At 47.3% G+C, this 72089-nt stretch overlaps 2 protein-coding genes across 2 annotated transcripts; one reads left to right on the forward strand and one right to left on the reverse strand.

Moving 5' to 3' along the window:
• The first annotated feature begins 7539 nt into the window (after positions 1-7539).
• Positions 7540-18487, forward strand: LOC121865574 (adhesive plaque matrix protein-like). The gene is made up of 2 exons (XM_042365092.1): positions 7540-7791; positions 17561-18487. Exons 1-2 carry the CDS (start codon positions 7540-7542, stop codon positions 18485-18487), a joined length of 1179 nt encoding a protein of 392 aa, XP_042221026.1.
• Positions 18488-33800: 15313 nt separating this feature from the next.
• LOC121865587 (proteoglycan 4-like) lies at positions 33801-47360 on the reverse strand. The gene is made up of 2 exons (XM_042365095.1): positions 47094-47360; positions 33801-34340 (listed from the first exon to the last, which is right to left on the reverse strand). The coding sequence occupies exons 1-2, from the start codon at positions 47358-47360 to the stop codon at positions 33801-33803; spliced, it is 807 nt and encodes a 268-aa protein (XP_042221029.1).
• Positions 47361-72089: the final 24729 nt, after the last annotated feature.

The raw sequence follows: 72089 nt of genomic DNA on the forward strand, positions 1-72089 counted from the left end.
GTAAGTGCCAGCTGCTGTGGTCGGTGTAAGTGCCAGCTGCTGTGGTCGGTGTGGTGCCAGCTGCTGTGGTCGGTGTGTGCGCCAGCCATGTGGTCGGTGTTAGTGCCAGCAGCTGTGGTTGCGGGTGCCAGCTGCTGTGGTCGGTGTGGTGCCAGCTGCTGGTCGGTGGTGGCCAGCTGCTGTGGTCGGTGTTAGTGCCAGCTGTGGTCGGTGGTGCCAGCTGCTGTTCGGTGTGGCGCTGGTAGCCGTGTCGGTGTTAGTGCCAGCTGCTGTGGTCGGTGTTAGTGCCAGCTGCTGTGGTCGGTGTAAGTGCCAGCTGCTGTGGTCGGTGGGCGCCAGCTGTGTCGGTAAGTGCCAGCTGCTGTGGTCGGTGTTAGTGCCAGCTGATGTGGTCGTGTGGGTGCCAGCTGCTGTGGTCGGTGTAAGTGCCAGCTGCTGTGGTCGGTAAGTGCCAGCTGCTGTGGTCGGTGTATGCCAGCTGATGGTCGGTGTTGGTGCCAGCAGCTGTGGTCGGTGTGTGCCAGCGATGTGGTCGGTGGGTGCCAGCAGCTGTGGTCGGTGTTAGTGCCAGCTGCTGTGGTCGGTGTTAGTGCCAGCTGCTGTGGTCGGGTTATGCCAGCTGCTGTGGTCGGTGTTAGTGCCAGCTGCTGTGGTGCGGGTGCCAGCAGCTGTGGTCGGTGGGTGCCAGCTGCTGTGGTCGGTGTTAGTGCCAGCTGCTGTGGTCGGTGTTAGTGCCAGCTGCTGTGGTCGGTGGTGCCAGCTGCTGTGGTCGGTGTAAGTGCCAGCTGCTGTGGTCGGTGTTAGTGCCAGCTGCTGTGGTCGGTGGTGCCAGCTGCTGTGGTCGGTGTTAGTGCCAGCTGCTGTGGTCGGTGTAAGTGCCAGCAGCTGTGGTCGGTGTAAGTGCCAGCTGCTGTTAATGGTGAAAACACTTCCAATAATAAGTTATTCTCAGTACAACTCCCAATACCAGGTAGAGCGGTGTGTTGTTAAGAGCACTTCTTATAGTGAATATTCTTGATATAACAGCGAACTAATAGAACGAACTGGAAAGCTGGAAAAAGTACAACCACCATCACCTACCACAATCACTACCGACCACTACAATCGCCACCGCCACAACAAACTACAACAACTACTACCACCATCGACCACTACCATCATCACCTCAACCATCACCGCTACCACGAAATTCAACAACCACTACCACCATCGACCACTACCACTACTACCACCACCACCACAATCACCACCGCCACCACAAACTACAATAACCACCACCACCATCGACAACAACAATCACCATCACTACAACACAGGTGTGGTGTCATGTATTTGGTGACCGAGAGAAAACACCCAGGCTCTGATACCTACTGACACCTCCTCTCCCCTTCCCCCTTCCTCCTCCCCTTCCCCCTTCCTCCTCCTCTTCCCCATTTCTCCCTCCTCCCCTTTTCCCCCTCCTATCCCCCTTCCTCCTCCCCCTTCACTATTTTAACTGGTGGGAGGTGGGGGATAGGTGTGGGAAGAGGGAAGGGAGAGGTGAAGGAAGTGGAGGAGGGGAGAGGGAAGGGGAGGTAGAGAAGAGGGAGGTAGGGAAGGAGAGAGGAAAGAAGAGGTGAGGGAAGTGAGAAGGGAGCGGTGAGGGAAGTGGAAGAGAGAGAGCCGAGATGATAGAAAGGTGTGAGAGCAGTTAGCAGTCGCACTTTTTGGACTACTCAGTTTTCAGCGGTAAAAAGGTGCAAGAGGTGTAACCGTCGCACCTTCACCTGTACACCACCACCCTCACCTGCAACACCACCACCCTCACCTGTACCACAACCACCCTCACCTGTACCACCACCCTCACCTGCATCACCACCACCCTCACCTGTACCACCACCACCCCCCTCACCTCTCTCGACTGATCCTCTTCTCACCCTGACCCTTCCTCTCTTCGACCGTGTAACTCCCTCACTGCCCTAAATCTCCCTGAAGAAGGATCTAGTGGGTTAGGGTGGGTCGGTGGGCCAGTGGGTTGATAAACTGGGGTGGGCTGATGGACTGGACTACGGTGAACCGTTTTGAGTTCGTATGGGTTAGGGTGGGCTGAGGTGGGCTGGGGTGGTTTGAGGTGGGGTAGGATGGGTTGAGATGGGCTGGAGTGGATTAAGGTGGGCTGGAGTGGATTAAGGTGGGCTGGAGTGGATTAAGGTGGGCTGGAGTGGATTAAGGTAGGTTAAGGTGAGTTGGGGTGGGTTCACGTGGGCTAAAGTGGATTGAGATGGCCTGAAGTGGGCTGGGTGCTGGGGTTAGCTAGTGGGCTGAGGGTCCAGGACAGAAAGGGAGGGAGGGAGGGAGGGAGGGGCGTGTGGAGGCAGGAGCGTGGAACCCACCAGTTTAAAGTGGCGTTACAGCTGGAACAGGAGTGAGGAGGCGGTGCAGCGAAGTGAGAGAAAGAGAGAGACAGAGAGACAAAGGCAGAGAGAAACAAACAGCTCCCCTCTCATACCCAGGTGCGGTTCCCTTAAGACATAAATAAAAATCATCTTCATTAATTACCATAAAAATTACTTTCACTAATTACATTATCTCACCTTAAACGTGTCGAACTATTTTCCTTTCAATTAAACATTCATTTGTGTTATACCATTTAACATAAATTTTCTTCATCTCCTCCCCCCCAGCATCGTGTAAAACTTGCCACAGAGATATTTGCGGACTGAACTGACTGGAAGGATATTAGAAGAGAGGGAAAAAGAAATACACCCAACATTCTAAAATACAGAAATGCAGAAATAAAAAAAAAATTACGAATAGAGGAATGGGGGAAAAACACAGGAAATTATTACGAAGAGCGAAACATAAATAAACCAACAACTTACGAATAGAGAAGCATAAACACATGAAAACATTACGAAAAGCATGATAATGGAAAATAGAACAAAATGGATGAAGGAGGAACGTATTAAGGAAGAATAGCAAGAGGGAGAGAAGGAAGAGGAAGAAGAAGAGCGAGCTGTGATGTGAGGATGGAAAAGAAAGCAGCTTTGTGTGAGGGTAAAGTGGAGCTTACGGAGATACTATTGCAAGAGAGTGTGGCAGGGCCTGGGGAGGTGTGGAAGGGGAGGGCGGGGGGAGGTGTGTGGAAGGGGAGGCGGGGAGGAGGTGGGAAGGGGGAGGGCGGGAGGTGTGTGGAAGGGGGAGGGGAGGTGTGTGTGGAAGGGGAGGGCGGGAGGTGTGTGGGGGGGGCAGGGAGGAGTGGAAGGAAGGAGAAAGCTAGGGAAGGGATGGAAATAGGAACGGGAGACACGGTGAGAAGGAGGGGAGGACTGCTGAGAGAAACGTGTGTGGATAGGAAGGGAGGAGGGCAGCCAAGGACAAGAGTGGAGGGAGAACCAGCCAGGGAGAAGAAGTGGAGAACCAGCCAGGGAGAAGAGGAGGAGAACCAGCCAGGGAGAAGAAGTAGAGGGAGAGCCAGACAGGACGAACAAGTGAAGGAAAACCAGCCAGGGAGAAAATTGAAGGAGAACCAGCCAGGGTGAACAATTCAAGGAGAACCAGCCAGGGTGAACAATTCAAGGAGAACCAGCCAGGGTTCAAGGAGAACCAGCCAGGGTGAACAATTAAGGAGAACCAGCCAGAACAATTGAAGGCAAACCAGCCAGGGAGAAAAGTAGAGGGAGAACCAGCCAGCGAACAATTAAAGGAGAACCCAGGAGAACCAAGGGAGCCAGCCAGGGTGAACAATTCAAGGAGAACCAGCCAGGGAAACAATTGAAGGAGAACCAGCCAGGGAGAAAAGTAGAGGGAGAACCAGCCATGGCGAACAATTAAAGGGAACCAACAGGGGAGAACAATTCAAGGGAGAACCAGCCAGGTGAACACAAGGAGAACCAGCTATGAACAATTGAGGCAAACCAGCCAGGGAGAAAAGTAGAGGAGAACCAGCCATGGCGAACAATTGAAGGAGAACCAGCCAGGAAAACAATTGAAGGAGAACCAGCCAGGGTGAACAATTCAAGGAGAACCAGCCAGGGAAAACAATTGAAGGAGAACCAGCCAGGGTGAACAATTAAGGACCAGCCAGGGAAAAATTGAAGGAGAACCAGCCAGGGTGAACAATGAAACCAGCCAGAAAACAATTGAAGGAGAACCAGCCAGGGTGAACAATTCAAGGGAGAACCAGCCAGGGAAAACAATTGAAGGAGAACCAGCCATGGTGAACAATTGAAGGAAAACCAGCCAGGAAGAACAATTGAAGGAGAACCAGCCAGGAAGAACAATTGAAGGAGAACCAGCCATGGCGAACAATTAAAGGAGAACCAGCCAGGAAGAACAATTGAAGGAAGAACCAGCCAGGGAGAACAATCGAAGGAGAACCAGCCAGGGAGAAGAGTAGAGGGAGAACCAGCCAGGAATAACGACTGAAAGAAGAACCACACAATGAAAAATAAAAACAATTACACGAGCCATCTTCAACAAATCACATTAAACCAACCTAACTAAAGCAACCACAAGGACAAAAATAACACGTATTCTGGGTCATGTAACTACCGTAGTGAATATATAAATATATATATATACAGACTTCATTTTTAGTCCATATAACACGGGGACTTTGAACATATAATCAACGACCTCACCAGCCAGGAATCGAACCCTCGACCTACTGGGTGGGACTAGGGAACGCTACCGACCAACCCACAAAGACACTAAAAGCATTCTTAGACTCCGTTATATTTCACACAAAGCCTGTTCACCGAGCTGATGGCGCCGTGAATCTCATTGGGAACTGCCCGTGCCTCGTATGTGGTGTCAGTAGCATTTTACCGAATCCAGGAAGGAAGGAGGTCAGTGTTCACTCGTTTGGTTAACAAAAAAAAGAGGATGAAAAAAACATACTATTTTTCCTGGTGTTTATGATGGCGTCAAGGTGAGTAATGTACTGTGTTAAGCCACTACACTGACTGGGTGTCTAAAGTCGAGGAATTGATTGGTGATAAGTCGAGGGTAATGATATATCAATATCAAATACTAACGTTAGTAATAATAATAATAATAACGATATTAAAAAAAAACACACACACACACACACACACACACACACACACACACACACACACACACATAACATCGTTCAATACTCAAACAGTCACACGCTGAATCACATCATACCTGGTCCGCCAACAAACAGGAATAATGCCAAGATTACTCACTGGAAGGCAATTTGCTCGCAGCGCCAAAAAAAAAAAAAAATCCATATTGAGAGGTTACATTTAGGTCAGCGGATTCCCCGGGTGAGTGTGGTGTATCCGTGGCTAACACTCGTCTCCTCATGTGCATGTTGGGTGATAGTTGTGTAGGGTTGGTGTTGAGTGTTATGGTGGGTGTTGTTGTGGTGGTGGTGGTGGTGGTGGTGTTGTGGTGGTGGGTGTTGTGGTGGGTGTGTGTGGTGGTGGGTGTGTGGTGGGTGGTGTGGTGGTGGGTGTGTGGTGTGGAGTGTTGTGGTGTGGTGGTGGGTATTTGTGGTGTGTTGTGGTGTGTGGTGGGTGTTGTGGTGTGGTGGGTGTGGTGGTGGGTGATGTGTGGTGGGTGTTGTCGTGATGGTGGTGGGTGTTGTGGTGGGTTGTGTGGTGGTGATGGTGGTGGGTGTTGTGGTGGGTGTTGTGGTGATGGTGGTGGGTGTTGTCGGTGATGGTGGTGGGTGTTGTGGTGGGTGTTGTCGTGTGGTGGTGGGTGTTGTGGTGGGGTTGTGGGTGTTGTGGTGGGTGTTGTGTGATGGTGGTGGGTGTTGTGGTGGGTGTTGTCGTGATGGTGGTGGGTGTTGTGGTGGGTGTTGTCGTGATGGTGGTGGGTGTTGTGGTGGGTATTGTCGTGATGGTGGTGGGTGTTGTGGTGGGTGTTGTCATGATGGTGGTGGATGTTGTGGTGGGTGTTGTGGTGGGTGTTGTCGTGATGGTGGTGGGTGTTGTGGTGGGTGTTGTCGTGATGGTGGTGGGTGTTGTGGTGGGTGTTGTCGTGATGGTGGTGGGGTGTTGTGGTGGATGGTGTGGGTGTCGTGATGGTGGTGGGTGTGTGTTGTGGTGGGTGTTCGTGGTGTGGTGTGTACACAAGCATTAATCTATTCTCCTCCCTAAGTGAGAAACAGATGCTCCCTCCTCCCCCCTCTCTCTCTCTCTCTCTCTCTCTCACTAAGAAACAAACTCTCCCTCCTTCTCTCTCACTGAAACAAACTCTCCCCACCCTCAAACTCTATCTCTCACTAAGAAACAAACTCTCCCTCCCTCTCTCTCACTAAGAAACAAACTCTCCCTCTCTCACTCTCTCCACCTAAAACAAACTCTCCCTCCCTCTCTCTCTCACTAAGGAAACAAACTCTCCCTCACACTCATTACGAGACAAAGGTGTACCTCTCTCATAAACGAACTCGACCTTCCGACCTATTCTCCTATCCTTTTCAATCCTCCAATTACAGTTCTCTCAAATCACAATCCTCGTTCTTACCTCCAATCACAATCCTCGTTCTTACCACCAATCACAATCCTCGTTCTTACTATCAATCACAATCCTCGTTCTTACCACCAATCACAATCCTCGTTCTTACCACCAATCACAATCCTCGTTCTTACCACCAATCACAATCCGTTCTACCACCAATCACAACTCGTTCTTACCACCAATCAACACAATCCTCGTTCTACTCCAATCATGTCCTCGTTCTACCTCCAATCAAAATCCTCGCTCTACCACCAATCACAACTCGTTCTACCACCAATCACAAACCCTGTTCTTACCACCAATCACAATCCTCGTTCTTACCACCAATCACAATCCTCGTTCTTACCATCAATCACAATCCTCGTTCTTACCACCAATCACAATCCTCGTTCTTACCATCAATCACAATCCTCGTTCTTACCACCAATCACAATCCTCGTTCTTACCATCAATCACAATCCTCGTTCTTACCTCCAATCACAATCTCAGTTCCCTCCCTCTGTCGTCCAATCACAGCTTTGAGGTCCTCGTGCCCAATCCATCTAATCTCTTACCTATTTCACGACTAGTTTTCTCTCCCTCACTGGCCAATCAATATTCTCGTCCCCCTCAACACGCTTTTTATCAAGGTGAAGGTTTCACGAGTGATGTTTGTCCAGCAGTTGCGAGAGAGAGAGAGAGAGAGAGAGAGAGAGAGAGAGAGAGAGAGAGAGAGAGAGAGAGAGACTAATCTAATCGTTCAAATCAAATCCCAAACCCGACCCAAAACCGAATACGAACCCGATTCCGAAAAAACAAAACCCGAACCAGAACAGAACCCCCCAAGTCCAAACACGAATCCGAACCCGACTAAACACGTAAAACTGATACACTACTGTTCTTGCAATTATCTGTTCATTTCACGTCTTCCAATAATTCCTTCCTTCCTCCCGTTATCTTATATTATCTGCCTCTTGTTTTCGCAAAAAATCCCTTATCCCGACATGTAATCAATATTTACCTGCGAGGTGAAAGGTAGCTAGAGGGAGAGACTGAACAACAGGGCAGAATAAAATACCATATATGAAACAGCAGGAACAGTACACGCAGCCATGTATGAAACAGCAGGAACAGTACACGCAGTCATGTATGAAACAGCAGGAACAGTACAAGCAGTCATGTATGAAACAGCAGGAACAGTACAAGCAGTCATGTATGAAACAGCAGGAACAAAAAGGTACGCAGTCATGTGCGAAACAGCAGGAACAGTACACGCAGTCATGTGCGAAACAGCAGGAACAGTACACGCAGTCATGTATGAAAACAGCAGGAACAGTACACGCAGTCATGTGGCGAAACAGAGGAACAGTACACGCAGTCACAAAGAAACAGCAGGAACAGTACAAGCAGTCATGGAGGAAAACAGCAGGAAACAGTACACGCAGTCATGTATGAAACAGCAGGAACAGTACACGCAGTCATGTATGAAACAGCAGGAACAGTACACGCAGTCATGTATGAAACAGGAGGAACAGTACACGCAGTCATGTATGAAACAGGAGGAACAGTACACGCAGTCATGTATGAAACAGCAGGAACAGTACACGCAGTCATGTATGAAACAGCAGGAACAGTACACGCAGTCATGTATGAAACAACAGGAACAGTACAAGCAGTCATGTATGAAACAGCAGGAACAGTACAAGCAGTCATGTATGAAACAACAAAGGTACTCGTAGTCACCGACCCCTGGAGTGATGTTAACCACCAGCATAACATACAGGTGTCCCCACAAGCCGTTGGGGTGAGTGACGGTGAGTGTTCATTACCCCCAGAGGTCCCGTGAGTGCCAGCCTATCACGGTGGTCACTCGTCGTCCCTCTCAACTCAGGTGATGATTAACCTGTTGAGGTGCTGGGCGGCGATCTTGTCATCGGTCCTGTCAACACGGTCATGTGTGTGTGTGTGTGTTTCATGATGGCTGATGACTACATTCACAACACACAACTCCACACACAGACTGACTGCTGCTGCTGCATTAATTTCTGAGTGAATGTGCAGCAGGTGACATATTGGACGGTCTGACTAGGTGAAGAGGGAGTGACTACGAGGATTAGGAGCGACAGGATGAACCAGAAGTAAGTGAGGGGAAGTAAGAGCATACTAGCTAACTGTACTCTTTGCACCAACACGCCGCTGGGACCTGTAAACAAACACGAATTGTTCTATAGCTTACGTCATGATCACTCTGGGGGTGAGGAAATGTCACTGACCACCTGACAAAAAAGCTATTGAAAAAAACACTACCTTGGCTTTTGTTTTCCAATGTAGCTTAACGAACATAACTCGGAGCAATTTGTTTTAGGAAATTTATACATCTTCCTTAATTATGATCTTAGGGGCAAAGTTTTATAACTATCACCTAAACGCATACAATAGCTGTCTCAAGTCACACCTGGTTCCTCGACACACTAACTCTCCGTCACTCTTGAGGTAAACGCAGAGGAGGAACTTGGTAAACTTGTGGCCGTCCGGGTTATTTGTCAACGTGTTTGATGTCAAGTGGGAGAATTGTCGCCGCGAGGGTAAAGTCAGGTGCAACTTTACCGGTATACGAGAGGGTGCGTTCAGGTGTAACTTGGTCTTTGTTTTGTGATACCTGAGCAGCCTCCTGGTGACACACACACACACACACACACACACACACACGCATATACGCGCACACACGCACACACACACACGCACACACACACACACACGCACGCACGCACACGCACGCACACGCACGCACCAATAAGGTTAGGTCCACATTGTAGTCAACATAAGACACACCTGACCCTTGCTCTCTCATACCTGGTGGTGTTAAGGTCCTTATTACTCGAGTACCTTAAGACCATTATCTTTTTGTCAAATTATTTACATTTACATATGAAAGAGAAACGAGTTGTCCAATAATCATCACTACAGCTGAAGAATGACCTTACCTGTAGCCCCCTCGTGTAAGATGTTGATATTTCTCTAACAGTCTTCTCTACCGACAACGGTAAGGAACCATAACAAATAGGGCGGGGGGGAGGAAAGGTAAGGATGGCGGCCACATTGGATTATGTAAATGAAGCAATTAACCAGTCCGAATTAATCCTGTATAACTGGATTCATTGTGCGTCAAAACCTCTCAAACTTGCTTCATCAGCGGGTCAAAACACCGTGTGATGAAATTGGCCAAACAGCTTACAGAACGGCGGCCATATTGGATTTAAAAGAATTAAACTGAGGTAGAAGGTGACAGCTCTACCATCGTGAAGAACAGCATCCTCTCTCTCTCTCTCTCTCTCTCTCTCTCTCTCTCTCTCTCTCTCTCTCTCTCTCCACATCCTATGACTCTTATGGTGTAGGTCGTGTTCCCTGATGTTACTATAATCACCTATCAAGTGTGTCTTCCTGTAACAAAGTTAACACACACATCCAAACAGTATCAAACTAATTTGAAACACTTAATTCATGGTGGGATTATACAGTAACGTGTGTGTATACCTGGTAGTATGTATAAGCTCAGGTGTGTGTGGTTGATGAACTAATTAAACAAGGCTCAAGGTAAGAAGGTGAACACGAGGAAGGAGGATTGGATGGTGGCGCTACCTGATGCTCTCTTGTTTATCATGGGACTTATAGTCAGCCGCCGACACTTAGGGGTATATGCTGACCCCTGACCTGGTGATACCCATACCCTACCCCGTCCAGCTGACGTTTAGCAGTCGGTGCTCTGTATTCTGCTTGCAAGACATGTTCAACATAGGTGAATATATTCAACAGAGGTGATGTTCAATACAGCTGGTGTTCAACATAGGTGATCGCTGATGATGAACAACACTGGTGTACAACGCTGGTGAAGTTCAACAAAGGTGGTGTCAGTAGAAAAATAAACGAGCAATTAGCCATCACGTAACGACTGTCCAACACTTGAAATTACCCGAAAAGGACCATTTTTGGCCTTTTTCATCGGACTGACCGTCAGCGAGGATAATTCTCGCCCCCAAAATGAGAGACTTTTCCATTATTTCTAAAAGGTGCAGAGTACTGCTACAGTACAAGGCAATCCATTGATTTATCTCCGAGATGTCTTGTTCATGGACATACACATGAACGTAGACAGACGTACACACGGACATAAATACGGACGAACACGCGAACATACACACGGACGTACACAAAGACGGAATGAATGTAGGCATCAACCATCCACTCACCCACCACCATCCTCCACTCAACCCACCATCACCCACTACCGTCACCCATCACCCACTCAACCATCACCCACTACCGTCACCCATCACCCACCAACATCACCCACTCTCCCACTAGCATCACCCACTCTCCCACTAGCATCACCCACCAGCATCACCCACTCTCCCACCACCATCACCCACCCTATACTTCTCCCTCTATCCCATCTCCTCTCCTCTCCTATTCTTCTTTTCCCTATCTCCTCCTCCTCCTCTTCTATTTCATTTCCTATTCCTATCCTTTCCTCCTCTCCTTCGCTTCGTGGCAGTCCCTATCTTCTCTCCCTTATCTACTATCACCCGGGCGGCATTTCCCCTCATACTCGCCCTTCAAGTGGGACTTAAAAGTAAATGACTCGAATAAGTGCTTCACCTGAACTCCTGTACATAACCTAGATGCGACTCTCTCTTTTATTTCTCTTATGTTCTCTCGCTCTCACTCACTCGATCCCTTCCTCCTCTCCCCCTTCTTTATCCCCTGCCATCCCACCCCCTTCTTCACAGCCACTCACTACCTCTTCATCTTTTCCCCTGCCTTCCTCCCCCTCACATCTACCTTTCCACCTCCCACATCTCTTCCTCCTCTTCCTCGCGACACCCCCCTCCCCTTTTGCTACAACCTCTTCCTTGCAGCCTCTAACCCTTTTCCTCCCTCCCTCCCCCCCTAGCTGCCCCCTCCTCTCCCTTGCAGCTTCTACCCCTTTCCGCTAGCTGATCCCCCCCCTCTCCCTAGTAGCTTCTACCCCTTTCCTCCCTCCCTCCCCTCTAGCCGTCCCCTCCCCCATCCTACCAACCCCGGGTCAAACTTCGCAGCTCATTTAATGCCTAGTGACTTCACAAAAGTTATTTCTCCCTTTTTTTTTCCTTTTCTGTTATATTTTTCATCCCTGGGGGGGGAGGGGTGGGGGCGGGGTGGGGTGGAGACGAGCGCGGGTGGGATGGGGGTGTGAGGGTGGGGAGGTAAGCAGTCACTAGAGGGTGTTTGGACTAGCTGGAGGGAGGGATGCATATAGAAGAAGGATCGATATGGATAAGTAAATAGGGAGGGAGGAGGCAACGGTGGCTGGGTGAAGATCGGTAGGTAGGAGAAGGAGTGTGGGTAGAGATGAGTGGGTGTAAGTGAGTGGGTGTGGCTGGAGGTGAGTGGGTGTAGTGAGTGGGTGGGTGAGTGTGGGTGGATATTAATGTTAGTTCAAAGTACGATGTCACTATGTTGGCAGATTACCACTACCGACTGTGACGACAACAGAACACAACACTCAAGCCTGTACAAAAATATCATCATCTCTTACGATACTGTATATTGAAATCTTTACCGAGGCCTTGGTGGTGTAGTGGTTCGTGCGCCTCTGTGCTGCTCCTACGACACTCGTTCGATCCCAGGGCGCACAGAACGGATTCACACGAGATCAAGTCAAACGGTAGCGTAGAAAAAAACTTGACTTCTGTGACCGTTAATTCATGGTTTATAGAGATGGTATTAACATGAATTACGCAGGTGGACAAAATATCACGTCTCTTCACACCTGTAAACCGTGAGTATCTGTGATTGGTGATTTACAATATAACGTGGGGCTGTTACTCGTTCAATTTTACACCGACAGAATAAACTAACTACGATCAAATGAAGTGAAACTATTTCCAAATTTATGAATACAATAAACGTGGTTAATAAATCGGTTGAATGTGACAATGTGCAGCAGCGTGTTTGGGCAAGAGGCGCGGCTATTTGTCTACCTGTGGTTAAATGGGGTGACGCTGTTCTTCGTATAGTAGTAAATAGCTTCAATAGCGGTATGAAGTTTTGTTTTTTCTTTTGTGTGTGTGTGTGTGGGGAAATATATATATATATATATATATATATATATTCTCTCTCTCTCTCTCTCTCTCTCTCTCTCTCTCTCTCTCTCTCTCTCTCCACCGATCCACACACTGTAGGTCGACAGATTACACCAGAGACACCCTGGGAGGAAAAATACACCTTGAGGATACATACACCAAGGAGGATACATACACCTAAGGAGGATACATACCCAGCAGAGGATACATACCCAAGGAGGAGATACATACACCATAGGAGGATACATACACCATAGGAGGATACATACACTATAGGAGGATACATACACCTAAGGAGGATAAATAAATACACCTTGAGGATACATACACCATAGGAGGATACATACACCATAGGAGGATACATACACCATAAGAGGATACATACACCCTAGGAGGACACATACACCCTAGGAGGACACATACACCCTAGGAGGACACATTTCTGAGACACGGTGAAGGAAAATGAGTGAATGTTGGGGTGAAGTGCATTACCCTCACCCCAACCTGTGTGGATAGGGTAACTAGGTGGATGGGGAGACTGGGGAGAGAGGAAGACGGGGTGGATAGGGAGGTGGGGGTGGATGGGGAGATATGGTGGATGGAAAAGAAGAGATTAATGGGAGAGAATTAATAAAGTGAGGGGAGATATGGTAACGAAAGGGGGTTAGTGAGTAGAGGAGAGACACATTGTGAAGTGAGGGAGGATACGGTACAGTTAGGGGGAGGGGAGGTATTGGGAATGTCCAAGAGGAGTATTTAGGTTAGGGGGGAGAAGGGATGATGATAATAGGAGGCGGAAGAGGTGGTACAGTGGAGGAATGGAGGTGGTATAAGTGGAGGAGGTGGTATAGAGTGGAGGGGGAGGGTGGTTATAGAGTGGAGGGTTATAAGAGAGTGGAGGGGGAGGTGGTATAGAGTGGAGGGACGAAAGGGGTGGTAGAGTAGAAGGACGCAAGAGTGGAGGGGTGCAGGGTGGGAAGGGTGTTAGGGTGGAAGGGTGGAGGGGTGACCTACACACAGCTCTGGCAACACCATGACCTACACTCAGCTTTAACTCTGCCCAACCCTCCCTCCGCCCGAGGTCGCGTGTGCACCGCCACCCACTCCCACGATGCACCGCCACCCACACGTATACACACGTACTCTGCCACCCACACACACACGTACTCTGCCACCCACCCACACACACACACACACACACGTACTCCGCTACCCACACGCACGTGAACATACATGAACGTGTACTATCCATCCACACATACATTCACATACCACCCACACCCTAATACTCGTTCACGGCAGTTGGATACCTTCGACTAATGCCGAGTCCTGAAGACCAATCATGAGGGGAGAGACAGAAAATGTTCAAACACCTCCCTCTCTCTCCCTCTTATCCCTCCCTTTCCTTTCTCCCTCCTTCCTCTTCCTCCCTCCCTCCCCATTAACATACAGCTAAGCAGTTTAATCCCTCATACATATATCATAAAATTAACAACTTCACTATGAGAGACACTTAACACTATCACGTGACTATAACACCTCACTCCATCTATACTTAATGATAACGTCTACTTCTGAACTGACTGATGTATGTTGTCGATGTGAGGGTTTGAGTACGGTGGCGCAATGGTTACTTTAATAGCAGCCATTCTACCTATCCTGGGTACGAATCCCCATTAAGGTGAGAGAGATGAGGAGGGGTGGGGAAGGGAGGGTGGAGTAGAAGGGGAGGAGATGAGGAGAAGATGTAGGGGAATCAGTATGTAATTGATATCGGTGTGTTCTAGTACCAGTTGTATATCCACATCCCCCTATTTGACCTTTCGTAAAAACCTGATTGACTCACATACATCCAGACCATAGCAGGGAGAGGTGTGTGTGTGTGTGTATGTGTGTGTGTGTGTGTGTGTTCTCTCTACCTGTGTATGTGTGTGGCTTATCAAGTAGGTGTAGCCTTGTGTTGTCTGGAAGGTGTTGCATGGTGCACTGGGCAGGGCACTGTGAGGGAGGGCACTGTGAGGGAGACTTTGAGAGGGAGCACTGTCAGAGTGGGGGGGCACTGTCAGGGCACTGTCAGGGGCACTGTCAGGGGCACACTGTCAGGGGGCACTGTCAGAGGCACTGTCAGGGGGGGGCACTGTCAGGGGGGGGCACTGTCAGGGGGGGCACTGTCAGGGGGCACTGCCTAACATCTCCCTTCAATCCCATCACAGTCAAGAGGACACACACACACACACACACACACACACACACACACACACACACACACACACACACACACACACACACACACACACACACACACACACACACACACACACACACACACACACACACACACACACACACACACACACACACACACACACACACACACACACACACACACACACACACACACACACACACACACACACACAGGTTAAACTACAAACATCCAGAGACACACGAATATAATGAAAGCACAAAAGGTAATAATTGAGCTATTGTGACGGCAACTAGGCTAAATGTATCCCGAGTCAATGAGAGTGAGTGAGAGAGAGAGAGAGGCTTACAGCAGCAACAGCACGGGCAAAATAAGCTAAGCTGGCGTTCTATTTCAGGAGGATTTGCTTAATATAGAAAGTCGAGGTGAGCTGCGTTGGTGATGATGAACAACACCTATTATGGCTCTCTCTCTCTCTCTCTCTCTCTCTCTCTCTCTCTCTCTCTCTCAGTTACGAATGCCAACAACCTGCACTCTCAGCCATGTATGCTGATTTCCCTATCATACATTACATACATTACATACATACATACATACATACATACATACATACATACATAATTTAGTCCCATACTAATTAGACTTTTGTCCTCGCCATTATACGCAAAAGTTTTTCAGGTCTAGGATTACAAAGCTTGTTTCAGCAGCTTAGTTTTATAGCTGGGGCTGAAATAACGGTTGTTTTTATAGCATGATTTAATAACTTGGTTCAACCTCTCCCCTCAGTTTCAACGTTTAGTTTCGCGTATCAGTTTGGGAGAGGGAGGGGGGGAAGTTTCTTAAGATGGTTTAACTTAGTTTCTTCTGCACCTACGACGATGTGTGTGTGTGTGTGTGTGTTCATTATACCATGGTAGTAAACGACATCTTTAATATAACAAAGTAAATTTTCACCATACATGAATAAATTTCCATTAAACAATAAAGTGGAAACTTTATTTATATTTGTCAAAAACGCCAATTGAGCTTGAAGGCATTAGTGGATGATTACCCGTAACACAATGTTCTGACCCAATATGTTGTGCCCTTATGAATCAATGTTTTACTGTACGGGGTCACAGGTTATACAAAAGTTAAGGATTGTAAACAAAAATATTATGGAGCTTAATGGAGCAGTTTAGGCAAAAATAAGTGGTGTGTATACTACCTGAACATCTGCTTGTTACCTGAAGGGAAACACCCGGGCGACCACCAACAAATTTCTCCTCCTTACAACTACCTACTTGGTCCACCAGTGTTAAAGCACCAAAACTTGGAGCGAGTCAAACACGTCTTAACACTTGTGGAAAGTTGTGTTTACAGCCACTTGTGTCTCTTGGAGGGCCAGAAGAGGTGCTCGACGGGTTGTGTGGCTAACACTGCCTAACTTACGACGATGAGTGTGGCTATTAATCCTCTTTGTATATTTTCCGTTCTCGTATCTTCTCGACTAATGGTCAACACGTCCTTTACCTCACCAACGACCTGCATCTAGTTTACCCCAGGTTCGTGTTAGGAGTTAATGCTTCACTGACGGCGAGGCAAGTAAGGGAAACTTGGAGAAAATTTACCCGCCAGAGTTTGGTAAGAACTGTTGGTGAAGGTAAGTGTTTACACGAGGAAACTTGGGATCAGTTGAGCCAGACTGGATACAAACGCCCCGGGGTGTTGCACAATGAGGCACTTGTTGTTGCACACAAGTAAACCTGGACGCACTACTATAAAGTGTTCACTACTGTATACATCACCTTTAACCCACCACACCCACACCTGTTATTAAGTCTTTATCAGGTAAAACACCTCCGACAAAATATACTTTATAGAGTTAAAAGCTGCTCGAGGCAGAGACCAATTGCCGGTGGAAAAACAAAAGACCTTGTTAAGACAATTTACACTACAGATATACCTCGATAACCCATGAATAGGCCTACGGAGACAGTGAAAAGTCGTTGGTTAGTGAACCAATGGTTATCGAAGCAACCGCTGTGACGTCATCAACTGCTGTGACGTCATCAACTGATATGACGTCATCACCAGGTTGGCGTAGGACAAGTCACGTCAGGTCAGATCAAGTTAGGTTTGAGTATGTCAAGTCAGGTCAAGATAGGTTTGAGTATGTTAGGTCAGGTTTGGTCAAGTTAGGTTAGAGTAGGTCAGATCAGGTTGGGATTCGTTTGACCTTCAATTGGCACAAACACCACGAGAGACAAGAGTAAAATTACACGCCAGGTTGAGGACTGCTACAGGAGGAAGTGGGTGTGTCACAGGTGTGGGAATAAGCTATATAATACGGCAGATTCTCTGAGCAGGAAAACTACATATTTTTTTTTTTACTGTACTGACGGGAATTGTTGTTTGTGATCGAAGTCGAAGCCTTTACACGCAACTAATTATTTGATATAATTTACAATTCATCTTTTGCGTTAAACATTAGCTCGTTCCCGAGTCAATACTACAGTATTACACACACACACACACACACACACACACACACACACACACACACACACACACACACACACACCACTCATTTGATTCAATGTGAGTTAATGAATAAAGTTCCAAAGTTGAGTAGATCAAAACACCCACAAGACCTAAGACCAGAGAAGAGTTCACATCCGAAACATTCTGAAAATAGGTAATGCACAATGCGGTCTCTTACAGCTGGGAGTGCAACGAAAACCTTTATAAAAGATCCGTCTGAAATAACTAAAACACCAAACCTTCCATATCCGAGAATCATGAACCAAAACCTTCCATATCCGAGAATCATGAACCAAAATCTTCCATATCCGAGAATCATGAACCAAAATCTTCCATATCCGAGAATCATGAACCAAAATCTTCCATATCCGAGAAGCATGAAACAAAACCTTCCATATCCGCGAATCATGAACCAAAACCTTCCATATCCGAGAATCATGAACCAAAACCTTCCATATCTGAGAATCATGAACCAAAATCTTCCATATCCGAGAATCATGAACCAAAACCTTCCATATCCGAGAATCATGAACCAAAACCTTCCATATCCGAGAATCATGAACCAAAACCTTCCATATCCGCGAATCATGAACCAAAACCTTCCATATCCGAGAATCATGAACCAAAACCTTACATATCCGAGAATCATGAACCAAAACCTTCCATATCCGAGAATCATGAACCAAAATCTTCCATATCCGAGAATCATGAACCAAAATCTTCCATATCCGAGAATCATGAACCAAAACCTTCCATATCCGCGAATAATGAACCAAAACCTTCCATATCCGAGAATCATGAACCAAAACCTTACATATCCGAGAATCATGAACCAAACCTTCCATATTCGCAAACAAGAATCAAAACCTTCCATATCTGCAAAACAAGAACCAAAACCTTCCATATCCGCGAATCCAGAGCCAAAACCTTCCATATCCACGAATCCAGAACCAAAACCTTCCATATCCACGAATCCAGAACCAAAACCTTCCATACCCGCGAATCAAGAACCAAAACCTTCCATATACATGCCACGAGAGCCAAGGAAAGCCAGCCACTGTACCCAAGTTTTTGCCTCAGCGAACTTCTCACTGCACGATATTATTTTACACTATCAGCTGTCAGTTTAAAGATGAGACCTGCCACCACACACCCAGCTGTAAGTCTATATAGGGTGTGAGCCCAGCAGCCACCACGCCCCACCAGCTGTCAGTCAAGGTTAACAGGAGAGAGCCAGCTGCCAGCTTCTCCCTCACACCTTCAACTATCCATCTTCGTCAGGTCACTCAGCTGGTCTCTTCGATCAAAATTTGTCAGACTCTATCCCCACACTATTTTTTTTAATATAGAAGCATGAATATTTATCTTTTATTTTATTTTATTCATTTATTTATTATTTTACTTTTTAATTTACTTTTTAATTTTTTTCTGACACGCCTCAATGTTACGTTTTATCTGGCTATATTACAATTGAGGTTTTACGGGGGGGGGGCTGAGTGAATATCATATTTGGTAATGATTTGGGTCTGCTAAGTTTTGAGGAATTAGGATTCATCAGGGAAATATTTGGATTAGGAATAATTATGGAAATATTTAGATTTAGGAATAATTTGGAATATTACCATCTCGTCACGTTCCTGGGGAGGGGGGGGGTCTCTCTTTATTCCTTACAAGTAATATTTCCCTAAAGTTACTCGCCAAAGTTAGTATGTCAACATTTTCCTGCGAGAACTTGTCATGTCGCCTTTTTCCGCCGAAATTATTTGGTCAATTTTTCCCGTCAAGCTTGCTATTTCAACTTTTCCCGCCAAACATACATCATCGTTACCTGTCAAGTTAAAGTTTCGTCTTTTCCCGCCCAAATTCCCCATGTCAACTTAACACTCAAACCCTTTAGGTAAAAATTTCCCCCGCCCCGCCAAGCTATGTCTACCACCCCATCAACCTAACCTCTTTTTCATCCACTCCCTTCCATGCACCTTTGTCAAATTTCCGGGGTTGAGGGAGGAGGAGGTAAACTTGCTATGTGTGTGTGAGAATACTATACCCAACTGAGTCTTCTAATGGAACTGTGTCGCTAAATCTCCAGGGTAAACTTTTCCCTCCAAATATGAGTGACACGTTTCCCGGGATAAATATTGGAACGTCGACTTGGTTCGTTCCGCAATTGATTTTTTATTTTTATTACACGTTATAACTCAAAGTCTTCATTAGGAAATTTTAGTTGTGTTAGAGAAGTTATTTAAAAACCTTCTCAAGTCTAATATGGTTCGTGTAACGTCTCCTGTGTTGTTGATGTTTTTTCATCAATAATTTATACGATAAAGAGAATATTTATCGGCCTTTAAAGCATTCGTACTTAATCAGTGGAGTTTAAATGTCTATCTAGCTAACCTAACCTTATGTTAACCTAATCTAATCTAACCTAATTAACTTATCCTTAATTTTAATGTAACCCAATCAAACCCAATCTAGCTCAACCCAACTTAACCCAACCAATCCAATCTAACCCAACTCAACTCAATCTAACGCATCACAACCCTGCAACCCAACCCAGCCTCACCTAATCCTTGGAACTCGGGGCGCCTCAAGTATCACCTTGTACAGATTAAGGAGTAAAAAAAGGATTTCTTCCCTGAGGTCGTTAGTCATGGTGGGGGTGTCAGGAGGTGATGCTGTGGCCCACCTCCCTGTCATCTCCAGACCTGAGGGGGAGGAGAGGAGGGAGGGGGAGAGAAGAGGGTGAGGAGGAGAGAAGAGGGTGAGGAGGAGAGAAGAGGGTGAGGAGAAGAAAAGAGGATGAGGGGGGAGAGAATATGAGGTGGGAGAGAGGAGAGGAGGAGAGAGAGGGCGAGGGGGTAGAAGTTGGACGGGGAGAGAAGAGGGTGAGGGGAAGAGTGAGGGACATGTGAGGGCATGAGAGTGAGGGGTGAGAGGGAGAGAGAGAGAGGGAAGGGATTAGGGACGTGGATGAGAGGGGAGGGTGACGGGGAAAATTAGGTGAAGGGGGTGAGAAGAGAGGAAGGGAGGGAGCGAGGGAAGGGAGGGAGCGAGGGAAGAGTGGAGGGATATGGGGGACAAATGGGAGGCGTAGGGAGGACAAGGACGTAGAGGTGTGTGGGTGGAGGTGTGTGGGTGGAGGTGTGTGGGCGGAGGTGGTGTTGAAGGGAGCAGCGTGGGTAGTGTTGGAGGGTATTGAGTGGCATAGAATTGGCGTAGAAGCAGACGAGGAGGTGGAAGGGCTACCTACCCCAACAAGCCGGCTGTGGTGGTCCCAACACGTACCGTAAAAGGAAACGTTTACACCCACCGCCATGTTAACACAGCCTCCATAAACCAGAGACGAGGTATTGTTGTTGTGTGGATTCAAGACCTCGTTTTAGTGTCATTAACTTTACGTGACACGGAAAATAACTCGACCCAAGTTTTTAAAAGAGCCACTTTCTTTCATGACGTGTTTCATTATCCTCTCTTACCCTCAAGTTGCAGTGTTTGTTTATAAAGCGGGGTACTGTATTTTATGAAGCGAGTACTGTATTTTATGAAGTGGGGTACTGTATTTTATGAAACGAGTACTGTATTTTATGAAGCGAATACTGTATTTTATGAAGCGAGTGCTGTATTTTATGAAGCGAGTACTGTATTTTATGAAGTGAGTACTGTATTTTATGAAGCGGGGTACTGTATTTTATGAAGCGGGGTACTGTATTTTATGAAGCGGGGTACTGTATTTTATGAAGTGGGGTACTGTATTTTATGAAGCGGGGTACTGTATTTTATGAAGGAAACTGTATTTTATGAAGGGGGTACTGTATTTTATGAAGGGTATTGTATTTTTATGAAGCGGGTACTGTATTTATGAAGCGAGTACTGTATTTTTGGAAGCGAGTACTGTATTTTATGAAGCGAGTACTGTATTTATGAAGCGAGTACTTATTTATGATGCGTACTGTATTTTATGAAGCGAGTACTGTATTTGAGAAGCGAGTACTGTATTTTTATGAAGTGGGGTACTTGTATTTATGAAACGAGTACTGTATTTTTGAAGGAGTACTGTATTTTATGAAGAGTACTGTATTTATGAAGCAGACTGTATTTTTGAAGCGGGGTACTGTATTTTATGAAGAGTACTGTATTTTAGAAGCGAGTACTGTATTTTATGAAACGAGTACTGTATTTTATGAAGCGAGTACTGTATTTTATGAAGCGAGTACTGTATTTTATGAAGCAATGTATTTGCGAAGCGGGGTACTGTATTTTATGGAGCGAGTACTGTATTTTAGAAGGAGTACTGTATTTTATGAAGTGGGTACTGTATTTTATGAAGCGGGTACTTAGAATTTATGAAGTGGGTACTGTATTTTATGAGCGAGTACTGTATTTTATGAAGCGAGTACTGTATTCTATGGGCGGTATATTTATGAAGCGAGTACTGTATTTTATGAAGCGGGGTACTGTATTTTATGAAACGAGTACTGTATTTTATGAAGCGAGTACTGTATTTTACCATGAACCAGAAATCTATCTACCCCCTGTATCTATCATCCCCACTCCTCTTCCCAAGAACATCAGAGAAAACGGAAGGAGGGAAGAAAACGCTAGAGAGAGAGAGAGAGAGAGAGAGAGAGCCACATAAACGTTTACTCTCTCCCCTGGCCTCATTCCTCTCCCTCGTGATATTATACTTTATCATCCAATTTTCTTCCTATAACTCACTTTCCTGACTTCTTTTCCTCCTCTCCCTCCTCTTCTTTCTTCTTTATTATGCGGTGTCGTCATTCGTTCCTCCTCGCCTTGTTTTATTTTTTCCCCTTCTCATTTCTCACCAAGTCTGTCCATTTTTTTTTATATATTCCTGCTCTCCCATTTCACCCCTGCGACCCTTTCTCAGTCCCCACCTTCCTCTGCCCCCTTTCTCCCTTACTTCTCAGTCCCTTATCCTTTTCCTTCCCTTTCACTGTCCCTTCTCTCCTTCTTTCTCTTCCTTTTCCTCACACGTTTACCGCGAGGCAGAAACAAATAGTGGAGGTCATTTGTTGACAATGATTTTGTTTACTTTACACCTGCTTGGCCCTTCCTCCTCCTCCTCTTCTCTCCCTCCCTCCTCTCCTCTCTTCCACTTCCTACCTTTTCTTTTTTTCCCCTCTTCCCTTTTGGTAGTCTTTGATAATCTCTCTCTCTCTCTCTCTCTCTCTCTCTCTCTCTCTCTCTCTCTCTCTCTCTCTCTCTCTCTCTCTCTCTCTCTCTCTCTCTCTCTCTCTCTCTCTCTCTCTCTCTCTCTCTCTCTCTCTCTCTCTCTCTCTCTCTCTCTCTCCATATTTCTTCCTCCTCCTCCTCCTTTCTTCCTTCACCTCCCCTCTCCATGGGGTTTCTTATTAATTTGTGTTGGTTATGAAATTTTCCTCCTTCCTTCTCCACCCTTCCTCATTTCTTCCCTCCTCCCATCCTCTTCCCTTCCTCCTCATCACTTATCCCAGTTTACCGTCCCATAATGCAACACAAAAACACAACACAACAATTTCCAACAATACAGGAACATATTTACAACCAACACTTAACAACTATACCAGCACCTAGTTAACCCAGTGTCAACAACGAGATAAAAGGCACCATACACACCCCCTTGTTTACCTGGAGCGGTCCATAACCAAGGTAACAATAGGGTTTGTTTACAAGAGTCAGCTGTGTTGGGAGGAAGACAGCTTGAGTAATGTTGTGAGGAAGACAGTTTGGGGTGATGAAGACAAGACATAGGGACTTTTTCTTCTTTGTCTTGGATCTTTTTTGGATTTGGTTATAGAAAAATTAAGCTCTTCTTGCTATAAGGTGAAATGTTGTGGGGAGGGGTGCAGGAGGGAGGAGGAAAGGGAGGGAGGGAAGGGGGAGGGGGAGGGGAGGGGAGGGGGAGGGATAGGATGGGGAAGGGACAAGACGGGAGGGGTGGGGTGCAGAGGGGAAGTGATATGCACGTCCGGTGAATCTACGAAAGAAGAAAATACAAAGATGATATACGAAATGGAAGAAATTAAATAAATCTGATACTGACAAATATATGAGATGAGAAACTATGAAGACAAATATAAATTATAGAAACGGAGTGAAACTGATTGCAAAAAAACAATCTTTAGGAGAGAAACGTTTTTGCAGCAAATCAGAGACATGTGAAACGTTCATAAACACAAAGAAGGAGATAACTGGCGCGCGCGCGCACACACGCACGCACACACGCACGCACACACACACACACACACACATCCTTGACCACCGAAGGGTCAAGACGTACCTGGCGCTCCTCTCGGAGCAGCCAGGTCAACTGTTAAGTTGGCCCATACCAACCCCCTCCCCTGAACCCTCCTCCCCACCGGAATATCAACAAGTTCTCGCCAGAAGTTACAATTTCATTTAGGAAAGGAACGGAACCAGTGTTAAACAGAGGTGAACAGTGGTGAACAGTACTTAAGTCAGTGAGAACAACTCAACAGTAACAGTCGTACCCAAGTTAACCTTCACACAGTGAGGTACCAGGTGCCCAGTGATACGGCCCGTGAGACCCAACAACAATCAGCGATGTGTTAATCCGTCTACGATAGGAAGGCCTAAAACCAAACCTCACTCATATAACACCATCTGTGAGGGAATTACTACACCACATGTCCCTCATAACACCATATGTGAGGGAATTACTACACCACATGTCCCTCATAACACCATATGTGAGGGAATTACTACACCACATGTCCCTCATAACACCATATGTGAGGGAATTACTACACCACGACAAGTCCCTCATCACACCATCTGTGAGGGAATTACTACACCACGTGAGGTCCCTCATAACACCATCTGTGAGGGAATTACTACACCACGTCAGGCCCCTCATAACACCATCTGTGAGGGAATTACTACACCACGTGATGCCCCTCATAACACCATCTGTGAGGAAATTACTACACCACGTGAGGTCCCTCATAACACCATCTGTGAGGTAATTACTACACCACGTGAGGTCCCTCATAACACCATCTGTGAGGTAATTACTACACCACGAGTTTGCTGTTCAACACCTACATTAACCTGTATGTTCACTGTATGTTCCTTTACCTTTCTCTAATGACGGCTTTTGTTAAACCACCAATGTATGTAATAAGTCATTTATGTCCAATGTATATTTTCAGCCTTCGGGCTGCAGAATTTTTTTCAATAAACCGTTAATTATTATTATTATTATTATTATTACACACGGAGGCGCCACGGTGAAACAGACAGGCGGACGGATCTCTGTCAGCTTGGCGTATACAATTTATTATTCTATCCAAGCATTTAAAGTTGTCCTGTTGTAGGCTGCTGGGCGGTGCCGGGCCACTCCTCCCTCCATCTGCTGCCTGTGGGCCACACTCTTCCCTCCTGTCGGCCACAAACTTCACTACACCTCCCTCCCGTTGGCCCAAATCCTCCCTCTTGTCGGCGTCTAACCTCACCTGCCTCCCTCCCGTGGGTCACACTCCACCTCCCTCCCGTGCGCCCACCTCCCTCCCGTGGGTCCACCCCCTCCTGTGGGTCACACTCCACCTCCCTCCCGTGGGCCACACTCCACCTCCCTCCTGTGGGCCATCACCCACCTCCCTCTGTGGGCCACACTCCACCTCCCTCCGTGGGCCACATCACCTCTCCCGTGGGCCACACTCCACCTCCTCCTGTGGGCCACCTCCTCCTCCCTCCCGTGGGCCACACTCCACCTCCTCCCTCCCGGGCTACACTCCACCTCCCTCCCCGTGGGCTACACTCACCTCCTCCCGTGGGTCACACTCCACCTCCTCCCGTGGGTCCACCTCCACCTCCCTCCCGTGGGCCACACTCCACCTCCCTCCTCCCACACCTCCACCTCCCTCCTGGGGCTACACCCCCCTCAAAGCCACACCTTGTACAATATTCCGTGTTGATCACTACACAACAAAAATAATCCTCAATAACTTTCATCGAATGAACAACATAAAGGGAAATATTATGAAGCCAAAACACACTACAACCTAACCAACATAAGACGCCTGTTTATATAATAGTTTTCATGGCCTATAGTTTACAACACAAACACCTGCTACAACACCTGATAACAATTATGAAGCTCTTTAAATACAATTTTGTACCGTGTAAACTTTTAGTCTATTATACCGGGTATATTATAAAAAAAACTCTTACGTTAATAAAATTAGTGATATTTATATCTTAAAATATTTCTTATCTAATTGTGTACTACAACAGTATATTAATATATATTAAAATACACATTTACATAAAGTGTTCACTATATATCACCTTTAACCCGCACCTGTTATTAAGTCTTTATCATGTAAAACAACCAAACTAAACTGTGCATCTAACATTATCTTTCAGCTATAGGGAGCACATTCTGAGTGTCCAATCAGTCTGTTTTTCAAGGATTCTTTCGGCCCCTTTTCCACTGATTGCCTAGTTCACAACATGGGCGGAGTCACGTCAGTTCTCCGGGCGGAGTTATCATCAGGGCACCTGTTACCCTAGAGGGGGTAACAAATAACGATGAACTGGGGAACTCTTGCGTGAGAGGCACTGTAAACACACGGGGCCTCACAGGTAAATTTTCAAGTTACTTTGTAATGGATGGCTCCCGTGGGAGTAGGCGTGCGTGGGCGTCCCTCTTATTAAAATCGACTACTGTGACGTCATCACCGCCGGTAGTGAAGTCATCAGTAACGGCTGTGACTGACCACTGCATATAAAGAGCTACTAGTTGGGTTAGATTAGATAAATTAGTTTGGTTACGTTGGGTTGGGTCGGGTTGTGTCGGGTTGGGTTACGTTGTGTCTGGTTGGGTTACGTTGTCGGGTGTCGGGGGTTACGTTGTGTCTGGTTGGGTTATGTTGGGTCTGGGTTGTGTCGGGTTGGGTTACGGGTCGGGTTGTGTCGGGTTGGGTTACTGGGTCGGGTTGTGTCGGGTTGTGTCTGGTGGGTTGGGTTACGGCCGGGTTGTGTCGGGTTGATGTTGGGTTGGGTTACGTTGGGTCGGGTTGTGTCTGGGTTACGTTGTGTCTGGTTGGGTTGGATGCTGGGTCGGGTGTCGCGGTTGTGTCGGGTTAGCGTTGGGTCGGTTGTGCTGGGTTACGTTGTGTCTGGTTGGGTTACGTTAGGTTGGGTTGTGTCGGGTCGGGTTGTCGGGTTGGGTTGAAGGTCGGGTTGTCGGGTTGGGCCACGTTGGGTCGGGTTGTGTCGGGTTGGGTTCAATATTTTTCCCCCGTGGAGGATGTCGATAACTCACGACAAAACACAGATCAGTACCAGGAAATATCTCAACACAAGTCGATTCCCAGTCTGTCTCAAATCTTCCTACCTCACCTCACCTTTCACCTCACCTCACCTAACCTAACCTAACCTTTTCTCCATAACTGGTGATGGTGTGAGAACGGAGCTAATTCACTCCCCAGATACGAGACAAAGAGGGATTCTTCAAGGCTCGTACATAATTTTTCCCCTTAAGTATGTAAGAATGTGTCGAGTCTGTGAAACTTAACATTCCTCGGTGGATCGTGTGTGTGTGTGTGTGTGTGTGTGTGTGTGTGTGTGTGCGCGCGCGCGATTGTGTGGGTGCATGTAACCTCGCCTGTGTTGACCTAGTGCAATGGTGACCGGAAGTAATAAACAGGAGTCCAGGGCCACACCTCCCACCACACCCCTGGGTTACATCGCAATCCATTTTTTATCTCTCTCTCTCTCTCTCTCTCTCTCTCTCTCTCTCTCTCTCTCTCTCTCTCAGCTGGCACTTACCTCTTCACCTTTATGGTGTGAAATTCCTTACTAACTCAACATGAAAAAAAACAGTGGAGGGGAAGGAGAGAGGGCGAATGGTTAGGGGGTGGGGAGGAGGAGAGGGAGTGAAGGAGAGGAGAGAGGATGGAGAGGAGGAGAGAGGATGGAGAGGGGGAGAGTGAGTGGGAGGGGGGAGCACTCTTGGACACTTACCTGGCAGGAAACAATAAAACTCTCTCGTCGGGTTGTTAAGTGTCTTGCTCATTTAAAATTACTAAGTGGCTTTAGTAACGTGTGGAGGAGAGGCACTTGTGTCTCACTCTTAACACTCTCATTGTTTACCACTCCCAACACTCATTGTTTACCACTCCCCCACTCTTTGTTTTCCTTTTTTACCACCCAACACTTTATTGTTTACCTCCCACATATTGTTTACCACTCCAACACTCTTATTGTTTACCACTCCCAACACTCATTGTTTCCACACTCTTATTGTTTACCACTCCCACACTCATTGTTTACCCTCCCAACACTCTTATTGTTTACCACTCCCCACACTCATTGTTTACCACTCCCAACACTCTTATTGTTTACCACTCCCACACTCATTGTTTACCACCCACTCTTATTTTTTACTACTCCCAACACTCTTATTGTTTACCACTCCCAACACTCTTATTGTTTACCACTCCCCACACTCATTGTTTACCACTCCCACTTATTTTTCCTCTACACTCATTGTTTACCACTCCCCACACTCATTGTTTACCACTCCCACACTCATTGTTTACCACTCCCCACACTCATTGTTTACCACTCCCCACACTCATTGTTTACCACTCCCAATACTCTTATCACGCTATTATGGTTCCATCTGACTACGTTGTTCCTCGAACACTTTTACAGCTTAGGACCCAAATTCGCCGCAAACAGAGAGAAGCTCGGGAAGCAGCCATCCCCCTGGACTCCCCGCCCACCTGGTATGATGTCCTCGTAAACTTCCTGACCTCTCGTGTGTCTATGGAGAACGCGGAAAGGGACGTGATTGCTGCCCGTATCATCATTGGGTATGACTTTTCTCGAGATTGGTATCCCCGCATCCCCTGAGCAACGCTCTTGTGCATTATGCAGAAGACCCGACAGCCGCACCCTTATCCACTACCTCCTAAGATGTCCCCACACACAACGCTTCCGTGACGCCTGACGGAGACACGATGATCCTCCCCATACTGGCCAGATATCATGTAAATAATATTGATTACGTGTTAAAAGAATATCCTTCCTTCCTTTGGCTTTAGTAAGCCCCTTTATAATATTTATACTGTATATACTTGTGACACTTGCCAGATGCTTCTAGTGTCATTGTACAGGGGTACCTAGTGACAGCACTAGGATCCCGCTTCCTCTATCAAGGAATAAACAATTGAAATTGAAAAATTTAATTGAATGTCAAATTACTGGAGAGATGGAGAATTCTTATAGAGTTTGACCTTTTGATTTAATTCCCCAAAACTAGTCTGGGAATTAGTTAAGGGAGGAATTTTAACCTAAGGATAAATAAAAAATAAAATAAAATGCGTAAAATAGTAGCAAATCCATTGTCGATAATAATAATGGACTCATTTAAATTCAAAGGGAAATGCGAGTCAAAAATTTAGCTAACTTCCACACGTGCTGAAAGACATTACCTGATGAGCAACACACCTCATTACCTGCCTCGCGCCTTACCTGAGGGAGAAGGGGGAGCGTATGGCTCATCCACTCTCTTAACTCACCTTTATCTCTCACTGATTGACTTACTCACCCACCGACCGACACCACAACTCGTCTTACCTGGAAAAAGAAGGAGAATCAAGATAAAATTGCGCGAGTAAATAATTAAGAGAGACTCTCTTAACAAACCCTCAACCAAACAAACTCGTCCTCTCCTTCGTACTATTCTCCTTCCCTCACTTACAGCCTCCTCCTCCTCCCTTCCCTGCCCTCCAAGAGTTTTTCCCACCTCCTCCTCCTACCTTCCTCAAGAGCTTTTCCCATCCTTTCCTCCCTCCTCCTCCTCCCTCCCCCAAGAGTTTCATTCTCCTCCTCCTCCTCCTCCTCCTCCTCCACATATCAACAGGCGGGCGGACCAACACCGGCAGAGACAACTGCCTCAAATTCTCCCATTATGAGGCAGGCAGAGGCATTTACATGTTAATGCTGACTGAGGTGTTGTTGGGGTCACCAAGTTTAATGAACCAACCACACTCTTGTCGCGGATACGGGCCGCCAAGACCTCTTGTTGTGTGTGTGTGTGTGTGTGTGTGTGTGTGTGTAAACCTGGTGGGCAGCAACAGAAGGCAATCAGCTTAAGTCCTGCAAATTAAACTTTCTCCGTTAGAGGAAGATCAACAGGCTTAACCTCTCTCCACACCCTTGTGTCTCACGTCCCCACACAGGCGGGCACACACACACACACAGACAGGCCTTATATTCAGCATCACTATATAAAAAACCCATTCTAGTTTATGATCAACACTCCAGAAAAATAGCCGCCGCACTTCTTGTGGAATAACAATGGCCGCTGCTTCAATCCTTAAAGTCACCAAGTATCGTACGGTATATTTTTCCGCTTAACTGGTATATAAGAGTTCTCAAAAAAGGTAATCCACGGTACTAGCGCGGGGGTGGGGGGGAAGATGGGGTGGGGAAGATGGGGTGGGGGAAGATGGGGTGGGGGAAGATGGGGTGGGGAAGATGGGGTGGGGGAAGATGGGGTGGGGGAAGATGGGGTGGGGAAGATGGGTGGGGAAGATGGGGTGTAAAGATGGGGTGGGGAAGATGGGGTGGGGAAGATGGGTGGGGAAGATGGGGTGGGGGGAAGATGGGGTGGGGGGAAGATGGGGTGGGGGAAGATGGGGTGTGGAAGATGGGGTGGGGGAAGATGTGGGGGGAAGATGGGGTGGGGAAGATGGGTGGGGAAGATGGGGTGGGGAAGATGGGGTGGGGGGAAGATGGGGTGGGAGGAAGATGGGGTGGGAGGTATGGGGGTATGAGGTGGGGGGAAGTATATGTTACGACTGTTGAGAATTGGATCGTCAACACATTCTCACATTACAAGTTACGATTCCTGCTGTACGAACTTCTGTCAGTGTAATCTTAAATGGATCCCGGGTGTACCGGGTCTCGGGTGCACCGGGTCTCGAGTTTACCGGGTCTCGAGTTTACTGGGTCTCGAGTCAACCGGACCTCTTAGTCTACATGGCTTGGAGTCTACTGAAGGCTCCTGTACGCCTGGACCCCGGTGCTCTTGGGTGAAGGTCTTCCCCCACAACTCAAGACGACATTAACTTCCTTCTTAAACACAATCTACATAACATTACCGAAGAGAAAGCTTGTCCTGATTTCGGGAAAAGTTATACAGATGGTATAATTACACAGGTGCATTTTTCCTCCAAATAATTGATTAACGTGATATTATATAATTGAGCTTCAAGTAACAGGTAACTGCCATACATTATTATACCTGTGTCTGGTTTTTCTCTAAAGTAGTCATTATGGGGATTTTATTTAAACAAGTTTCATGGTTTTACAGGAAGCTCCAGACAATACGATGACAGTAGTGTGTATTTTTTTTTATATACAACTCATTAAGATGGTTTTATATAAGTGCAATTGGGTTGTTTTCTTTACAAGAAATGATGTAAATTACTTTTTGTAACCATTCATTAGGAAACAACTTGACCAGGAGTGTTTACATTGTGTGTAATGCCTGGCAGGAAAACTCATTCATTTCTGTAATATTTATAACGAGTCAGGGACAACAGCGGACTATCAGGGCATAACTGTCAGTCTCGCCAAGTTCTGTCATTTATTACTATACGTCACTGTCAGGACCTAACTGGCTCTCTCGCCATGTTCTATCATTTTATCAGGACCTGTCAGCCTCGCGAGCCTCTGTCATATACAGTACTCCAAGGTGACTGTCAGGAAATAATTGTATGCCTCAATAGCTCCTGTCATCTACTGTCATCCGTGATTCACAATCTACAGTATTTGCCTCTACCACCTTGTCATTTATTCCTGGATGTAGAGTTGTGGACAAAATTTCCTGGACACCTGACAGTATCTGGCAGGTAAATACTTGATTATTAGGTGAAAGTGATTGTAATTTTAAGATTTTTCTCCTTTTTTTTGTATAAGGATTTTTTTTCTTCATTTTGTGGTTCAGATAATTAATGTGCGATAAAGAGCAGCTTCATTAGATATAAACCAATCATATGACTCAGAATTGGATACCAGATATTGCTAAGTATTCAGGAACGTTTGGCCGCAACTGTACCTTTGTAAGCACTCACTACTGGAGGTCAGTCAGTCTTATTCATTTTAATTTGAACCTTACGCCATGAATTACTGTCACCTGCTGAGATGCACGTCTTCAACACCTGCCACTCTCCACCTTCCCTTGGCTCCCAGGACAACTTTCACTGTTCCACACACTAAAATTAAATTATAATCATACATCTTCACTACTCCTGACAGTGACCCAGAAAAAATAATCATCCTTACATACTCTCCTCCTCTCCATCACTCTCTTCAAACGACTAAGAGTACACCCTACACCGACCTCGTAACAAGTGATTCAGTACACCCTACACCGACCTCGTAACAAGTGATTCAGTACACCCTACACCGACCTCGTAACAAGTGATTCAGTACACCCTACACCGACCTCGTAACAAGTGATTCAGTACACCCTACACCGACCTCGTAACAAGTGATTCAGTACACCCTACACCGACCGCTGAACACGTAACAAAATATACTGTTTCTGTGTAGTGCAGTAACGTCAACACACAGCCATCACGTCGTAAATTTACTTAAAAAAACTCCCTATCAAAATTTTGTGTATCTTTCCCACAGTATCAAATTAATAATGAAAATGTAAACATACTCTCTCTCTCTCTCTCTCACCTAAGTGACACTTGAGTTTATGTTGTACCATGAGTGTGCTGTATTAAGGACTGTTGTATCACGTCTGTTGTATATTGGAGAGAGAGAGAGAGAGAGAGAGAGAGAGAGAGAGAGAGAGAGAGAGAGAGAGAGAGAGAGAGAGAGAGAGAGGAGTGTGTGTGTTTGTAAGAACGAAACAGAGAAAATCTGGTAGGCTGGTTGGGGATGGTGGTAGGTGATAGTAGATGGTAGTTGTGTCGATAGTTGGTGGTAGTAGGTGTTTGGTGGTAGATGACAGTGGTAGATGGTGGAGGTAGATGGTAGCGATAGGTGATAAAGATAAGCCATCTGTCGCCGCCCCCCCCGGCACGTCACAGCTGATGCTCGAAGTCGAAATTTATGTTTCTGATCTATTTCTGCTCCGGGGTAGTCTCAGTGAGGTACTGTAGAAATAGCTTCCCTCGTCTCTCACCTCATTGCTACTTTCCTCTACCCGCTCAACTACTATTTCTCACTTTGCTAGTACATCTCCCTACTGTCTCTCTCACCCTGGTAGTTAGTACATCTCCCTGCTGTCTCTCTCGCCCTGCTAGTTAGTACATCTCCCTACTGTCTCTCTCACCCTGGTAGTTAGTACATCTCCCTATTGTCTCTCTCGCCCTGCTAGTTAGTACATCTCCCTACTATCTCTCTCGCCCTGCTAGTTAGTACACCTCCCTACTGTCTCTCTCACCCTGCTAGTACATTGCCCTGCGCGCGCGGGCACACACACACAAACTCCCTTAGCATTATCCCACACGCACTAGTACTGTACTCGCCATTTATTTCCCAGCCAGAACAGCCCCGCAACAAACCCATCGCCCACGCCTCCGCCCACGCCTCCACCCATGCCCATGCTGCTTTTAATGTCACTGCTATAAATTCGTTCTTCTATAAAGAACGTCTCACTGCCGCCGTACAAAGCCGTCCCCCGTCTTCCCTTGATGCTGACAGACGCAAGAGAGAAAAAATGAACAACATACAGTCATCCCCTACACACAGACAGCACCGTTTACAAAGGGCCCAGAAAAATGTGTGTGTGTGTGTGTGTGTGTGTGTGTAAAATTTTTCTGAGACATCCTGTAGATAAACCCACACACCTGGGCGGCTAAAGTTATAATAGCCAGGTGATTAATTTACTCTTAAGTAATATTAAAAGTAATCGACACTAAATGTGATGAAATGAAACGAAAACATTATCTTCATGAAGGAAATGAAGCAAGAGCAACACCTCCAAGAGAAGAAGGAAAACAGCTGAACTCAAGAGGTCACACGCCATCCTCTTGAGTGTGTTGACATATACAAGAGGGGGAGACTTTTAAAGAGTTAAGAGGCGAGAACGTTTACAAGTAGCCAAACTTTGTTGTTTAATTCTCTCACACTTGTACCTGTGTGTGTGTGTGTGTGTGCACGTGTTCATCAAGAAAGCACAACGTCTACATTGCATTTTGTTGTTTCTTAATTTATTTCCTGCTGGGGTTTCCTTTGACGTTTATTCTAATATTCCTCTATCGCACCATCGGTCACACTTGTCGTATTGTAATTTTGTCCTCCCAGGCGTCGTTCTCAGACGGCGAGCCACAGCAAATATTTTAACACACCCAACACTACACTACACTACACTACACTACACTACACGCTCGTGCTGCAACGTTCACCACCAGCTGATTCAAACATTTGTTTACATAAGCGAGTCTCAACAACATTCCCACCGAGACAGCACGGTGGAATTTTCTCCATACTTAACACACGTCACCAAGTCGTTCTGGGGCCTGGGTCTCGTGTAGCTCTGGGGCCTGGGTCTCGTGTAGCTCTGGGGCCTGGGTCCTCGTAGCCTGGGGCCTGGGTCCTCGTAGCCTCTGGGGCCTGGGTCCTGTGTAGCCTGGGCCTGGGTCCTGTGTACTCTGGGGCCTGGGTCCGTGTAGCCTCTGGGCCTGGGTCTCGTGTAGCCTAGTCTGGGTCTCGTGTGTTCTGGGGCCTGGGTCTCGTGTAGCTCTTGGGGCCTGGGTCTCGTGTAGCTCTGGGGCCTGGGTCCTCGTGTAGCCTGGGGCCTGGGTCCTAGCCTCTGGGGCCTGGGTCTCGTGTAGCTCTGGGGGCCTGGGTCTCGTAGCCTGGGGGCCTGGGTCTCGTGTACCCCTGGGGCCTGGGTCTCGTGTACCCTCTGGGGCCTGGGTCCGTGTGTGCCTCTGGGGCCTGGGTCTCAGCCTCAAATTGGGTCCGTGTAGCTCTGGGGCCTGGGTCTCGTGTACCTCTGGGGCCTGGGTCTCGTGTACCTCTGGGGCCTGGGTCTCGAGTTATATGTAATTATACAACTTATTCACAATGTATATTATTCGTACTTTGGTATATATATAAAAAAATATATTTGAATACCAATGTAAAATTATACACAAAATAACCCCGCACTGTGATGACTTCCTGCATGAATGAATGAAGTGGTTCTTTCAATTTGATGAGGGAGGGACATTTTCCATATTAATTCAATATACATATTTTTGTCCAACTCATTTAGTGGAAATTGACAATATATTCTACTGTAGCAAAACTCATTTCTGACACCAACAGATAGAAACACTGAACACATAACCACACGACCTTCCTCTCCCCTCTCTCCTCCTTCCCTCCCCTCTCTCCTTCCCTCCACCCTCTCCTTCCCTCTACCCTCTCCTTCCCTCCACCCCTTCCTCCCTCCCTCCTTCCATCCCCTTCCCTCCCTCCTTCACTCCTTGTCATAATTTTGGCATGTTTATATTTTCGCTCTGTCAAACGCGTCAGACGGTGAATTTTCCGATGAATTCTCGTGTGGAGGAAAGTGAAGAGAGAGAGAGAGAGAGAGAGAGAGAGAGAGAGAATATGTGTGTGTGTGTGTGTAAGCGAAGTTACCAAGGAAGGGGTGGGTAAGGCACAGACCTGGGTATGGCAGGCAAGTTTCACAGAGTATAATGCCGGGCAGGAGGACCCAATGGCGGGGTCCACCAGCAGTCAACGCCCTCCCTCCACACCCCCTCCCCCCCACACACGTTCAATACTCACCACTATGCTCCCCACCCCTAAGCCAGGTGTGTGGTGGAGGAGGATTTCACACACCTGCTCCACCACCACACAAGAACACACCTGCGAGTACCTGTTTGTTGCTTTACGGGGTAAGACAGGTGTGTGAAATACTCCTCTACCACACCTGGAAACACCCATGTAGAATCCATACGTATCACACACACACAAATAATTCATCAACTCTCCCTTACAATATGATTCAATCCAATCAACTCAGCAGGTGAATGGGTCAACTCTTTTGCCCGGGAAGTACAGTAATTCGACCTAACTTCACCCGAAATTCAATCAAGACGTTTTACCTCTCGCGCCTTAGGCTGTTCTGACTCAAACTTTTCTCGAGAACCCTTGTTTCTGTGTTGTGGTGGTGTTGTGGTGGTGGTGTTGTGTGGTTGATGATGATGTGGTGATGGTGTGAGGGTGATGATGGTGTTATGGGAGTGTTGCTGGAGTCGTGACGGCGCGCGCACACACACACACACACACACACACACACACACACACTCACACACTCACACACACACACACACACACACACACTTCCCCCAGGTAACCTCCGACAACAAAAAGGTGTACTCAGCAGGCGGGGATCAGCGAGCCATTCATTAGCAGCGTCAACAACCTGTCCCCCTGACCTCCACAATCTAATTAACCGGCAAATCGGTGGAGGGTCACTTTTTGGTGGCGGCATGGAGGTTAACCACACCAACATACTTACTGCCACACCACCCACAGCTACACACTTACTGTCACACCACCCACTGCCACACCATCCAGAACCGCACCACCCATTTCTACACCACTGTCACACTTAACACAGCCACACCTTCCACAGTCGGAGCAAGGAGGCTGTAGACTGTGGCAGGGAGGGAAGGGAGAGAGGGGGAAGGAAAGGAATATAGGTGGAGGGAAGGGAAAGAGGGGCAGGGGAACAGGAATGTGATAGGAGGGAGGGAAGGGACAAAGAGGAAGGGAAAAAGGGAAGGGAAGGGAAAAAGGGGGGATGGAAGGAAGTTAGGGACAGGGAAAGTGAACAGGAAAGTGGTAGGGTAGGGGAACGGGAAGTGGGAGGGAGGAGAGGAGAAGGGTGATAAGAAGGGAAAAAGGAGGGAGGTGAGAGGAAAAGTAAAAGAATAAGGAGACAGTGAAATGGGGAAAGAAAACGAAATGGGAGGGACACGATAAAGTAAAATAGATGGGGGAAATGGCAGATAAGGAGAAAGATGGGTGTAGAAAGGGGGGAAGAGAGAGAGAGAGAGAGAGAGAGAGAGAACGATTGTTATTATCCCCAAAGAGACAAGTAGATGAGAGGATGGCTGTAAAGAGAGGGGAGGGGGTGAAGGAAGGAGTGGGGGAGGGAGGGGGTGAAGGAAGGAGTGGGAGGGAGGGACAAGGGCTTTACAAAAGTTACAATATTCAATTTACATAAATTTATAACATTCATTGACACCATTAAAAAAGAAAAAAAACAAAAACAAACATATAACGTCAATTTCCATAATTCATTTACTCTTTTTACAATATTGGTTATTATTTACAACTTTAATTTACGACTTCTAAAAAGTGCATTTACATCATTAATTCACAACATTCATACCTTTCATTTACACCATTTACACGCGGCTCTCGAAGTTTACACAAGCAAGAGGTGATATTTAAGGAGAAGGCGATATGTTTCAGGTCACTGGAGCTATTAATTTACTGCCTTACAACACACCCTTAATATTTTGGGGAGGATGGGGAGGGGGAGAGGGGAGGGGGAGGAGGAGGGGAGGAGGGTGGGGAGGAGGAGGGGAGGGAGGGGAGGGGGAGGAGGGGAGGGGGAGGAGGGGGAGGAGGGAGGGGAGGAGGGGAGGAGGGAGGGGGGGAGGGAGGGGGGTGGGGAGGGATGAGGGTGGGGAGGGGAGAGGATGAGGGTGGGGAGGGGAGAGGAGAAGGGATGAAGGTAGGGTGGAGAGAAGTGAGGGGTAACTCGTGGAGGAGGTTTCAGGAGGTGGCAGGAGTTTAGGAGATGGGGAGGATGTGGGGAAGTGGGGATAAGGTTTGAGGTGGAGGTTCCTGGAGGTTGGGGAGTAGAGAAGGTTGGAGGAAGGCTAGATCTTGGGGAGGGGAGGACATGGCGTAGAAGGCAGGAGGGAGAGATCTGGGGAGGTAGGGTGGGGAAGTGCTTGGGGAGTTGAGAGGGAAGTGGTTTGGGGAGGTGAGGGAGGGAAAAGGTTTGGGGAGGTGAGGGAGGGAAAAGTTTGGGGTGGGTAGGGTGGTAGAAAACAGGGAGGGGGGGGGGGAGACTGAGATAAGGGTGGGGGTGGGGGTTAGGGAGGAGGTCTGGGGAGGTGAAGGTGGATTTTACGCCCGCTAGAGCCTCCGACAAGTGGGGAAGGATTTCGAGCCATGTGATTGGTGGAGAGGTCCTAGAGTAGTAAGGCACCCGATACACAGAGTGGCAGGATGGGAGGAAGAGGGAGGGATAGGGAGAAGGGGTGAAGAATGGAGAAGGAGGAGAATGAAGTGGGGAGGAGGACGAGAGGAAGGGAAAAAGGAGGAGTGGTAAGTAGAGGTAAAGTGAGGGGGGGGCGAGGTAGGAAGAGGATAGGAAGAAGGAAGATGAAGGGTGGGGAGAAGTAAGGTGCGGGGGAGGGTGAAGTAGGGAGAGGGGAGAGGGTAGCAGTGGGGGGGGCACTGACGTAGGATCAATACTCAACCAGTGTTTAAATGAAAACGGCGCTTGTGCCAGTGTTACCCGTGAGTGGCGGGCGGCGGGGTGGGAGGGACCGGTCGTCGTAAATACTAACAGATCCAGCACATAAAACAAGGCTTATCTCCTCCCGTAATTGTACTTCAACATTTAAAACGCAAAAGAAAACGTAAAAAAAAAAAAATCACCCAAACGCCAGGAAATATGACAATAAAAACAATTCCCCAATATGACAGAAATAATTGGATCGGATAATACTTCTCTTTTTCACACTAAAACAAATATTACCACAACATAATTACATGAAACAATAATACATTTCTTGGTATTAAAAGTTTTATGATAGCAAATAGTTATCAGGTAATATATTTTGGTGTTTTAAAAGCAACATTCCATCACCATAAACATTATTTGACCTGACAATAGAAACAGACTACATTAAATATAATAATAATTAAACCTGATAATATTTCTTTCACACTGAGAATAATATAGCTCTCATAATACAGTGTTTACATTATTGTGTTACAAAATATTACATCTTTGTCTACGAGAGAAATAACACACACCTGCGGCAATTTTTAACACCTGTTAGTTTATATATACACCAAGTACGTGTGTATCATTGCAACATACCTCAGAATTTACCCCACCTGTGCTGGCTCTACAGATACACTACCTATAACACCTGTGCTGGCTCTACAGATACACTACCTATTAACACCTGTGCTGGCTCTACAGATACACTACCTATTAACACCTGTGCTGGCTCTACAGATACACTACCTATTAACACCTGTGCTGGCTCTGCCAGATACTACCTATTAACACCTGTAAAGGCTCTACAGATACACTACCTAGCTAACACCTGTGCTGGCTCTTACAGATACTACTCATTAACACTCCAGTTGGCTCTACAGATACACTACCTATTAACACCTGTGCTGGCTCTTAGAGATACACTACCTATTAACACCTGTGCTGGCTCTACAGATACACTACCCATTAACACCTGTGCTGGCTCTACAGATACATTACCTATTAACACCTGTGCTGGCTCTACAGATACACTACCTATTAACACCTGTGCTGGCTCTGCCATACACTACCTATTAACACCTGTGCTGGCTCTCTACAGGATACACTCAATTATTAACACCTGTGCTGGCTCTACAGATACACTACCTATTAACACCTGTGCTGGCCTCTACAGATACACCTACCCATTAACACCTGTGCTGGCTCTACAGATACACTACCTATTAATACCTGTGCTGGCCTTCCACAGACACTACCTATTAACACCTGTGCTGGCTCTACAGATACACTACCTATTAACACCTGTGCTAGCTCTACAGATACACTACCTATTAACACCTGTGCTGGCTCTACAGATACACTACCTATTAACACCTGTGCTAGCTCTACAGATACACTACCTATTAACACCTGTGCTGGCTCTACAGATACACTACCTATTAACACCTGTGCTAGCTCTACAGATACACTACCTATTAACACCTGTGCTGGCTCTACAGATACACTACCTATTAACACCTGTGCTGGCTTGTCTCCAAACATTCTCACAACACAGAACAAAATAAACAATTTAGCTCCGTTAAACTTCACTGATAACAATATAATAAAAATTTCATCCTTCAAGCGTAAGCCAGCATCCTTCCATCAGTCAAGTCCAAAAACGACGTTAAAATGGTTGAAATCGAAGGAAAAGAAGAAAAAATCCATCTCTTCCAATCTGTTGTTTTCCCTAAGTAAGTTGCAACTCAGCGTGCAATGTGTATAGCAATGACCACTTACGACTGAACGACCCGCGGGATGTGTCGTTTAAGATTGTCTATGGTCCTGAGTCGCTTCTTAGACACGTCAGCATCACTAGTCTGAATACTGGAGGAGGGGGGAGAGGGGGGAAGAGGGGGAGGAGGGAGGGGGAAGAGAGGGTGAAAGGGAAGAGAGGGAGAAAGGGAAGAGAGGGAGAAAGGTGGATGGAGTTGAAGAGGAGGGAGGGGGGAGAGAGGGAGAGGTGGATGGAGATGAAGAGGGAGATGAGAAGGAAGAGAGGGGTTAGAAGGGAAGAAGTGGAGGAAGATGAGGAGGGAGGGAGATGGGAAAGGCATTATTTGTTTAATGAACCAACAGATGTAATCCTATATTAAGGATTGACGTTCCTGTAACGTGTCTTCCCTGGGTGATAGAAATCATAGTACAACCCTAATTTAAGCGAGGGAGTGGAGTGTCGTAGCGCTCGACTACTGTCTCGAGGTAGAGTCGTAATGATCCGGGGGTTCGATTAGTGTCTCGAGCTCATGTGGGTGAGTAGGTGGCGCCACTGGTAATAATCTGGTGATGACTAATAAACGGGACTCTCCTGGTGGAGCTCACGAGATAACACTGTCTCGTCTTCTCTCGCATTCCTCCCCAATACACTACAGTTCGGACACCAATTTGGAGGTTTGGGTAACTATACCATATCCTGACACCACGACAGAGGTTCGGAGACCGCGAGCAAGGCCCTGACACCACAAACAAGACTCTGACATATTTTTCCAGCTCTGACTTACCTCTGGCATTGACCTACTTCCGACAACACTGACCTACCCCTGCCAATTCTCACCTCCTCCTGCCAATTCTCACCTCCTCCTGCCAACGCTGACCTACGTCTGCCAACGCTGACCCACGTCTGCCAACGCTGACCCACGTCTGCCAACGCTGACCCACTCCTGCCAACTCTGACCCACTCCTGCCAACTCTGACCCACTCCTGCCAACTCTGACCCACTCCTGCCAACTCTGACCCACTCCTGCCAACTCTGACCCACTCCTGCCAACTCTGACCCACTTCTGCCAACTCTGACCCACTTCTGCCAACTCTGACCCACTTCTGCCAACTCTGACCCACTGCCAACTCTGACCCACTCCTGCCAACTCTGACCCACTCCCCTGCCAACTCCTGACCCACTCCTGCCAACTCTGACCCACTCCTGCCAACTCTGACCCACCCCTGCCAACTCTGACCCACTCTGCCAACTCTGACCCACTCCTGCCAACTCTGACCCACTCCTGCCAACTCTGACCCACTCCTGCCAACTCTGACCCACTTCTGCCAACTCTGACCCACTTCTGCCAACTCCGACCCACTTCTGCCAACCCCGACAAGTACAACCAACAGTTGACCTAGTTTTAACTTCACTGACCTAGTTTCAACAGCGCTGACCTAGTTTTAACTTCACTGGCCTAGTTTTAACTTCACTGACTTAGTTTTAACAGCATTGATCTAGTTTTAACAGCGTCGATCTAATTTTAACAGCACTGACCTAACTTTAACAATACTGAACTAGTTTTAACAGTGTAATGATTGTTTATCAGACCACAGCTTACAGCCCAGAGAAATACAACACATATAACAGTAAGTAGATGCCCTCGTGGTAACCCACATAGGTTGACACACCCTACAGCGAGAGTAAGACCTGACCCAGGAGAGGTTACGGACAAGGTACCTGAGTTAACCCGGCGTTATGACCGTGTTACTCAAGACGCAACCCCTCCAGCCAGTACACCTGTCATCACCTGGCCAGACACACCCAGATTTGTGACGACACCTTCCGGTTGGAGATCGTCAATATATAGGCCTTGCAGCTCCCTCCAAGGACAGTCGCATTCGGATTATTATTGTAATAGGGAAGAAGCCGACAGCTCCTCCCCAGAGGGAGACTTCCCTCCCCAGCACCGCATCTCCAGCTAGCAGTCTCCCACAGGAGAGACAGTCCAGCACTCCCTTCAACAGCACCTGATGGGCCTCCCTCAGGTCACATGCGAGTCTATGTCAGAGCGATCCAGGGGTGAGTTACTGACGGTGGAAAGTGTATCCATTTCATGTTTGTGTCCGAGAGTCAGTGTCCAGTAACCTTGATATATTGATCCATTAATGTGTCCAGGCCATTCAGTTAATAAATAAATATTTGTATTAAAAATGGTGTTTAGAAAGATCCCCCCTACGAATATAATGTACAGTCAAATAACTAACCGGCCACGCTACCAAACTTCACTTTATATTCCGACAACTATAAATATTCTACCTGTATCTTCTATAAAGCTTTGACCTAGTTTAATAGTGATGATCTAGTTTTAACATCACTGACTTCAGTTTTAACAGCATTGACCTAGTTTTAACAGCATTGACCTAGTTTTAACAGCATTGACCTAGTTTTAACAGCATTGACCTAGTTTTAACAGCATTGACCTAGTTTTAACAGTGTTGACCTAGTTTTAACAGTGTTGACCTAGTTTTAACAGTGTTGACCTAGTTTTAACAGTGTTGACCTAGTTTTAACAATACTGACCTAGTTATAACATCACTGACATAGTTTGACAGTGCTGACCTAGTTTTAACATTGACCTAATTTTAACATTACTGATCTAGTTTTAACAGCAACGACCTAATTTTAACATTACTGACCTAGTTTTAACAGCTGACATAGTTTTAACATCAATGACATTGTTTGAGTGCTGACCTAGTTTTAACACTGCCCTAACTTTAACATTACTGACCTAGTTTTAACATTGCTGACCTAGTTTTAACAGTGCTGACCTAGTTTTAACACTAACCTAATTTTAACATTACTGACCTAGTTTTAACATTGCTGACCTAGTTTTAACAGTGCTGACCTAGTTTTAACAGTGCTGACCTAGTTTTAACACTAACCTAATGTTAACATTACTGACCTAGTTTTAACAATGCTGACCTAGTTTTAACATTACTGACCTAGTTTTAACAATGCTGACCTAGTTTTAACATTACTGACCTAGTTTTAACAATGCTGACCTAGTTTTAACATTACTGACCTAGTTTTAACATTACTGACCTAGTTTTAACATTACTGACCTAGTTTTAACAATGCTGACCTAGTTTTAACATTACTGACCTAGTTTTAACAATGCTGACCTAGTTTTAACATTACTGACCTAGTTTTAACAATGCTGACCTAGTTTTAACATTACTGACCTAGTTTTAACAATGCTGACCTAGTTTTAACATTACTGACCTAGTTTTAACTGACCTAGTTTTAACATTACTGACCTAGTTTTAACATTACTGACCTAGTTTTAACAATGCTGACCTAGTTTTAACATTACTGACCTAGTTTTAACATTACTGACCTAGTTTTAACATTACTGACCTAGTTTTAACATTACTGACCTAGTTTTAACATTACTGACCTAGTTTTAACATTACTGACCTAGTTTTAACATTACTGACCTAGTTTTAACATTACTGACCTAGTTTTAACAATGCTGACCTAGTTTTGAATGTGTTGATCTAGTTCTCTAACATTTTGGTCTAGTTTTTGAGTATTGACCAAGTTTTCTTTTAAAATTATTTTGATCTTTTTTCTTTTAATTTCTGAGTTGTGACAATTGTGATTTTTTATTGATTTGACTTTAATCTGGGAACCTCGACTAATAGTTTTGACATTTTTATTAAACTTTTGACAACTTTGAGTTAGTTTTAATCATTCTCAACTTCTACATAGATCACACAATACTTTTCTGTTTTTATGACTAATAAATGATGATGATGATGATGGATAATGATGGATCTGATTAATGATAACGATGAATGACGTTGAGTAATGATAATAACAGACAATGACTGATGACGCGAGAATTAAAGAGACATACAACTTTTGCTATTTTTTTACAATTATTTTTAACTTGGTGCGTGCGTGACCATCCTCCATCTTCGCCACATTGTAAATTTACATAAATAATAATGAACATATTTCTCCCGACAAAGTAAACACACAAACAAAAAATTTGAGCGTGACCAAATTTTCGAGGAGAGAAGGACGAAAAGAAGACGAACGAGAAGAAACGGGGACGACAAAAATGTTAACCTCCCCTCTCTTTAGTCCCCTCTAATTTGGTCTTCTTCCTCCCTTCACACTTCTCTCTATCCTCCTCATCCTCTTCGTCCCTTCACTCTAATCACCCTCTTATTTCAATCTATTTCCATCTCCCTTCACTTATTTCCCATCACTCACCTCCCTCATTCCCCTGCTCTTCCTCCTGCCTTCACTCAGGTCACTCCCATCATTCCTTTGTTTCTCTCATTATCCTTCGTCTCTCTCTCTCACTCCTTCGCCGTAACCTTTTCATCATCTTCCCACAGCCCTCCCTTCCAAATTACATTACCTCATAATTCATAAGAACCTAAAATAAAATAAGGAGTCTGCAATAGGCCGGTTGGCTTGTGCATGGCAGCTCCTGTCGAGAGTCACTACCACTCTCTATCATCCATGAATCTATCTAGCTTCCTTTTAAAACTTTCCATCGTTCCAGCACTTACTAAAAAGTTGCTAAGCTTGTTCCACTCGTCTACCACCCTATTTGCGAACCACAGTTCCTTCCTATCTCCCACCAAAACTTATCCAACTTAAATCCGTTGCTACGAGTCCTATCCTGCTCGGATATTATAAGAACTTTATCTATATCTCCTTTATTGATTCCTTTCACCCACTTAAATACTTCTATCATATCTCCCCGCACTCTTCGTCTTTCTAGGGAATGCAAGTTTAGTTTCTTAAATCTATCTTGATATGGAAGGTTTCTAAGTCCCGGAATCATTTTCGTCATCCTTCGCTGCACCGACTCTAGTGAATTGATATCCATTCTATAATAAGGGCACCAAAACTGAACCGCATAATCTAGGTGCGGCCTGACTAGTGCAAGATATAGTTGCACTCTTATTACTTACACTTCTTAATATAAAACCCAATACTCTGTTTGCCTTATTTCGAACATTAACGCACTGTTTTCTAGGCCGGAGGTCCGGGCTTACAAGTACCCCCAGGTCTCTTTCACAAGTCGACTTCTCTAGGTTGATGTTGTTAAGGCTGTATACATTGACAGTATTTGTTCTTCCAATATCCGTAACCTCACCTCCCCCACACCCCGCCACCACACCTCATAACCTCATCTCTCACGGCCCCTCACATCTCACGGACCCTCACACATAGCTGGAGGTTAGAGGCGGGGGGCTGGGAGCTGAAGGGTCTGTTTTCCGGTTCACGGTAAAGTAAACTTCTTACAATGGACCTGATGACCTGCCGTGTGGTGCGAGGGGTTCAGGTGCTCCAAGGAGAGGGGTGTTCAGGTGCTCCTGGATGGTGGGGGGGATGTCCAGGGTACCCCAGGAGGGGGTGCAGGTGCTCCCAGGAGGCAGAGGGGTGTTCCAGGTGTTCCTGCAAGGGGAGGGGATGACCAGGGTGTTTCCAGGAGAGGGGCGTTCAGGTACACCCCAGAGGAGGGGGGTGTTCCCAGGAGGAAGGGCATTCAAGGGTTCCCAGGAGGGGGTGTTCAGGTGTTCCAACTCTCTCCCTCCACTCCTCCACCTCAACCTTCCACTATCCCACCTCTCCTGCACTCTCCCACTTTTCCCTCGACTAGCTGACAGTGTTTCATTGTAAGTTAAGTTGGGTTGGATTGGGTTGGACTCAGACACATCATTATTAAAAAAATGGGGTCAGTTCCCTTCCTTGTCTGGGTCAGCTGGCGTCCGATAGTTAGTTGTGTAATATTAAGAAACTTGTGTTGCGGAAGACCCAGCAGGTGGTGGTACAGTGAGGAGGACAGGTGGTGGCACAGCAAGGGGAGGGGGGAGGAGGCAGGCTGCGGTGGTACAGTAAGGGGAGGGAGGCAGGCTGGTGGTGGCCAGTAAGGGGAGGGAAGGAGGCAGGTCGTGGTAGTGGTACAGAAGGGAGGGGGAGGGAGGGAGACAGGTGGTACAGTAAAGGGGGGGAGGGAGGGAGGTCATGGTGGTACAGTAAGGGGGGAGGGGAAGGGAGGGCAGGTCGTGGTAGTGGTACAGTAAAGGGGGGAGGGAGGGCAGGTCGTGGTGGTGGTACAGTAAAGGGGGAAGGGAGGGCAGGTGGTGGTGTTAATACAGTGAGGGAGGAGACTGAGGGCATGTGGTGCTGGTGGTACAGTGAGGGAGGCGGGTAGTCGTCCAGCTGGAAAGTAAGACAGGTGGTGGTGGTATGAGGCACAATTTGCAGCTGGTAATTATAAGGCTGGTGGTGGTGGTGTGACGTAGAGCCCCAGTTGGTAATTACAAAGCTGATGGCTTAAGACGGGAGACCCAGCTGGTAATCTTGAAGTTGGTGTAGGTTGACAGCTGGCTCACCGCTCCCCTCCCCCTCTATTTGTGGTTGCTGTGGCTAACTCTCGCGTGTGAACACTCATATATCTACCTAGCAATCAAGGAAGAAGGAAAAGAAAGAGGAAGAAGGAAAAGAAATAACAAGGAGGAGGAGAAGAGAAACACGACACAGCTCCTAAATATCCCTAAGATAAGATACCAAGACAGACCCAATAAGATAAAAACATCATCGTCTTCCTATCGCGGCCCAGCATCTCCCCGAACCACTCATCTCTCCCACTCACACCACCAACACGCGACCAAGACATAAATGGAACCGTACGAAACAGAGAGCAAGATATACCGTAGAAGCGAGAGAGACAGACTATAGTGGAAGACGGAGAGGACACAAGTGGTGGTGAGGTAGTGGTGGTGATGGTGGTGGTGAGGTAGTGGTGGTGATGGTGGTGAGGTAGTGGTGGTGATGGTGGTGAGGTAGTGGTGGTGATGGTGGTGAGGTAGTGGTGGTGATGGTACTAGATAACTCAGGTGTGAACAGGCTGAGAAAAAAATATTCCTAACAACAGCAGTGAGAAAGGGTGAAGACACATAGACAATGAGGTGAGGAGGCAGCACACAGTAAGCTCTACACACACACACACACACACACACACACACACACACACACACACACACACACACACACACACACACACACACACACACACACACACACACACACACACACACACACACCACAGGTGACGCCAGGTCACCTAATTTTCACCAATAGACTCCGTGTTAAAAAAATAACTGACAAGTATTACAAATGTCTCCACGTGAAAGTACTGGTGATTATACCTAGACACGTGTACAGGCGAGATGGATATTCTGTTCCATTCATTAAAATAAACGTTATTTATACATTTGCTGTAGTACGAACCTCATAATACAGTATTCCATACAAGTGTAGAGCAGTTTCAACTTATCGTGTCTTAGGAAAGTTACAAAGTTGATAACAGAACCGTGGCGTCTTACTCGGGGAAACTGTTACAGACCTCAGTGTGTGTGTGTGTGTGTGTGTGGTGGACGGAGGTGCCGCCAGGGTAACGGACCTGCCAATTCCTGGTCATACTTTCTCTGGGGTCAGTTCTTTGGGACACACTCTCCGGGAAAACTTTGGTCTGCAGTAATACTTGTTTGGGGTCATCATCTCTAGGTGCACACTTTCTCCGGGGGTATCCGTTCTCTGTAGATCAACCTTCTTTGGAGGCTTCACTACTTCTGGGGTTACCTTACTCTGTTCACCTTCTTTGGGGTCGACTTCCTCTGGAGGAATTCTTGTCTGGGGGCCACCTGGGACACCTTCTGGGAGACTTAAAATGTCTCTGGAGCCAAACATCTATCTGGGTGTCACCTCCTCTGGGGAAATCTTTGTCAGCAACTCTTCCCGCGGTCAGTTCTTACGCTATTTACCACAGTACGTGTAATTAAGGACGTGACGTGTGGGGTGTTGGGGATGATCAAGAGGTTCCCGGTAGCTTCTGGCGGAGGGTAACAGGCGTAGGAGGAAGCTGCCAAGAATACGACGTAAAGCTCCTTGTGTGAGAACATGTTTATCCTGTCTGTGTCTTACTTAACTCTCCCTCTTAATCCCTGCCCCCCCCCCTCCACCCCACCCCCCTTACCTATTGCTTAGTACATACCTCATCTACCATCCTCTCATATTTCCCCCATCTCTCTCTCTCTCTCTCTGACCTATTTTTATCAGCCAGGTACTTCTTCTCTGCCTCCCCTACAGAGCGAGGATGCTGTCATGACCTGGTGCTATACTTGTGACCTCCGGGCGCGACCTAAACTGACAAGCCTCGCATCCCTCCCTCAAGCGGCTCAACTGCTCCCGTGGGTGAAGTACCTGGGGAGAGGGTGAGGGTGGGGGGTAAGAGAAGATGAAGATGAGGGGGTAGGAGGAGATGGGGAGGTAGAAGGGGGTAGGGGGTAAGGAGGAGGCGTGAGGAACACCTGCAGAAGGAGGAACCGCTGGAACTCTGGATCAATACTGCCGCCCAGAACCCACACACAACTTTTTTCCAGCGGGGTGTGGGTGGACCAAAGTGGGGAGGGAGAGGGAGGGGGATTAAGAAACTGGGTGGGATGGGGAGAGGGTGTTAAGAAACTGGGTGGGATGGGGAGAGGGTGTTAAGAACCTGGGTGAGACGGGGAGAAGAAAGGGGAGAGAGATTATGAAACTCGGAGGGAGAGGAGGGAGGCGAAAAAGTAAAGAAGAATGGGGGGGGGGAGTTAAGAAAGAGGGAGGATTAGGAGGAGAAGGAGAGGGTGTTAAGACGCTGCTGGGTGGGTGAATAAGGTGGGATGTAGGAGGAGGAGGATGGGGAGAGGAAGAAGGAAGCAGACCAGACGGATAAATAGGAAGGGAAGAAGGAACAAGGAAGGCTTTAGGTAGGCGGCAGTGAAAGGAAGGTGAAAGACCAACCGTGTGGGCAGGGACAAGATGGGTGAGAAGGAGGAGGAGGTATAAGGTGATAAAGAAGAAGAGAACAAGCAAGCAAGCAAAATGTGGTAGAAAAGACAAAGAAAAAATTTATGATTGAAATGAGGAAAAAAATATCGTGGAGATAGAGAGGATGAAGAATAAATAGGGAAGAGACAACAGCGAAGAACGGGAAATACGACGAGAAAAGAGACACAGGGGAAGGAGTAAAAGGAGGAAGAGACGAAAGGGGGTGTGGAGCAAGGGAGGCGAGGAACACTCAGAATCAATAAACCAGAAAAGACGAAAAAATCCACCACATGAAAGGATAGGTAATATGAGCAGAGAGAGAGAGAGAGAGAGAGAGAGAGAGAGAGAGAGAGAGAGAGAGAGAGAGAGAGAGAGAGAGAGAGAGAGAGAGAGAGAGAGAGAGAGAGAGAGAGAGATTGAACAGCATCATGGTAATAGGAGAGCAGCATCGAGGGACCAGGACAGCCTAAATACAGCATCTTGCCCGGATCAGGTGAAGACGCGGACCAGTATCACTACAGCAGGATAGGAGGACACCCAATATTACCCCCAGAGCGAGTTGAAGACAAAATATTGTCCCTAGAGAGGAGTTGAAGACAAAATATTGCCCCTAGAGCGAGTTGAAGACAAAATATTGCCCCTAGAGAGGAGTTGAAGGAAAAAATATTGTCCCTAGAGAGGAGCTGAAGGAAAAAATATTGTCCCTAGAGAGGAGCTGAAGGAAAAAATATTGTCCCTAGAGAGGAGCTGAAGGAAAAAATATTGTCCCTAGAGAAGAGTTGAAGACAAAATATTGCTCCTAGAGAGGAGTTGGAGGAAAAAATATTGTCCCTAGAGAGGAGCTGAAGGAAAAGGATATTGTCCTAGAGAAGAGTTGAAGGAAAAATATTGTCCCCTAGAGAGGAGTTGAAGATAAAATATTGCTCTCAGAGAGGAGTTGAAGGAAAAATATTGTCCCTAGAGAGGAGCTAAGGAAAAATATTGTCCCTAGAGAGGAGCTGAAGGAAAAAATATTGTCCCTAGAGAGGAGCTGAAGGAAAAAATATTGTCCCTAGAGAAGAGTTGAAGACAAAATATTGCTCCTAGAGAGGAGTTGGAGGAAAAAATATTGTCCCTAGAGAGGAGCTGAAGGAAAAAATATTGTCCCTAGAGAAGAGTTGAAGGAAAAAATATTGTCCCTAGAGAGGAGTTGAAGACAAAATATTGCTCCTAGAGAGGAGTTGAAGTTAAAAATATTGTCCCTAGAGAGGAGTTGAAGGAAAAAATATTGTCCCTAGAGAGGAGTTGAAGGAAAAAATATTGTCCCTAGAGAGGAGTTGAAGAAAAAATATTGTCCCTAGAGAGGAGTTGAAGACAAAATATTGCCCCCAGAGAATAATAATAAAAAAAATATATTGCCCCCAGAGTGAGTTGAAGAAAAAATATTGCCCCCAGGGAAAAGTAAAAGACAAAATATTGCCCCAGAGAGATTAAGACGAATATTGCCTCCCGCTTTTTTCCATCTATAACTTGCGTGCCGTTCAAGCAACAACTCCTAAAACCATGTTACTTTCTACGTGGCAATATGTATTTACATTAAGAGATGTGTTACTTGTGACTGCTTCAAGTAACAGTTCCTACAACAACAAGTGGATATATATAAGAGTTCAGCACACACACACACACACACACACACACACACACACACACACACACACACACACACACACATTACTACCACACTAACACACACACACACACACACACACACACACACACACACTAATTAGGCCACCATAACTAATATCACATACCTAACTAATACAATAACATTAATACCAACAACATCAATAATAATAATAATAATAATAATAATAATAATAATAATAATAATAATAATAATAATAATAATAATAATAATAATAATAATAATAATAATAACAACAACAATAATAATAACCCTTAAAGGTAGAGAGAGACTAATCACCAGGTGAGGAGAGAGAGACAATAACATCTTAATGGTGAAGTTACAAATTACCTCGAGAGAAAAAGTCCCAATTACAGGGTGGGGGAGCGAGAGGAAGGTGTTGCAGGTGGCAGTACCTCACCACTTGTACCTATGAAGGAGGGAGGGAGAAAGGCAAGTAGGAAGGAAGGAAGGAAGGAAGGAAGCGTTGAGAGAAGACCCAAGCTGTGATACAAAACATGTTATTCCTGTGGACGTTAGTGTTGACGAGGCTGTACGTAATCTAGTCGAGTTTCATTTGTTTTCTTCTCTCTTCACTGTATTACACGGTAGTTAACCCAGGCAGCATCAGAGAGTCAATCATCACCTACATTCCGTCGTCTCTTTAGTGCACCAAGACAAAATATTCCATTGAGCAGAATCCCTCCCGACCCAGGTGTGTAGGTAAAGGTGAGGTAATCATTATAAAACACCTGGGTCTTACCTGCACGTATCATCACTCTAACAAGCGCACCTTTAAAGCTCTCCTGATATTAGCTCCCGGTACGTCAACCTTAAAAGAATAATAGAGTTTATGTTGAAGCAAACCGAACCAAACCTAAGTGAACGCCAAATAACCTTGACAAAATACTCGACTGAATGTGAAATTAAACCTCGCGCTTCTGTTCTAAACTGCAAATGGAACGAACATCGTAAACACCCAAAGTGCATGTGGAATGGCCACTTCAGAAGCTTTAATTGATGAAGGCGCTTTAACTCTTCCTAATGTCTCCACGTGAAATGAGACTTACCTCCCTTCTCTCCCTACCTTCTGTGATGTCACCTAACCCGACCCGACCCGACCCATCACTCTCACCCCTGACACAACACAAGGACTCTGCCACTTCTCCTTACACCCTCCTGGCAGATTCTTTCCCAGAACTGTCCCAATTTCGTCTCTCTATGACATCCCAGGAGAGAGAGAGAGAGAGAGAGAGAGAGAGAGAGAGGGAGAGAGAGAGGAGAGAGAGAGAGAGAGAGAGAGAGAGAGAGAGAGAGAGAGAGAGAGAGAGAGAGAGAGAGAGAGTATAGAAACTTGAACTAACCTAACCTACCCTCGAAGTCTCCTCAGAAACAATCAAGAGACCCAAACGCAAAAAAAAATCCGTATAAAATAATAATAATAATAATAATAATAATAATAATAATAATAATAATAATAATAATAATAATAATAATAATAATAATAATAATATCGACAACCTATAACAGAACAATTCCCTATAAACCTCTTAATGACCATCCCACAGAACCATCCCACAGAACCATCCCACAGAACCACCCCACAGAACCATCCCACAGAACCATCCCACAGGACACTCAAAATCTCAACTCCTCCCCCCCACCCCATCCATCCTAACACCATCTCCTAGAACTCATCCTTCAAATGACCCTCAGAAATCCTCCTCCACGACCACCATTCCCTCAAGACGCCCCTAAGGAAGTAAGGAAGGAAGGAAAGAGAAAGAAGAAGGAAATAAAACGAAGACAAGGAAGGAAGGAGGGAGGATAGATGAAATGAATACAGGGAAGGGAGAATGAAATAAAGAAAATGAACGAAGGAAAGAGAAAGAAATGAAGGAAGGAAGGAAAGAAGGAAATGTATCTGCAACTCTAGGTACAGTACGCTCCCCGTGTGATCCAAGGAGGAAGGCACCCGCTTGGCTTGTTACCAGACCCTCTCCTCAAATATGCATAATGTACTCAATAGGCAATGAATAGGAAGTGCGCTAGTTTAGGGTGTCTAAGGGGGGAGGGTGCTTAAGGGGAGGGTGTCTAAGGGGGGGAGGGGTGTCTAAGGGAGGGAGGGGTGGCTCAAGGGGGGAGAGTTTAAGGTGGGGGAAGGAGAAGTTTGATGGGGGAAAGTCGAGGGTAGGTGGGGTTTGCTTGAGGAGGTAGGCTAGTGTGGAGGGGCGGTGGGCTGGGCAGAGGGGAGGCTGCTAGTGTGAGGGAGGTAGGCTAGTGTGAGGGGAGGTAGGGTTAGTGTGGGAGGGGAGGTAGGCTAGTGTGAGGGGAGGTAGGCTAGTGTGAGGGGAAATAGTGTGTGATGGGAAATGTAGATTGATATAGAAAGTTGAAGGGGGGTTTAAGGGGGAGGAAGAAATTATTTAAGGGGGCATTGGTGTTTTAAAGGGGGAATTGTTTCAGGTGTTGTAGGCAGGTATGAGGGGGGAAGGAGGGGGGAGTTGATCCGAGAGGTGAAAGGAGGGTTTTAAGGGAAGAGAGTTTTTATTTGGGGAAGAAGGGGAGGGAGGGGGAGTGGAGAGGAAAGAGGAGAGGAGGGAAGGGGGAAGAAAGGGAGGAGGAGGAAAAAGAAGACAAGGAAGAAGAGTAATAGGAGGAAGAATAGGAGGAATAATGAGAGGAGGAGGAAGAAGAGAGGAGGAGGAGATGGAAGAGGAGGAGGAAGAGGAAGCAGAAGAGGTGGAGGAGGAGGAAGAGAAGGAAAGATTGAGAGGGGGGTGTGGGATCTGGTTTGAGGATGTGAGGGTGAATGCCAACATGTGAGGATAGGGAAGGCGGTTGGCCTGTCGAGTGAGAGTAAGAGAGGGTGTGGCGGAGGTGGGTGGGCTGACTAAAAGTAGGATGGGTGGGCCGACTGAAAGTAGGGTGGATGGGCTAACTAAAAGCAGAGGTGGGTGGGTGGGCTGACTAAGTAGGGTGATGGGCTAACTAAAAGCAGAGTGAGTGGGTGGGTGGGTGGGCTGACTAAAAGTAGGGTGGATGGGCTAACTAAAAGCAAAGTGGGTGGGTGGGTGGGCTGACTAAAAGCAAGGTGGGCGAGCTGACAAAAAGTAGGGTGGATGGGCTGACTAAAAGCATGGAGGGTAAGCTGACTAAAGTTGACTACAGCAGGGTGTCTGTTAAAATAAAAATGGGATGGATTTTTCAGGTTGGTGGAGGGATGGGCGACCTGCTTTGAATGGGAATGGGCTTCCAGTTGAGAGGAGAGGTGGGGGAGGGGAGCACCTACTTAGAATGGGGATGGGTGATTTAGGTAAGAGTGGGCGGTGGTTGATCTGTCGGAGGGGAGTGAAATTCTTTTGGTTAAGAGTGCGAGGTTAATATCATTACATCCAGGGAGGGTTACAGCATAAGTGTGACGGGGGGGGGGCTGACTGGTTAGGGAGAGTGAGGGAGGTCGAAGTAGACTGATTAGGGTGACAGAGAGGTCGGGACAGACTGGCTAGGGTGAGTGGTGGATAGATGGTGGGCTATCTGACCTGAGCTAAGGCTGGGTTGTTATGGTCAGAGTGGAATAATGCCTTGATAAATAGGTACTCCACAGATGAACTGACTGCGACACGTAAAGTGGGCGGAAAAAGTGACGAGTTTAATTGGAGAAAAGTAGAGGAAGTGAATAAACCAAGAGAGAATGGGAGAGTGACGCCAGCAGGGAGGAGAGGACGGGGGGTGTTGACAGGAGGACTGGGAGCTGGTGTAATAGGATGGCGTTGATGGAGTTCCCTCGGTCAAGTTGGCTGCACGCCGCCCCCTGTAGTCAGCCTCCACCTACAGGTATTGAGGCCAGGGCTGTGTGCAGGTTACCCACGACCACACTACCTGATGCTCTCACTGAATATTTGCCAAGATAAGGACCAACACATCAGATACCAAGAGTGTGTTGGAATAAGGACGGCCATGAGGCTAAATTCACAAAGGTAGAGTCTCTGTATTATTTAGGTGCGTGTGGTACAGTGGTGACTCCCGGGTGTGGTACAGGAGGGGGAAAAGCTCTACTGGCCGACTCCCCAAACGCAGTGTTAAACCTGAGAACCCGACCCACTGTACTACCCTGGTGCAGCCAAGTGACTCCCTCCTCCCGCGCTTCCCTCCTCCTATCCCAGCGACTCCTCCTCCTCCTACCTCCCATCCCAGCGACTCCTCCTCCTCCTACCTCCGCTTCTCTCCTCCTCCTCCCACCATCACAGTGACTTACTACCGCCAGAGGGGGTATATGAGAGGCAAGGAAGGCGAGTAGGAGCATCAGTTAAAGGGTGGGGCGTGGGAGGCGTGGAGGGCGTGGGAGGCATGGGTGACGTGGAGGAGACTGAACCAAAATTTTCTCACCGTCAGCCAGTAATGCGTTATTGAGTCGCTCAACTCCGAGAGAAAAAAAAGGCCAGAGAGAGTTAAATCGGGCTGATGAGGGCTGGTAAGAGTCATAGCGGATGGGCGAGGGCTGATGAGGGCTGGTAAGAGTCATAGCGGAGTGAGGGGTGAGGAGCTGAGGGCTGAGGGCTGGTAAGAGTCTGGCTGATGAGGGCTGGTAAGAGTCATAGCGGATGGGTGAGGGCTGATGAGGGCTGGTAAGAGTATAGCGGATGAGAAGCTGATGGAGGGCTGGTAAGAGCGGATGGGTGAGGGCTGGTAAGAGCCCTAGCGGATGGGTGAGGGCTGGTAAGAGCGGATGGGTGAGGGCTGATGAGGGCTGGCAGGAATAAGGGAGAACAAGCGATTGCTAATTCGAGTCACAGTGTAATGTTGAGGGCTAGTAAATGTTGGTGAGGGTGAAAGAGAGAGAGCAGGGAAGGGTGAGTGAGAGCGAATGAGGGCTGGTTCTGGTCGGAGTGGTTGGGTGGGGACGGGCTAGTGCGGGTGAGGGCAGGTCAGCGGGACGACCATCAATTCAAGGGGAGTAATGACATCATTCACGTTGTCGTCCGCTGTTATGACATCCCCTGCCCGAGAGAGAGAGAGAGAGAGAGAGAGAGAGAGAGAGAGAGAGAGAGAGAGAGAGAGAGAGAGAGAATAATAATAAAAATGAAAGAAAATCAGTAGCGGGCGAGTGGGATCAGCAGGGAAGAGGTAAAGGGGTGAGAGGGAGGCGGGAAGGAGAGGGGGAAGGAAGGGGGAGGGAGAGGGGGAAGGAAGGAGGGAGAGGGGGTAAGGAAGAGGGTAAGGAAGAGGGAAAGGAAGGGGAAAGGGGGAAGAAGGGGAAGGAGGGGAAAGTGGGCAAGGAAACGGAAGGGGGGATGATCATGTATCATCACCCTGGACAGATAGTGGAGTGACCAACTCGTAAAACACCTCCCACCTTCCTTCCTTCCTTCCTTCCCTCCCTCCTAACACAACACACTCTTTTATGGCTCTTCCTTCTCCTCCTCTTCTTCTTCCCGCTGCAGGACTATTTTATCGAGACCTCTACGTTAAAACCCTACCTCCTCCTCCTCCTCTTCCGTCTCCATCTTCCTTCGGCCTTCCTTCCCTTACTCTTCTTCTTCTTCCTCCTACTCCTCCTCCTCCTCCTTCCTACAGTCCCTTCTATTGCTATTGTATTTGAGGGACCAATTTAAAAACACCAAATGGACTACTTTGTCAAGACGCCCATTTCAAAACTTCCTCTCCTCCTCCTCTTCTTCTTCCTCTTTCATTTTCCTTCTTCGTTATTCTTCCTTTTCTCCATCTATTCCTCCTCCTTCATTCTTCCTTCTTTCATCCTTTTCCTCTACCATATTCCTACTCCTCCTTCGTTCTTCCTTGTTTCCTCCTCCTCTCTATCATACTTTTCCTCCCCCCTCACGAATTCCTCTTCTTTTACCATCTTCCTCCTCCTCCTCCTCCTCCTCTGACATCCCTGCTACTGCCGGTGATGTATGTAGGTTCTCCATTTCCAAATCCTCCCTCCTCTTTTATCTTCTTTCTTTTTGTTCTTCATTTTCCTCCTGTTCCTCCTCCTCCCCCTCTTTATCTTCCACCTCTTCTTCATTTTCCTCGACCTCTTTATCTTCCTCCTCGGCCTCTTCGTCTTCCACCTCCTCTTCCTCCTCCTCTTCAACTACGCAACAACCCCTGCTGCCAGTGATGATGTTGGAGGGACCAATTTGGGAACATCAAATGGACTACTTTATCAAGACGTCCACTTCAAAGCTCCCTCCTCCCTCTCCTCCATCTCCTCCATCCTTCTCTTCTTCCCTCAACTCTTTTCCTTCCATCTTCCTCCTACCTTTCTCCCTTCCACACAATCCCCAACTACTGGTAAATGAACTATTAATCAAGATCTCCCTTGAGTCTCTCAAAAAAATTTTTCTTGCAGTTTTCTCCTGTCTCACCTGCCTCCTGATATTTGTAGGACCGCTTTAGGACTAACATATGGAACTCCTTCTGAAGGCTCAACACATTTGGTACTTCCTTTCCTTTATTTTGTCTTTTCTTTTTCTCCTTCCTTATCCTCTTCTTCCTTTACTCTTTTCTTTTTCCTTCTTCCTCCTGCTCCTCTTCTTTCTCCATCTCCACCTTCATTCGTCAATTCTTTCTCCTCTTTTCTACTGCTCTTCCAGCTCTTCTTCCTTCTCCTCCTCCTATTCCATCCGCTTACTCTTCCTCTTCTATCCGTCAATTATTCCTCCTCTTACATTCACCTACTTTTCCTCTTCCTCCTCCAGTCTCTTCCTAATCTTCATCTTACTCCATTTCCTCCATTCCCTCCTCCTCCTCCTCCTCCCTTCCCCAGCAGGTGGTGATGCCCTGGGAACCCAACAGACGCCCCAGGAACCTCCCCCCTACTGCTGGTGTCACTCCCCGAAGACCGCCTTAATAAACACCTCGTCCCTAGGTGCTCCAGCCAACTGTAAAATACTCCCATAAAATAACATCACCACATGGTTCTTGGGGAGTGATGGTGGGAGTGGTGGTAGGGGTGGTTGGAGTGGTGGTAGGGGTGGTAGGAGTGGTGGTAGGGGTAGTTGGAGTGGTGGTAGGGGTAGTTGGAGTGGTGGTAGGGATGGTTGGAGTGGTGGTGGAAGGGGCGGTGGTAGGGGTGGGAGTAGGGGAGGAGGAGGAGGTAAGGGGAGGGGTACAGAGAGGGAAAAGTAAAGGGAAAGAAAGGTAAGGGGAGCAGGGAGAGAGAGAGAGAGAAAGGAAAGGGAGGGGAAGGGAGGAGATGAGAAGAATACATAAGGTGACCAGCCTGGGGAAACTACAGCACCCTTTTGTTGGGGAGATAAAACTGCCATGTGTAAGAAATGTTCAAAATATCCGAAGAAAGAAAACGAGTATCCCGGAAAAATGTGGGAGGGGGGACTCATAAAATATAGGCACTTTTATTTATTTATTTATTTATTCATTTTCATACAGTGTTAGGAGTAAATTACGTTATACAGAAATGAACGAGAATGTGTGTTACAGGTAGAAAAGGGAGACAGGGAGTAAAACAGGGAGGAGGGGGTGTGAGGATGAAAGGGAAAAAGGAGGAAGAAGAGGTAAGGGAGAGGTAGGAGTAAAGAAGATGGTTTAAGGGGAAAGTGGTGAGAAAGAAAATGGGGGTGAGAGAAAGTTGTGAGAAAATAGGGGTGAGAGAAGGAGAAATAAATGGAGGTCGAGAGGAAAAAAATTAAAGAGAACATTAAACAAGTGGTGTCAAGTATGTGACTAATGACCTTCTTACACTCAAGAACTAATTTAACCTAACCTGAGAGAGAGAGAGAGAGAGAGAGAGAGAGAGAGAGAGAGAGAGAGGCACCATCAACATTGGAGAAAAAAATCCCGCGGTGCTGTGATGAACCTTCTTCCTTTACCGAGATCACGCCATTGAAACAGTCCATAAAATCGCTTTAAAATCACCTGAAAATCACCCGAAAAACATCGAAAAATCACCAAATCACCTGAAAATCCATGAGATAAAATCCACCCAATACCCTGAGGAAACAAGCCAAGGCCCCCCGCCCCGCCGTGTTGTAATGTTTCTGGGCTGTGATTGGCCTCCGCGGGTCCTAACAGCACCTGGCCGGAACTACTCACTCCATAACGAGCATTTAATGATACTTCTCGCCGAATCGTTACCATCCAGTAGAGAGAAAGTCAACGGATTGGATTTTGTGGAGGAGGGAGAGGAGGTGTGGGAGGTGTGTGGGCGGAGAGGCGATTAGAAGTGTAATTAAGGGAGGGAGAGAAATGGGGAAGGTGTGAGGGAGGGGGAGATGTGAGGGAGGGGGAGATGTGAGAGAGAGAGAGAGAGAGAGAGAGAGAGAGAGAGAGAGAGAGACGGGCAGGTGAGGAGAGGTGTGTGGGAGAAAAGAGAGAGGGAGAGTGGGTGAACGGTGAGAGACGAAGGGAAGGTGGTTATGGGTAAGGAGTGGTGGCTAAAGGCAGGGGGAAGACAAGAGAGGAGGGAAGGAGATGGTCTGAATGAGAGAGAGGGAGGGAGGGAGAGGAAGACGTTAGGGAGTCTTGGTGAGAAATGGAGGAAGGGAGTAAGGAAGATAGAGGAATGTAAAGGGCAGGTGGGGGGGGGTCTCATCCCTATCATTATAACAAGTGGTGGGGCGGGGAAGACTCCTATGACCTCGCGTGTCAAAGGTTAACTTGTGTTGACTGTTCAGAACAGCAGCTGATTGATTGTAGTTTCATAAGAGGACCTGTCACACACACACACACACACACACACATTATGACTTGTGTATCAGTCTCTAAACAATAAAAGAAACACTCTCTAAAGTCAACAATGGTAGACGACAAAATAGTTCTAAAATGTTACACGAAAAACAGAAGTTAACAACGAGAAAGTAAATAATAATAAAAAAAATGAACAATTATAGCCACAATTTTCATTTCATATTCCAAGGGTCGTACACAAAGTAGTTCACTCGCCTCTTCGCCTCCGGGTCCAGTCAACACTACGCGTCTATTCGACTCTGATTTCCTGAGCACTGTGTTCCCGAGGCAGTTCAGTTACGACTTAAACGTCTCTCCTTTCACTCGGACAATATTCAGTCCATAAACCCGGCGTTGTGGGGGATCCAAGCTCGGCTCTCATAACCATGGAGGTATAAAGGATACCTCCATGGTCATAACCGACTTTAAGCGTGATGACCGCCTCACAGTCCTCAACCACCCGGAAAGAACGACTCCTCCCGCTGGTTTCATTTTCCCGTTTTCTGTGCCTTCACCACTACCATCACTATTACCACCTCAAGCACCACCACGAACACCACCATCACCACGAACACCAATATTAACTACCACCGTCACTATCACGAACGCCATCATCACGAGCACCAACCTCCGTCGTCACCACCGTCACCACCACTACAGGATGAAGGCCTAATACTCTCACAATCATCTGTTCACTTTGCTCTTCTAAAACCTGTTCACTGGCACAGGCTAGGAGGATAACTCGTGGTGAAGATGGTTTGTTTTCATCGGAATTTTCACTGAAACTTTAATCTTATTTCTACAATACCAACTTGATGGTGGGACAAAATAAAACGACTGAATATTCTGTAGAGGCAGTAAGTAACCAGTGACCACCGCAACTTTGGCGAAGAGAGACTGTGGGTGAACTAGGGCCGATTCAAGCAGTAATTGGGAACCTGGATGTCCGTTTTCCAGGGTATTGATTAGCCAGTGCAGTTGGCGAGTTGTCCGGCATTTCTGCGTTATTCATTGACACGGGGTCATATAGCTCGTTAACTCAGAATGTGGTTGTTATACTGGCGACAGCTTCTACACCTTAAAACAAACACATGCCTCAGTGGCCGCCATCCACCATCAAGGGCGTGAGGACCTGTTTGGAGATGTTTATCCGAGTCAACCTGAGAGATAAACAACAACACGGGGACATGATTGGTCCATTAGCCAGGTGGGCGTGGCAGTAGACAGATCAATCCCCACCAATGATGTGAAGAAACATGACAATGACACTTTGTCGCCTCCCTCCACAACATTTATGTCTTTAAAAACAACAACAACAACGACGACGACGACGACGACGACGGAAAAAAGTATTAACATTTACACACTCACCAACCATGACTCAGCGGGTCATGACGCACAATGCATTTCATAATAAAATTGATAAAGGAGATGTATCATGAAGCATCCATCTACCCACCCCTTCCCCATCCCCTTACCTCCCTCCTGTCACTCCTTTCCCCCCTTCCCCTTACCTCCCCCTTTTCCCGAGTATTTTTGTATACGTTTATTTTTCCTTTTTATAGTTCTCTCTCTCTCTGTTCGGTAGTCCACTCACTATCAGTTCCCCACACACACCAGGTAAAGTGACAGCCTGACATAAATCTTGTCTGACAGTGAGAGACTAAAAGATTGACTGCTGGGATGGTCCTCGAGTCTTGGGTGTGTCCAGGAGCTTCACCACACTGTTGCTCCTGTTGGTAGGTTTGTTTACGTTGTGATCCGAGGCCCAATGGTACATGTAGTATCTCAGGTATAAATTATTATTGTTGCCGCCATTATTATTATTCACCATACGACCACCATCACCACACGATCACCACCACCACACGACCTCCACTTGCCAGTTTCCCCAAATGTCTCTCTCCCCGGGCCCCTCCCTCCCTCCCTCCCTTATCCGACACTATTGTTATGGTAATAATTCCAACTCGGGCCAACTCCAGAAAGACTAATCTGCATACGATGTAAATATGAGATGAAGCTTTGTCGGGAGTTGATTTTTTGGAGGGGGGAGAGGGGATAGAAAGAGGGGAGAGGAGGTAGAGAGAGGGAAGAAAGGGAAGGATGCGAGGGTGAAAGAGGGGTAGAGTTGGCGTAGAGAAGGGAAGAGAGAGGGTAGAGAGGAGGAAAGGGAGGGAGAGCTGGGGAGTGGTGAGCCCCGTGCGGCCACCAACCCCTGGGCCAGCGACTCCTGTGGCTCCCAACTGTAAAACCATCAGGAAATTTCTCACTTGCCTGACCAGCGACACTGAGGAAGAAAATGTGGGGGATTACGAGGCAGGGGGGTGATAGAAGGGAGAGTGAGGGTGGGGGAGAGGGGGGAGAGAGGAGGAGGGGGTGGGGAGTGAGGCGTGAGAGTGAGGGCGTGGGAGAGAGTGAGGGTGGGGTAGAGGGTGAGGGGTGGGGAGAGGAGTGGGGGAGAGGGAGGGTGGGGAGAGAGTGAGGGAGTGGGGGAGAGAGGTGAGGGGGAGGGGGAGAGAGTGAGTGGGGAGAGAGGGTGAGTGAGGGGAGAGAGTGAGGGGGTGGGGGAGAGAGTGAGGGTGGGGAGAGAGTGAGGGCGGGGGAGAGTGAGGGGGCGGGGAGAGAGGAGGGGGTAGGGGAGTGGAGGAGAGGGTGAGAGTGAGGGTGGGGGGGAGAGAGTAGAGGGGCTGAGTGAGAGAGTGAGGCGAGGCGGGGGGAGAGTGAGGGGCGGGGAGAGTGAGGGGGCGGGGGAGAGAGTGAGGGGCGGGGAGAGAAGAGAGTGAGGAGGAAGGGAAGTGACAGGGGGCGGGGAGAGGAGGGTGGGGAGAGGAGGGCGGAGGAGAGAGAGAGGAGGGGGGCGGGGAGAGAGTGAGGGCGGGGGAGAGAGGAGGGCGGAGGAGGAGGGCGGGGAGAGAGTGAGGGCGGGGAGAGGAGTGGAGGCGGGGAGAGAGTGAGGGCGGGGAGAGAGGAGGGTGGGGAGAGAGGAGGGGTGGGGGAGAGGAGGGTGGGGGGAGAGGAGGGGGAGGGAGAGAGTGAGGGGTGGGGAGAGAGTGAGAGAGAGGAGGTGGGGAGAGAGTGAGAGCGTGGAGAGAAAGAGAGTGGAGAGAAAGAGGGCGTGGGAGAGAAAGAGGGCGGGATGGAGTGAGGGCGGGAGGGGGGGTGGGAGGGAGGAGGGGAGCAGAGTGAGGGGTGTGGGATAGAGTGAGGGTGGGAAGAGAGAGGGAGGGGGGGGAGAGAGGGGGAGGAGAGTGAGGCGGGGGAGAGAGTGAGGGGGGGAGGGGAGGGGGGTGTGGAGGGAGAGTGAGGGGGTGAGAGAGTGAGGGCGGGGGGGGAGACACACACCTGGGGTGATGGAGAGGGCCTGGGGTGATAGAGAGGGCCTGGGGCTGTGGAGGCCTGGGGTGATAGAGAGGGCCTGGGGTTGTGGAGGGGTCTGGGGTGATAGAGGGGGCCTGGGGTTGTGGAGAGGGCCTGGGGTTGTGGAGAGGGCCTGGGGTGCGAACAAACCTTGGTCTGCTTGGACGTCATGACAAACACCGGGTTATCAGATAACAGACAAGAGGACGCTGTTTTGCTGGGGGCATGAGAGAGAACCTGAGAATTCTGGGGAGCCAGAGAGGTCCTGGGGAGTGAGAGGGAGCCTAGAGGTGTTGGGGAGTGAAAGAGGAGCCTGAGGGTCCTGGGATGTAACAGGTGTGGACGTTCAGTGCTGGGGTGAGTGGGAGGGCTACCAGGGGAGGCGAGGTGTGGAGGGAGAGAGGCTGTGAGGCGGCCGGAAGTCATAGTGTGGCCACTGGAGGCGCCTATGTTGGAGCATCTTCACGCCCCGAGTACGCCACTTAAGCTCCTCGTGAAACCACAATGAACCAGGAGGGTCGAGGCTTCAACTAAACACCTTTCATGTGAGGATAAATTACACGTTGGAGTAACTTGTCTCCGGCCCCGATGGCTCTTTAGGACCCCGGAGGAGCCGCCGCACAACCTCGAGTTCTTTTAATGTGCGGCAGTTTTTAGCGTCGGGCGCTGCTTTAATGTGAGGCATTCTCTTGAGGAAGTTGTCGCTCTTTTACTGCAGGAGAGGAGGATGTACGTCTTTCCTCGCCTCACAGTCACTCACATACCCAGTGACTTTTTTTTTTTTAATTTACTTTTTAAGGAAACAATGAGAATAATGGTATGAGTTGTGACTGGTGATGAAAGCTGAGGTGTTAAATTATCTAATAAAAAATAAATAAAAGATAACTTAAATTCATAAGCCTTTCATAATTATGTAAGCAAGTCGAGTGTTAAGGTCAACAAAACTCACTTCTTGGGCCGTGAACACCTGGAGGCGGTGAACTCTGAGGAAGTTACAGGATATAGGAGAAACTTTGCGACGTTGTTGGCCGAGTGACAACAGTAACTGTAGCTTCACACACGGATTCTTTTTCTTATCTTTTTATTTCTCTCCATTTTTCTCTATTTACTATTTATCTATTTTTTAGTAATTTCACGATAATCACTTCCCTCATTCCCCTTCACCTTCCATCACTTCTTCACCATCACTTCCTCACCCCTCACCATCACTTCACCTTTCACCATCACTTCCATCACCTCACCATCATCACCTTCACCATCATTTCACCCCTCATTCCTTCATCATCACTTTCTGACTCTTCACCATCACTTCCCATTCCCTTCATCACTTCTCACCATCACCTTCACCATCACTTCCTTCTCATCATTTACCCCTCACCCCCTTCACTCATCACATCACTTCCTGCACCACTTTCACTCATTCCCCTTCATCACATTTCCTGACCTTCACCATCACTTCCTCATTCCCTTCACTATCACTTCCTCACTCCTTCACCATCACTCTCTTTCACTCACCTCACTTCCCTCACTCACTCACTCTTCCCTCACTTCACCATCACTTCTCATTCCCTTCATCATCACTTTCCCTGACTCCCCTTCACCATCACTTCCTCACTACCATCACCACAACCCATAACCCATCGTTATCAGTACCACCACTGTAACCAACATTTACTACAACCACCACCACCATCGTTACACTCGTCACCATAACCAACTACAATTACCAACACAACCACCATCTACCATCACAACCACCATCTACAGTACCTGAAGAAGACGTCAGACGATAAATCAGCAGGTGTTAGGTTATCACAGCTCGATGCCAACTAATCTCCTGATTGTCAACGCACTGGCAGGGGGGAGGGAGAGGAAGGTGGGAGAGGAGGGAAGGGGTGAGAGGAAGGTGGAAGAGGAGGAGGGGTGGAGGAAGGTGGGAGAGGAGGGAGGGGGTGTGAGGAAGGTGGGAGAGGAGAGAGTGAGAGGAGGTGGAGAGGAAGGGGTGTGGGAGAGGAGGGAGAGAGGAAGGTGGGAGAGGAGGGGGGTGAGAGGAAGGTGGAGAGGAGGGGAGGGGGAGAGGAGTGGAGGGGGGAGGGGTGAGAGGAAGGAGGGGAGAGGAAGGTGGAGGGGGGGTGAGAGGAAGGTAGGAGAGGGAGAGGAGGAGGAGAGGAAGGTAGGTAGGGGAGGGGGTGAGAGGAAGGTGGGAGAGGAGGGAGGGGGTGAGAGGAAAGCGGGAAGAGGAGGGAGGGGGTGAGAGGAGGGAGGGGGTGAGAGGAGGGACGGGGGTGAGAGGAGGAGGGGGAGAGGAGGAGGGGGGGGAGAGGAAGGTGGGAGAGGAGGGGGCGAGAGGGGTGAGAGGAAGGTGGGAAGAGGAGGGGGGGTGAGAGGAAGGTGGGAGAGGGAGGGGGGAGAGGAAGAAGAGGAAGGTAGGTAGAGAGGAGGAGGGGGTGAGAGGAAGGTGGGAGGAGGGAGGGGGTGAGAGGAAGGTGGAAGAGGAGGGAGGGGTGAGGAAGGTGGGAGAGGGGGAGGGGGTGAGAGGAAGGTGGGGAGGAGGGAGGGGGGGAGAGGAAGGTGGAAGAGGAGGGAGGGGGGTGAGAGGAAGGTGGAAGAGGAGGAGGGGGTGAGAGGAAGGTAGGAGAGGAGGAGAGGGGGGTGGAGAGGAAGGTGGGAGAGGGGAGGGGGTGAGAGGAAGGTGGAGAGGATGGAGGGGGTGGAGGAAGGTGGAAGAGGAGGAGAGAGGGGTGAGAGGGGGGTGGGGAGAGGGAAGAGGGGGGGTGAGAGGAAGGTGAGAGGAGGAGGGGGTGGAGAGGAAGGTGGGAGAGGAAGGGGGGTGAGAGGAAGGTGGAGAGGAGGGAGGGGAGGGGGTGAGAGGAAGGTAGGAGAGGAGGAGGGGGTGAGAGGAAGGGAGAGGAGAGGAGGGGGAGAGGAAGGTGGGAGAGGATGGAGGGGTGAGAGGAAGGGGTGGAAGAGGAGGAGGGGGTGAGAGGAAGGTGGGAGAGGAGGGAGAGGAAGGTGAGGGGTAGAGGAAGGTGAGGAGGAGGAGAGGGTGAGAGGGAAGGTGGGAGAGGAGGGAGGGGGGTGAGAGGAAGGTGGAAGAGGAGGGAGGGGAGGGGAGGGGTGAGAGGAAGGTAAAGAGGAAGGGGTTGAGAGGAAGGTGGAGAGGAGGGGAGGGGGGGAGGATGGTGGGAGAGGGGAGGGGGTGAGAGGAAGGTGGAAGAGGAGGAGGGGTGAGGGGAAGGTGGGAGAGGAGAGGAAGGTGGGAGAGGAGAGGAAGAGAGAGGAGAGGAAGGAGAGAGGTGGGGAGGAGGGGAGGAGTGAGAGGAACGTGGAAGAGGAGGGGAGGGGTGAGAGGAACGGGAGAGGAGGGGAGGGGGAAAGATGGAGGGGAGGAGACTGAGAGGACTGGGGAATGGGAAAAGGAAAGGGAGTTAGGAGGGGAGGGGGAGGAAGAGAGAGGGAGGAGAAGAAGAATCGGGAAGAAGGGTGGAAAGAGAGAAGGGGACGAGACCGAGAGGAGTGGGGAATAGGCTAAGGGAAGGGGGTTAGGAGGATAAAGTTACCGAAAAAGAATGCTCGGATCTTAAATACTAATATACAAAAATTAATGTAATGTTTTTCGATTACCCTGTGCGAAACAAACAAACTTAGATATGGAGAAAAACACGGTGATTATGGTGATAGGGGAGACATGGGTGATAAACTAGGGGAGTGTGGTAAAAGACGAGAGAGAGAGAGAGAGAGAGAGAGAGAGAGAGAGAGAGAGAGAGAGACGCCTCCTCCTCACAACACAACGGTGGCTCCCTTTCTCTGTTAATTATTCCCACCTCTAGGGGCCGTCTCCCCCAACCCACAAGAAACACAAGTTTGAAACCATAGTGATCTTGTCGAGCATGCGAGGGGGGGGGGGGGGGGGGAAGGAGATGTAGGAGGAGGAGATCGGGAGGGATGGGAGTAGGGGGTGAGGGAGGGTGATAGTGAGGGAAGGAAGAGAGGGGAAAGGAGTGTATCCATTCGCTATTTCCCCTCCCATTTTTCCCCTCTACCCTCCATTACTACCAGTCACTATTCATATACCTTTCCCTTATTCACTCTGTCGGTTTATCCCTTATTTATGGCCCTGTTTTTACGCCTTACCACCCACCCACCCATCAAGCTTCCCTTGCTGCTGTCAGGGAACGTGTAAACGAACTCAGACAAAATGCATGGGAGACATATGTCAACAGCCTGAACCAACACACATCCCTCAGCAAAGCCTGGAAAGACAAACACAATCAGAGGTAAAAACAGTAGACACGTCTCCCATCCAAACCCTCTGCAAAAGTCGAATGAGCAAATAACAAAGTGGGCTCATGTATCTCGCTATGACATGTTACCAGCTGGGACTCGGGGACTCCTTGATGCGAAGTCTGTAGAGAGAAGTAATCTTATTAACTTTATGCTGGGGAAACAGCACAATGAGTGTGATGTTCCATATACTGAATGGGAGCTTGACGCCGCCCTCGCCAGGGGTAGGTCTACTTGCCCTGTAGAGGACGGAGTCCCCTACAACATCGTTGGACTACTAAGGCGCGTGCCAGGCAATCCATTGTTGGTATTGTACAATATGAGTCATGCCGAGGGCCAACTACCCACATCATGGACCAGCAGTATTGTTGTACCAATACCGAAACCAGGACAGCCTGATGCTTTTCGTCCCATATCACTAACCAGCTGCCTGTGTAAAACCTTTGAGAGGATGGTTCTTGGCAGACTCTTATATAGAATCAGAGAACACATGTCTCCTAACATAAATGGCTTCACCCATGGTAAAGGTGTACATAATTGCATCACCACATTCCTAACTGTGCATGGTGATGAAAGGCACAGATACACCACATTTCTTGACCTAAAAGCTGCATTTGATATTGCCAATAGGCAACTGATATTGTACGAACTAGCCAAAATGGATATAGGAGGTAGGCTGTTACACTGGATAAGTGGTTACCTAACCAACAGAAGGGCTGCTGCACTGTTTCAGGGTTACAAAAGTGAAGTTAAAGATATGCAACTTGGTACCCCTCAAGTATCACTATATTATGCAGAAAAATGCAAACCACCCTGAACCATGTATACGCAGCCTGTGAGAACCTCGGTCTTATTATCTCCACTGAGAAAACTAAAGTGTTCAACAAACAAGCTGGTAACCGCAAACGCGGCCCCGCCAAGTTCAAGATAGGTAACAACACTATTGACTATGTTTCTTCTTTTAAATATCTTGGTGTTTCCGTCCCTTGTACCCTACCTGCCACACAACAGCTAACCCGCCAATGAACTGACAGACTGAGACCTCTTAGAAGTGTAGCGGGGTACAGCCCGCACTATGGTGCTAATATTAAAATTGTTAAAACAATGTACCAAGGCTATATAAGATCTCTGATAGATTACCACGCACCAGCCCTGGTCATTCGTGACGGGAAAGGCGTTGACAAGCTCGAGAAAATGCAAAATAAAGCCCTCAGAATTATCCTAGGATGTCCCATGAGCACCAAAGTACTTAATATGAGGAAAGAACTAGGTATACCCAGTGTTAAAGATAGAATAATTGAAGTCAACCTCATGATAGCCCTGAGGCTTCTGCGTGGTGATCCTGATAACATTGTTTCCTTAAAATTGCTAGAATGTATGAACCATGGGACTGGTGAGTCTAAATGGATCTAAACTACAGCTACACATATGAAGATGTTTGGACTAGACCACCTGTACAAAGTTGAGACAGTTCCCTTCGATATCACAATACCGACGTATCCGCCTAAAAAATAATTATACAAAGCATTTATCTCCAACACACTGCCAAATTGAGAGCTCTTGAACACATACACACTCTACAAACTGATGATAATATCACACAGACCATCTACACTGATGGATCTCTTAACACCGCCTGTGGGAGGGCTGGAAGTGCTATTGTTGTGACTCAACCTGACGGTAATATAATTGAGAAAGGAGTTAGAATTAACAACTGGGCATCCACTCTACAAACTGAATTAGTTGCCATACTCACAGCTATTAAATTCATTGAAACCACTGTCACTGACAGTCTCATCATCAATGACTCTCTATCCTCACTACTTGCCCTTGGCACCCTCGACTCAGGTTGTCACGCTCTTGTCTCTGAAGCCAGACACAAATATGCGTGCCTTGTTGACCGGGGTGTCAAGGTCAAACTGTTGTGGATCCCCGCTCACAAAGGCCTCATAAAACATGACAGAGTTGATGCCCTCGCCAAACTCGCGTCTAACAAAGACACCGTTGAATACAATTTGGGTCTGTCAAAAATAACCCTTAAAACTGTAATTAGGAAAGAACTTATTGATGAGTTTGACACAAGTAGACAAGTGCAAACAGGCACTAGTCGATCCATAGGTTACCATGATGAGATGTATCAAGTGAAACATGTATATGGAGCAAGTAACAAGATCACTAGATTACAAGATGTTGTTACCGCTAGATTAAGGTTAGGATATAAGTACCTTTGGCAGTGTGTTCCTCAAGCAGATGTAAACAAAACTAAATGTAAAGTGTGTGGCCATACATATGGCCACACACTTGAACACTACGTCCTCGACTGTGTGAAGATAGAACCTTTTAGGGACAGGTCCAAGCACACTGTGTGTGAAATGGCACAACACTTCATCTCTAATGGCAAGATAGCCAACATATTAAGATTGTATCCACTTTTTTGCACTTCGTAATGTTACGAACCCTCCACCCAGCACTACGAACCACGCCATCTATTGTCCTGATCTACCTACCCAGCACCACGAGCAACGCCATTCGGGACGAAACACGAGTATGACTCGTCTTAGTTACCACTCCGGGGTTTCCCTTCTCCATATCCTGGTTGTTGCGTCACCTCCTCAAAGTCTTCTTTGTCAGCTCCAATTCGAGGAGAGAGGACTTGGCTCTGGGAAGTGACCACAGGATCATCTATCCTCTAAACCTACGGGCAGTGACTACCTACCGTCTTCTACAATACTCAGCCTTACTCGTCAGCCATCTCAGCTCCTCACTTAAGTACTTGTATCTTGTATTGCCTCCCCCACGTCCACTTGCTTCAAAATGGTTTATGTTGTATTAATATGTATATACTGTTAATGTTTAGGTTAAGTTTGGTTAAGGGTAATTTATAAGCTGAATATTTTGTTAAGGATTTATGGTACTTTATTATACACAACGAAAACTCGCATCCTTTGTCTACCCTTTTATAGTCCGATTGTCTTTGTTTTGTTTTTTTGTTGTTACCTGTTGGGATCTGGGTAGACGTATAACTATATTCCCAAACTCAACCTCAACAGTAACGATATCAATTCTCATGTACAGAACCAAATACGCAATGTGCTTGAATACCTCTCACGTAAATGTGAATAACAAAGTGTGAGGCCAGACATACGGCCTCACACGCCTGTACTCACGCATTTGTGAATAAGTTACCCTTTATGTATAGAACTAAACAAATAATGTAATTGAAATACTGTGTAACATTCAGTGCCATAATATCCTGACAACGGGGGTTAATCATTATGACCCGTTGTAAACTCTACTCTGTAATCCTTTTGCACTACCGCTCACAGGATGAGTGTGGGGTGCACAATAAAGTAGCCGCTGTAAGCGGCAAAATCAAAAATCAAATTCATGTGCCACCCACAGCCCCTGTCGCCCCTACTAGTGTCACCCATAACTTGTGACCGCCCATTCCCGTGCCACCCACAGCCTCTGGCCGCCCCCAGGCTCTCCCCATCTAATACCAGTCCATTTACACAACCCACCTCACTCTAGCTCCAAGGACGCCGGAGATGAGTCAGTCAGGGAGGGAGGGAGTCAGGGAGGGAGTCAGGGAGGGAGTCAGGGAAAGAGGGAGGGAGCCAGGGAAGGAGGGAGGACGTCAGGGAAGGAGGGAGGGAGTCAGGGAGGGTAAGGAGAGACGAAGGAAAATAGAAGGGGTGAATGGATAAGGAAAGTTGAGAGGGAGGTGAGGAAAATGAAGAGGAGTGAGGCGGGAAAAGTGATAATAAAATACGCAGGGAGGAAGATGGAGAGGGAGAACGATGGGGTAAAAAGGATATCGAGAGAAAGAGCAGGATGGGGATGGGAAGATTTTAGTTAGTTTAACAAATTTATTGGCAGAGCTTGTAGTACAGTTTGCCTATTCTGAGTAATTCAGTCAGGTCTTGACACTGAGGGTGGTATCACATCTCACTGCCACGCAGGACAGAGGTTCATACACAAAGAAATACATCATATTTATTAACAGCTATAGATGTATAGAGGCCAGATTCATATGGGTAATGTCACTGTTCACTGCCATGCAGGACAGAGGTTCGTACACAAAGAGATGCATCATATTCATTGACAGTACATATACATATATGTACACACACACATACACATATACATACATATACACATATACATACACATATACATGTACATATATATACACATATGCACACATACACATACATACATACATACATACATACATACATACATACATACATACATACATATACGTCGGTCAGATTCATGTGGGTAATGTCACTCTTTACTGCCATACAGGACAGAGATTCGTACACAAACAATGCATCATATTCATTGACACTATATATAGGTCAGATTCATGTGGGTAATGCCACTGTTCACTGCCATGCAGGACAGAGGTTCGTACACAAAGAAGGAAATACATCATATTCATTCGCAGTATATATAGGTCAGTGGATCACATACATTGGAGTCATATTCTAATTGAAGACTAATCAGTGTGGGCTAGCAAATTTGGGATAATTATTAAGAATGTCCTCAAGCACACCTGATTCAATGAAGGAATTACATAGTTCAAGATACAATAAGTCAGGTGGCCTGAAGTCTTTGACAGTGTCACATTCAATAATATAGTGTTCAAGTGTATGCTTTAAAGGTTTATCACAAAGTTTACATGCTGAGTGTTCCGGTATGGGTACAGCGTTACTAACTTGCCAGATGTGTCTGTATCCTAGCCTAATTCTGGCCACGACTACATCACATTGTCTGGTTCTGTCCTTATGCTGGCCATACCGGTACCTCTTGTCACAAAATTTGTCATATTTACTAATGCTACAACTGTTAGGTCTCTCTGCATTTCTCACTTCTTCAAGATCAGAGTTCATGATTCTGACTTGAGTGTTTTTAATTACAGCATTGGACAGGCCAAGATCACGGTCAACATTTTCTTTCTTACATGCCTCATTGGCCAGTCTATCAGCACGGTCATGATACCTGATTCCAACATGGGACGGAATCCACACAAATTCGATACGAAAGTTGTTCTGAAGAGATGGGAAAAGAGGAAAATGGAGAGGGAAAAGGGTGGGTAAAGAGGGAGGAAGAGGGTCTTGAAAGCAAGTCGACAACCTCCCACTCCCCACACGAGGTTCAATAAGTGGCAGTAACGTGAAACTCGGAGTAAATAACAAACTAAGTCAAGGGGAAAAAAAAGAGAGAATAATATGGGTTAAAGTTAAAAAGGTCATACAAGGTTAATTAAGATCAGTCGTGCACCTGAAGCCTTGAAGATAAACTGTGAAAATACTCTTGTACTGAATATTAGATCTGCCTGGATTAATATGATTCAATAAACAGTTAAATATAGCTACTAGAAAGGCTATATTTGGTACAATATTTCGACAGCGTTCACAATACTAACTGGATTCGCCATATTATTGCTCTTAAATCTTGGCTTTTAGCGAGTCAACAACCCAAATGTAAGCAGCAAAGGTTCTCTCTCACCTTCCTCCACCTATTTGGGAGAGGAGAAGCGACGTACCAGGACAATTTTTATGGGAGTTTCGACAATTTACTGCCTCACAAAACTGCGAGTGGCT

Source organism: Homarus americanus, unplaced genomic scaffold (genome assembly GCF_018991925.1).
Source record: "Homarus americanus isolate GMGI-L3 unplaced genomic scaffold, GMGI_Hamer_2.0 scaffold15611, whole genome shotgun sequence".
Taxonomy (NCBI): domain Eukaryota; kingdom Metazoa; phylum Arthropoda; class Malacostraca; order Decapoda; family Nephropidae; genus Homarus; species Homarus americanus.

What these genes read in the sequence shown, in the direction of transcription:
- LOC121865574 (XM_042365092.1), top strand. Translation starts at nt 7,540, where the DNA reads ATGAAACAGCAGGAACAGTACACGCAGCCATGTATGAAACAGCAGGAA. An exon ending in GTATGAAAACAGCAGGAACA is followed by an intron (nt 7,792 to 17,560) that starts GTACACGCAGTC and finishes TCCATATCCGAG; the next exon opens with AATCATGAACCAAAACCTTC.
- LOC121865587 (XM_042365095.1), bottom strand. Translation starts at nt 47,360, where the DNA reads ATGTTTGGCTCCAGAGACATTTTAAGTCTCCCAGAAGGTGTCCCAGGT. An exon ending in AAGAACTGACCCCAGAGAAA is followed by an intron (nt 34,341 to 47,093) that starts GTATGACCAGGA and finishes CTCGAGACCCAG; the next exon opens with GCCCCAGAGGTACACGAGAC.